The sequence below is a fragment of the Oncorhynchus masou genome, chromosome 31 (genome assembly GCF_036934945.1).
Source record: "Oncorhynchus masou masou isolate Uvic2021 chromosome 31, UVic_Omas_1.1, whole genome shotgun sequence".
Classification (NCBI taxonomy): domain Eukaryota; kingdom Metazoa; phylum Chordata; class Actinopteri; order Salmoniformes; family Salmonidae; genus Oncorhynchus; species Oncorhynchus masou.
In genome coordinates, this window is record NC_088242.1 from 57986367 (window position 1) to 58057584 (window position 71218).

The 71218-nt window shown below is 42.0% G+C and overlaps 3 protein-coding genes and 1 pseudogene across 27 annotated transcripts in view; 2 read left to right on the forward strand and 2 right to left on the reverse strand.

The window, feature by feature from the left end:
- Positions 1–292: 292 nt before the first annotated feature.
- Positions 293–22889, reverse strand: e2f4 (E2F transcription factor 4). The gene is made up of 10 exons (XM_064951456.1): positions 22450–22889; positions 19385–19494; positions 19007–19168; positions 12145–12188; positions 11969–12033; positions 2395–2683; positions 2117–2287; positions 1880–1927; positions 1659–1703; positions 293–1531 (listed from the first exon to the last, which is right to left on the reverse strand). The coding sequence occupies exons 1-10, from the start codon at positions 22603–22605 to the stop codon at positions 1416–1418; spliced, it is 1206 nt and encodes a 401-aa protein (XP_064807528.1). The 5' UTR covers positions 22606–22889; the 3' UTR covers positions 293–1415.
- Positions 22890–23717: 828 nt separating this feature from the next.
- Positions 23718–30004, forward strand: LOC135524180 (cytochrome P450 2F2-like). The gene is made up of 9 exons (XM_064951457.1): positions 23718–24083; positions 25215–25377; positions 25568–25720; positions 25866–26026; positions 27268–27441; positions 27581–27719; positions 27882–28069; positions 28193–28334; positions 28422–30004. The coding sequence occupies exons 1-9, from the start codon at positions 23784–23786 to the stop codon at positions 28604–28606; spliced, it is 1605 nt and encodes a 534-aa protein (XP_064807529.1). The 5' UTR covers positions 23718–23783; the 3' UTR covers positions 28607–30004.
- Positions 30005–48740: 18736 nt separating this feature from the next.
- Positions 48741–52266, forward strand: LOC135524972 (N-lysine methyltransferase setd6-like; annotated as a pseudogene).
- Positions 52267–59886: 7620 nt separating this feature from the next.
- LOC135524181 (CCR4-NOT transcription complex subunit 1) overlaps positions 59887–71218 on the reverse strand; it is an 18002-nt gene continuing 6670 nt past the window's right edge. For 6 of the 25 annotated variants that reach the window (XM_064951474.1, XM_064951467.1, XM_064951459.1 and 3 more), the window contains 31 exons: positions 71070–71198; positions 70472–70596; positions 70077–70363; positions 69907–69985; positions 69510–69749; positions 68883–69023; positions 68573–68752; positions 68354–68470; positions 68098–68208; positions 67408–67485; positions 67090–67303; positions 66659–66810; positions 66274–66570; positions 66038–66178; positions 65819–65923; positions 65548–65667; positions 65217–65411; positions 64956–65098; positions 64731–64839; positions 64390–64559; positions 63906–64137; positions 63320–63568; positions 62942–63105; positions 62615–62732; positions 62411–62512; positions 62142–62315; positions 61835–62047; positions 61443–61623; positions 61232–61364; positions 60981–61115; positions 59887–60771 (listed from right to left, as the gene is read on the reverse strand). In XM_064951474.1, the coding sequence (XP_064807546.1) occupies positions 60693–60771; positions 60981–61115; positions 61232–61364; positions 61443–61623; positions 61835–62047; positions 62142–62315; positions 62411–62512; positions 62615–62732; positions 62942–63105; positions 63320–63568; positions 63906–64137; positions 64390–64559; positions 64731–64839; positions 64956–65098; positions 65217–65411; positions 65548–65667; positions 65819–65923; positions 66038–66178; positions 66274–66570; positions 66659–66810; positions 67090–67303; positions 67408–67485; positions 68098–68208; positions 68354–68470; positions 68573–68752; positions 68883–69023; positions 69510–69749; positions 69907–69985; positions 70077–70363; positions 70472–70596; positions 71070–71198 (4913 nt within the window). In that variant the 3' untranslated portion in view covers positions 59887–60692. The remainder of the gene's footprint in view (positions 60772–60980; positions 61116–61231; positions 61365–61442; positions 61624–61834; positions 62048–62141; positions 62316–62410; positions 62513–62614; positions 62733–62941; positions 63106–63319; positions 63569–63905; positions 64138–64389; positions 64560–64730; positions 64840–64955; positions 65099–65216; positions 65412–65547; positions 65668–65818; positions 65924–66037; positions 66179–66273; positions 66571–66658; positions 66811–67089; positions 67304–67407; positions 67486–68097; positions 68209–68353; positions 68471–68572; positions 68753–68882; positions 69024–69509; positions 69750–69906; positions 69986–70076; positions 70364–70471; positions 70597–71069; positions 71199–71218) is intronic. The other 19 variants (XM_064951483.1, XM_064951484.1, XM_064951479.1 and 16 more) reach the window with 12 other exon arrangements.

Consider the following 71218-nt stretch of genomic DNA (forward strand, 5'->3'; position numbering starts at 1 on the left):
TGCATTACCCTCAATTTGGCCTTCTCTGCCAACAAGACAATTGACAGATTTTTTTTTACATAATGCGACTAACGTTTTAGTCATCATTAACCTATTATTGCAAATGCAATGATACTATAGATCCTCTGAGCCTCTTAACACATCTAATGTTACATGTAAGCAGACTCCTCTTGAATTCCCTGGGCATTGAAGGCTTCAACAAACTGACAACACCACCCAAACGACAGATGGTGCAATGCTAACTGGTTGGAGTGTTGTAAAGTGCAATGATGTGAGAGCAGTTTGATACAGATTATCATATTTTGAGAATATATTTTATACACCCAAATTGGTAATATATCTGACAGGTATACAAAATAAATGCTTTAGAGAAGGAAATAAAACAAAAATGAACAGAATGAAATTAAGAACAACTATTCTCTCACACTACATTTCCATGGTCACGGTGAAAGTATGTGGGGACCTTTTCTATTTAACACGGATCAGAGCAACATACAAAGACGATAGACAACACTCAAAACTCTACCATACTTTATAAGAATTAATGATTGTTTTTCATGTATTTTTTGAACAGCTACAAACATTATTTTACATAGACTAAATAAAATATTTATATACATAATAATTGTAAGACAAACCAAGAGTGCCGCAGATAATGTTGTAAAGTGAGTGAAACTGGTAAGAAAAACAACAACGACAAAGGCAAGGGGACCAAGATGAATGATAGATGTGTTGCAGTTAATTCAATGTGCATTACACCTCAAACCCCTCTTATCCTGTCTTCGTCTGGAACCCTGGTTCACTATTGCGGTCTCACACATGTAGTTCATTACACATTTAACTCCACAAATGCTGGTAATACAAAATATATATATTCTCTATATACACACAGAACAGTGCATATTTGATCAGCTGTGTGTGTACACATTCAAACGTACTGTACGAGTGTGTGCAGCTGCCTGGGTGTCTCTGAATCTGTTGACACTGTGTTGATGAGGATCAGAACGCGATGATGACTGCTTTTGCCAGTTTGTAACTTACTTCAAAACATAGATGGAAGGAGGGAATATAGTTCATCACAGACCAGCATGAGAAAGGAATTTCACCAGAGAGATCATCAGTTCAGTTTGGAGAGGACAATATTTCTTTATCCCCCCTTTTCATCTCCTCTAGAGCCACTACGCCCTGAAACATTTGCTGCCAATGTTAAGTGGAACGATTTGGGTAAGAGAAAGAAGAGCATCAGACTAACAACACTTGTTTTGTTTTTTTTTGTTTTACACAGAAAAATCTTCTAATACATAGGGATCCAAAAATAAAATCACTCATTTGTTTTTTTCCCATATAAAAATGGTCAACATGTTTTGTTCGTAGATTTCCTTACATAATACACTATTGGGAACTCAGCTCAGAGGTCAAAGATTAAGGATAGGAACATCAAAGAGGTCACAAAGGCCTTCGGTTTCGTCAAGGTTATAGATATAGTCGTGGTCACCCGGCGGGGGAGACAGACGGAGGAGTGGAGAGAACACTGGGAAAGAGAGAGACCGGTACAAAGAGATCAGGGAGGAGGAATGTATTTCTCAACTTGATATGTCAAGTATATCTCTGCTGATCCACAAATCCAAATAAGCAGACCTGTAGGCATGGCAACTTACCTTCAGAAGACATCAACTCCTCCAACAGGTCTGCACTCATGATCTCTACTCCGAGAGACAGTGTGAGAGGGAGAGATATGGGGATGAAGGGTTAGAATTTAAAAAAAGTGCAAAACATTTATTCTGGAAGCTATAATCTCAAGTAATTGCCAGCATTGATAACATTTGCCATAGAAAAATAACTCCCAATAGATGTCATAATTTGTGGAGGTGATCTTTACCTTTACTTGGGTCAAACATATCAGAAAGTTCTTTGGGGAAATCCAGCACTACAAACAGAAGACAAAAAACAGTCACTCACTCAATAACGGCAAAAAAGGATTGATAAAGAGTGCACGCACTCCCTGATGTATATTTTGTATATGTATATTTTCTAGTTCTGTGGTGTCCCCCTTGTATGATTTTGAACCAGGATAGAGAAGCATTATGCTCTTAATGAAACAGCAGGTGACAGTTACGTTCTGAGGGGTCAGTCTTGATTGGTCCAAAGATTGCTGAAGATGAGGAAGAGAAGCCATCCAATGAGGCAGAGGACTGGAGAGGCTGGGTGTCCAACAGAGTTGTCAGTTGGGCAGTTGTGTTTGTAGTGGGTGTGGAAACAGTCAGTGTGCTGACGTTTTTGCTAGACACTGTAAAAGTAGGGCAATGATATGAGAATTACATTTTGCTGTCCTTCCAATGCTCAGATAAAGACAAGCCTTGTAAGAAGTCTGCCCTTTTTCAGACCAAATCGTACCTGCGGTGGTGACTGCCTGGTTGGTAGTAGCTGTGGAAGCAGGTGAGAGAGTGACAGAACTGGGGTTGGAGGAGGGGGTCAGAGGCTGGTTGGGCTGGGAGGGGGCAGCAGGTGCTGGTTTTGGGTTTGCAGCAGCAGGCACTGGCAGGCTCTGGAGCATGTCCTCTGGTGGGGGAACGGGCAGTACCACTGGAGACGGGCTGGACGGGTCCTTGTTTACTAGAAGAACCTCAATGGGTCCTGCTGAGCTCTTGAGACGGATCTGATACTTCTTCTGTCCATTCAGTACCTGCCAACAGTCACTCAGAGTCAGACACATGGTAAAGGCACAGGGAACTCAAACTCAGATTCTGTAGAGCTGCTGCGTGTAGGCCTTTGTTTCATCCCAGTACTGACACTTGATTCATATAATCGTTGTCCAGACAGTGTTTAGTTGATTGCTTTTAAAAAGTATATTAGTGCTGGACTGGAACAGAAGCCTGCACAACCAGTAGCTCGCCAAAATCCAAGTTGGAGATACATGGTCAGAGGACAGTGAGACAAAGGGGAGAGTCATTTTTATATCCCTTTCATAAACAGACCAAAATCCCACAAATTGATCATGCCTGCTTCTTTTCACCTGCTTTTGGTTTATCTGAAAGTAGTAGGGGGCAAAAGAAAGAATATGGAAAAAGAAAAGCCACCTAAAAAATGCCTAAAATGAAACCAGCAAAATTCTGGTAGATTTTGGCATTGGCGGTTAAGATTACAATTTCACCCGCCACGTTGGTGGGTGTTCAGGGTGGGAAATTAACACCTGCCAAATACAGGTGGATTGTGATTGGTGGGTAAGAATGTCTATTTCACCAGCCATGTTGGTTGGTGGTCAGAGATCATTTTTCCCCCAATCCAAAGCACAAATGTAGAAGTTATCGAATTGACAAGAAAGGCTACTGAAGTGTGACTTTATCCTTATGTTCTTGGCCAGTTACATCGTTTTGTTCACACGCTAGGTTGTTTTTCCAATGTTTGAGTTTGCTGCAAAGGACTTCTCCTATGGAAGAGACCGCGCAGTCTGCGATTTTCTCCCCATCACAGACAAGTGCCCAGTTACGGCAATAACAGCCCGTCCCTTAAAGGGGATGCAGAACATTTGTGTCTCACCTAATGACTCAAATATTAGGGGAACATTCTGCTTGATTAAGCATGAATCACTCCAAAAACCTTATAAACATTTAGTAATTCCCTATTAACCCTATCAGTCCCGAGACTAGGCTTGGGCGGGTATTTGGAAAAAGCCACAGTATGGTTTTTCAATACCAATACTTTCAAAACAATTTATTTTAAAGTAAAAAATTTTTTTTTTTTTAAATGTAGTTATATGCAGTGTTCCTTCAGAAAAGCAGCATCACAACTTTGTTCATTTGCAGAATTTTTCTCGTTCACCTTCGCTTGTAAATGTGCACACTCACTGAAAATGACATTCGGTACCTATTAGCTATGCTTAACTTTGAGCTGAATTTGCCTCTCTTTGCAATTCGTTTATGTTCGTTTTCGCTCGTTAGCAAACAGCTTCTATGTGGTTTTGCTATTAGTTTGTATTCATTTAAATAACATTCTGGTAATAGAGGCCCAATGGGCGTTCTAATATTTTTTAGCACCCCCTTGTGTGCTAGGGCAGTAATATGAAAATATGGCATCCTCCCAAACCCACCCAGACTTTCCTTTATCTGCATTTATCTCCCTTTTATTTAGCCTCACAATTAACTGCTTAACCATTTTATTAGTATAGCACACAACAATTGGACATAAACTATTGCATTCATGAGTTATATTGAGAAATGTCAACAACAACAAACAAAAAAATCAAGGGAACCCCTTACCTTCTAACGACTCATGTGATTTGTGAGCTTTATAGATCAAAACATATGCATTATGAGATTCTCAGCTTTTCATAGATGGTTTGAGCTACAAACTATTTGGATGCTACAGATGCTTTCGTATTTAAAAAAAACCCGGCCCAGGCCCCTTCGGGATCCGCCCGTGTCTCACAAACGCCGCTCTAGCTCAGCCCCCATTAAATGAAACAGACTAATGGTTGATATCTAGAGAAGAAATAGACCAATCCAAATGGTACAACCAAAATCAAAAACACAAAACTTCTAAGGGGTTAGATGTCCAAAACGCTCCGGCATTACAGTGGGACCTATTGGGTTATAACACACCCAGCATTTGGAAAGTATTCAGACCCCCGGACTTTTTCACACTCTGATACGTTACAGCCTTATTCTAAATGTATTTTGTCCCTGATCAATCTATACACAATACCCCATTAAGACAATGCAAAACAGGTATAGAAATGTTCGCTAATTTAATACAAATAAAAAACGTAAGTATCACATTTACATAAGTATTCAGACCCTTTACTAGGTACTTTAATGACGCACCTTTAGCAGTGATTACAGCCTAGTCTTCTTGGGTATGACGCTACAAGCTTGGCACACCTGTATTTGGGGAGTTTCTCCCATTCATCTCTGCAGATCCTCTCATGCTCTGTCAGGCTGGATGGGGAGCGTCGCTGCACAGCTATTTTCAGGTCTCTCCAGAGATGTTCGATGGGGTTCAAGTCCGGATCTCGCTGGGCCACTCAAGGACATTCAGAGATTTGTCCCGAAGCCACTCCTACGTTGTCGTGGCTGTGTGCTTAGGGTTGTTGTCCTGTTGGAAGGTGAAACGTCGCCCCAGTCAGAGCTCCTGAGTGCTCTTCAGCAGGTTTTCATCAAGGATCTTTCTGTACTTTGCTCCATTCATCTTTCCCACAATCCTGACTAGTCTCCAGGCCCTGAACAACATTCCCACAACATGCTGCTGCCACCAACATGCTTCACCGTAGGGCTGATGCCAGGTTTCCTCCAGATGTGACGCTTGGCATTCAGGCCAAAGAGTTCAATCTTGTTTCTCATGGTCTGAGAGACCTTTAGGTGCATTTGGCAAACTCCAAGCGGGCTGTCATGTGCCTTTTACTGAGGAGTGGATTCCACTAGCCACTCCACCATAAAGGCCTGATTGGTGGAGTGCTGCAGAGATGATTGTCCTTCTGGAAGGTATGTAAACTCAGCAAAAAAAGAAACGTCCTCTCACTGTCAATTGCGTTTATGTTCAGCAAACTTAACATGTGTAAATATTTGTATGAACATAAGATTCAACAACTGAGACAAACTGAACAAGTTGCACAGACACTATTTCATTTATGTAATAGTGTGGGGGGGTCAAAATCAAAAGCAACAGTCAGCATCTGGTGTGGCCACCAGCTGCATTAAGTACTGCAGTGCAACTCCTCCCCATGGACTGCACCAGGTTTGCCAGTTCTTGCTGTGAGGTGTTACCCCACTCTTCCACCAAGGCACCTGCAAGTTCCCAGACATTTCTGGGGGGGAATCCAACTCGGGGAGTTGTGTCAAGTTGGCTGAATGTCCTTTGGGTGGTGGACCATTCAGGTAAAAAAATATTTTTTTTTTAACACTTTCTCTCTCCTCTCCTTCACTCCTGACTGCATGTGCTACCTTAGAAATACAATGAATAGAATGGGCGTCCTCATTCAAATCAAAGATGGCATAATGGTTGGTCTGGCGGCCATTACAATTGTACCAATAGCAAAAAGAAAATTGTAGGATAGCGGGAGGTAAAGTCATTAATAGTCATGAGTTACATTGGGTGATTGGTTGAGCCGTCTTGGGTGTGTGCGTCACACAGATCTGCTGCAAAGCCATCTGTAGCTTGCTCGCTGGCATGAACAGTACGTGCCAAATGACTTGTGAAACCTAGCTTCAGCTTACAGTGCCTTGCGAAAGTATTCGGCCCCCTTGAACTTTGCGACCTTTTGCCACATTTCAGGCTTCAAACATAAAGATATAAAACTGTATTTTTTTGTGAAGAATCAACAACAAGTGGGACACAATCATGAAGTGGAACGACATTTATTGGATATTTCAAACTTTTTTAACAAATCAAAAACTGAAGAATTGGGCGTGCAAAATTATTCATAGTCTGTTCTGGACTTGGGGACTGTGAAGAGACCTCTGGTTGCATGAGCCATGAGAGATTGACATGCATATTATTAATGTTAGCTCTACGTGTACATTTAAGGGCAAGCCATGCTGCCCTGTTATGAGCCAGTTTTAATTTTCCCCAAGTCCCTCTTTGCGGGACATGAGCACTTGACTAGGCAGTAGTCCAGGTGCAAAACTAGGGCCTGTGGGATCTGCCTTGTTGATATTGTTGTTACAAAGGCAGAGTAGTGCTTTATTATGGACAGACCTCATCCCATCTTAACTACTGTTGCATCAATAGGTTTTGATCATAACAGTTTACAATCCAGGGTTACCCCAAGCAATTAAGTCACCTCAACTTGCTCAATTTCCACATCATTCATTACAAGATTTAGTTGAAGTTTAAGGCTTAGTGAATCAATTGTCCCAAATACAATGCTTTTAGTTTTTGAAATAATTAGGACTAACTTATTTCTTGCCACCCATTCTGAAACTGACTGCAGCACTTTAAGTGCTTTAATTTGCTGTGGTAGTGGATGTGTATCGTGTCGAGTCATCTGCACACATAGACACACAAGTTTTACTCAGAGCCAGTGTCAGGTCATTAGTAAAGATTGAAAAAAGTAAGGGGCCAAGACAGATGCACAGGGGAATGCCTGATTCTTCCTGGATTATGTTGGAGGAGCTACCAATAAAGAAAACCCTCTGTGTTCTGTTAGACAGGTAAGGTTTGATCCACAACATAGCAGGAGGTGTAAAGCCATAATGTATAATTTTTCCAGCAGAATACTATGATCGACAAAGTCAAAACCCGCACTGAAGTCTAACAAAACAGCTCACAATCAATCTCTCAGCCAATTCCGTGCATGTTGAAAGCCCTTCCCTAATTATTTACTGCAAAATAGCATTGAATCTCATCAAACACAAAAAGTTTACTAAAGGGGCTGATTGGTCAGCTATTTGAGCCAGAAAAAGGGTGCTTTACCATTCTTGGGTAGCGGAATTACTTTCGATTCCCTCCAGGCCCGAGGGCACACACTTTGTAAATGTAGATTGAAGAAATGGCAAATAGGAGTGGCAATATCATCCACTATCATCCTCAGGAATTTTCCATCTAAATTGTCAGACCCAAGTGGCTAGTAATTGTTCATCTGACTGATTATGTCACCTCTTCCACACTAACTTTACAGAATTCAAAATGACAATGCTTGTCTATCATCATTTGGCGAGATATACTTGGATGTGTTTGCTAATCTTGCCAACAATTTTTTTTAAGTAGTTGGCAATATCAGTGGGTTTTGTGATGAATAAGCCATCTAACTCAATGAATAATGGAACAGTTTTCCCTTCTGTCCCAATTTTAATTTAACTTTTTATGGCTGCAGGGGCAGTATTGAGTAGCTTGGATGAAAGGTGCCCATATCAAAACAGCCTGCCCCTCAGTCATAGTTGCTAATATTTGCATATTATTATTAGTATTGGATAGAAAACACTCTTGACATTTCTAAAACTGTTTGAATGATGTCTGTGAGTATAACAGAACCCATATTGGCAGGCAAAATCCTGAGTTCAGAAGTCAGAAATCGGAGCTTGTATGTATTCAGAGTCCCCATTGAAATCCCCTTGAGATATGAATGATGTTGCACTGCCTAGGGGTTCCACTAGATGTCAACCATCAATATAAATTATAATGGAGGCTTATATGTTGTTGTGAGAGTGAATGAGAGCAGAATATATCAGATGTCCATCAAGCAGCCATTTTGTGATAGCACTTTTTCCTCATGGTAATTACTTAGTTCCATTGCTCACGAAGACAAGAAGTGATTTGGTTGGTTTATTGAAGCTATATTTAAAAACACCTAATGATTGATTCTGTACTTAGTTTGAAATGGCTAAGCTTTTTGAGAGTTTTTGTGCATTATTTTCAAAAATAGCATTTGGATATGTGCGTAACAAAAGAAGGTATTTGGCTAAATAACGGACATTTTCAAACAAAAATATTTATTGTGGACCTGGGATTCCTGGATCTGATGTCGATCATCAAAGGGAATATCATATGACACAGCGGTTGCATTAAGGAGAGGTATATCTATAATTCCATGTGTATATATTATATTATATTATCATCTACATTTATGATGAGTATTTCTGTTGAAACGATGTGGCTATGCAAAATCACTTGATGTTTTTGGAACTAGTGAATCTAAATAGCCAATGTAAACTCAGATTTTTTTATAGAAATATGTGTAACATGAAGTCCTATGAGTGTCATCTGATGAAGATAAAATTAATCACTAACACCTTGACTTATCTTTATTTCTGTTTTTTGTGAATGCTATATTTTGCTGGAAAATGTCTGTGCTTATTGTGGTTTGGTGGAGACCTAACATAATCGTTTGTAGTGCTTTCGCTGAAAAGCCTATTTGAAATCGGACACTTTGGTGGGATTAACAACAAGAATAGCTTTAAAATGATATAAGACACATATGTTTTAGGAATTGTAATTATGAGATATCTGTGGTTTGATTTTGGCACCCTCTATTTTCACCAATAGTTGTCATATCGATCCCGGTATCGAGATTGCAGCCATAACAGGTTTTAAGGTGCTCCAAAGCTTTTTAAATCAATCTTTATATACAGTTGAAGTTGGACGTTTACATACACTTTAGTTGGATTCATTACCACTGCACAAATTTCTTGTTAAGAAACTATAGTTCTTGTCTCCGGGGCGGCAGGGTAGCCTAGTGGTTAGAGTGTTGGACTAGTAACCGAAAGATTGCAAGTTCATATCCAGGAGCTGACAAGGTACAAATCTGTGGTTCTGCCCCTGAACAGGCAGTTAACCCGCTGTTCCTAGGCCGTCATTGAAAATAAGAATTTGTTCTTAACTGACTTGCCTTGTTAAAATAAAGGTTCAAAAAAAGAAAAGTTGGTTAGGACATGTACTTTGTGCATGACACAAGTAATTTTTCCAACAATTGTTTACAGACAAATTATTTCACTTAATTCACTGTATCACAATTCCAGTGGGTCAGAAGTTTACATAGACTAAGTTGACTGTGCCTTTAAACAGCTTGAAAATTATGTTATGGCATTAGAAGCTTCTGATAAATGATGTCAATTGAAGGTGTACCTGTGGATGTATTTCAAGGCCTACCTTCAAACTCAGTGCCTCTGTGCTTGACATCATGGGAAAATCAAAAGAAATCAGCAAGACCTCACAAATAATTGTAGAACTCCACAAGTCTGGTTCATCCTTGGGAGCAATTTCCAAACATCTGAAGGTACCACGTTCATCTGTACAAACAATAGTACGCAAGTATAACCCCATGGGACCACCCAGCCATCATACCGTTCAGGAAGGAGTTATACTTAGATGTGTTTGCTAATCGTTGTTCTGTGAACGTACTTTGAACGTAAGAGATGAACGTACTTTGGTGCGAAAAGTGATATCTATGAGGGTGCCCGTGTTTACGGCTTTGGGGTGGTACCTGGTAGGTTCCCAAGCCTTCCCAATTTCTCCTTCTCCCAAATTCAGTCAGCTGATGTTCTGAAAGAGCTGCAAAATCTGGACCCCTACAAATCAGCCGGGCTAGAAAATCTGGACCCTTTCTTCCTAAAATTATCTGCCGAAATTGTTGCAACCCCTATTACTAGCCTGTTCAACCTCTCTTTCGTGTCGTCTGAGATTCCCAAAGATTGAAAAGCAGCTGCGGTCATCCCCCTCTTAAAAGGGGGGGAACACTCTTGACCCAAACTGCTACAGACCTATATCTATCCTACCCTGCCTTTCTAAGGTCTTCGAAAGCCAAGTCAACAAACAGATTACCGACCATTTTGAATCCCACCATACCTTCTCCGCTATGCAATCTTGTTTCAGAACTGGTCATGGGTGCACCTCAGCCTGATCCACCTCTACGCAGACTACACCATTCTGTAGACTTCTGGCCCTTCTTTGGACATTGTGTTAACAACCCTCCAGATGAGCTTCAATGCCATACAACTCTCCATCCGTGGCCTCCAATTGCTCTTAAATACAAGTAAAACCAAATGCATGCTCTTCAACCGATCGCTGCCTGCACCTGCCCTTGTCCAACATCACTACTCTGGACGGTTCTGTCTTAGAATATGTGGACAACTACAAATACCTAGGTGTCTGGTTAGACTGTAAACTCTCCTTCCAGACTCACATCAAATATCTCCAATCCCAAGTTAAATCTAGACTTGGCTTCCTATTTTGCAACAAAGCCTCCTTCACTCATGCTGCCAAACATACCCTTGTAAAACTGACTATCCTACCGATCCTCGTCTTCGGCGACGCCATTTACAAAATAGCCATCAATACCCTACTCAATAAATTGGATACAGTCTATCACAGTGCCATCCGTTTTGTCACCAAAGCCCCATATACTACCCACCACTGCGACCTGTACGCTCTCGTTGGCTGGCCCTTGCTTCATACTCGTCGCCAAATCCACTGGCTCCAGGTCATCTACAAGACCCTGCTAGGTAAAGTCCCCCATTATCTCAGCTCGCTGGTCACCATAGCAGCCCCCACCTGTAGCACACGCTCCAGCAGGTATATCTCTCTGGTCACCCCCAAAACCATTTCTTCCTTTGGCCGCCTCTCCTTCCAGTTCTCTGCTGCCAATGACTGGAGCGAACTACAAAAATCTCTGAAACTGGAAACATATCTCCCTCACTAGCTTTAAGCACCAGCTGTCAGAACAGCTCACAGATTACTGCACCTGTACATAGCCCATCTATAATTTAGCCCAAACAACTCTTCCCCTACTGTATTTATTTATTTATTTATTTTGCTCCCCATTATTTTTATTTCTACTTCGCACATTCTTCCACTGCAAATCTACCCGTATTTTACTTGCTATATTGCATTTACCTCACCACCATGGCATTTTATTTGCCTTTACCTCCTTTTCTGTCATTTGTTACGAGCAAGCATTGAGCTTTTTACTTTCAGTTTTGTTCCAACAGCTTCAAAAACAATATTTGTTACTGAAAATATATTTCACAGTGTAAAATGAAATTGAGCGAACAGTGTAGAATTTCTACAACCAGGAAATGACAGAGCAAATTGGCAGGTAGGTAATACCAAACCCAATCATACCAGCACCAGGTATCTTATGGACATTTTCTGAAATTACAATGCAAAAAAATCCTATGTGTAGCACCTTTAAGAGTCCATGTTACTGCAGAAACGGACTCAACCGCACGAATACCCGGCCGGCCCATCTTCAGTCAGCTGTTCATTCCGCCGCCAACCCCAATTTTTGGGGGGGGACAATTAGTTTATTTTGACATCTACAGTCGGTTACACCTCCCTAATTTGAAATGCAAACAGCCCCTATGGTCTTACAACACCCCCCATTTGCCAGTTACCCAGTGATATGCATAAAAAGGGAAAATTAGCACACACAAGTGGTTAAAAAGGGTCTGTTTGAAAGGTGATCATAAACATGGTATTTTGTTTTGTATAGGTAATATACCACATCTTCTGAAATAGGTATTATAGTGCAAACACTTACAGACTCCGGTATGGGCACCTCCAACTGTGTGCCTGTGGGAGCGCGGATTGCTAGGAGGGTGTCACCTGTGGAGACCAAACAGAGATGGGGTAAGTGGGAAGAAAACAAAACAAAGGAGGAAGCAGAATTTTAAAAAAGGGGGGGAAAGGACAAACACAAGTATGAGAGAAATGTACCTTTGAATGCACTGCATAAGTCTTCGTGTTTTACATAAGCCATAGTGTGTTTGTGTTAAGGGAAAGAGTTTGTGTATATAACGTAAGAAACCTAGCAAACTCCTCGCTGATTTACCACATTTTTACAAATAGCCCCCACAAGTACTTATGTAGTGGTGTCTTTGCTAATGACATCAGTTATCACGGTTCTATTGCATGTATTAGAGATACCAAACAGAGAAACTTTGATCCTTTATAGTTATGAAGCTAAATAAACTAAAATAATAATATCCCCAGCCTAAGCTTTCCTTTAAAAGATGCATGCCGGACCTAGAATTATCTCTAGAACTTAATCTATTTTATATATCTCTGGAAGACAAACACACCCCATTTTAATGCCTTGGAGTTAAATACAGAGAAAATCATTGGTTCTCTATAGTACTTTCAGATCTCATTATAATGAGAAAATCGGCCAAGGCTAGAAAAAAAACTCGCTCAGTAGCTGATTGGCAGCATTTCCGGCAATTGAGAAATAGATGCACTTCCTCAATTAAGAAAAGCTAAATTATGCTACTTCCTAAGTTCTATCAGAATCTGCTGGTGGTCCATCAATTTTGTAAAACAGTTCATGCACTCAAGCGTGGAAATTCTTCTCCTTCCCTGCCTAAGCAAGTTGTCTAAGACTGACATCATTACTGAGAAAAATGACAAGAAAATTGATGCTTTTAAATCAGCATTTTATCTTGACAGAAAGAAATGGTGGTTAAATTGACCCGTGTCAGTCAGTAAACTGTGTTTCCCTCTCCCAGCCTCCAGTTGGCTCTTTGGAAGATCAATCAACTTCTAGTGAATCTTTTTTTTTACCTTCAACTTGGGATGTGCTAGATGCCTTGCTTAAGATTAATGCAAAAAAATCCACTGATTTGTCGATTTGCTTGAGCCATTCTTGCTGCAGATTTCTGCTCCCGATTGCGGAATCAGTAGCTAGGTTTCCATCCACTTGTAAAAAAAGGTTGGATGGAAACGTGGTTAGTGACATTTTTAATCTGACCATTATCTCGGCGCTATCCCCAGGGTTTGGAAGGTGGCCCATGTGCTCCCTCTCAACAAAGATGGTTACCTCTCCAACCTACAGTGCATTTGTAAAAGTACTCAGACCCCTTGACTTTTCCACAGTTAAGTTACAGCCATATTCTAAAATGTAATAACTAAAAAATCCTCAATCTAAGCACAATGTCTTTTTGAAATTTGTATAAAGTTTTTTACATAAGTATTCAGACCCTTCACTTACTACTTTGTTGAAGCACCTTTGGCAGCAATTACAGCCTAGTCTTCTTGGGTATGACGCTATAAGCTTGGCACATCTGTATTTGGGGAGTTTCTCCCATTCTTCTCGGCAGATCCTCTCAAGCTCGGTCAGGTTGGATGGGGAGCGTTGCTGCACAGCTATTTTTCAGGTCTCTCCAGAGATGTTTGATGGGGTTCAAGTCCGGGCCCTAGCTGGGCCACTCAACTCCTGCGTTGTCTTGTCTGTGTGCTTAGTGACGTTGTCCTGTCGTAAAGTGAACCTTTGCCCCAGTCTGAGGTCCTGAGCGCTCTGGAGCAGGTTTTCATCAAGGATCTCGGTACTTTGCTCCATTCATCTTTGACTTGATCCTGACTCGTCTCCCAGTCCGTGGTGCTGAAAAACATCCCCACAACATGATGCTGCCACCACCATGCTTCACCGTAGGGATGGTGCCAGGTTTCCTCCAGACGTGACGCTTGGCATTCAGGCCAAAGAGTTCAATCTTGGTTTCATCAGAACAGAGAATTTTGTTTCTCATGGTCTGAGAGTCCTTTAGGCAAACTCCAAGCAGGCTTTCACATGCCTTTTTACTAAGGAGTGGCTTTCGTCTGGCCACTCTACCATAAAGGCATGACTGGTGGAGTGCTGCAGAGACATTGTCCTTCTGGAAGGTTCTCCCATCTCCACAGAGGAACTCTGGAGCTCTGTCAGAGTGACCATCAAGTTCTTGGTCACCTCCCTGACCATCAAGTTCTTGGTCACCTCCCTGACCAAGGCCCTTCTCCCCTGATTGCTCAGTTTGGCCAGGCAGAAAGCTCTAGGAAGAGTCTTGGTGGTTCCAAACCTCTTCCATTTAAGAATTGATGGAGGCAGCAGTGTTCTTGGAGACCTTCAATGCTACAGAAAATATTTGTTACCCTTCCCCAGATCTGTGCCTCGACATAATCCTGTCTCTGACCTCTACGGACAATTCCTTCGACCTCATAGCTTGGTTTTTGCTATGACATGCACTGTCAACTGTGGGTCTTTATATAGACAGGTGTGTGCCTTTCCAAATCATGTCCAATCAATTGAATTTACCACAGGTGGACTCCGATCAAGTTGTAGAAATATTTCAAGGATGATCAATGGAAACAGGATGCACCCGAGCTCAATTTCAAGTCTTATAGCAAAGGTTCTGAATAGGTATGTTTTTAATTTGTAATAGTCACAGAAATGTCTAAGAACCTGTTTTCACTTCGTCATTATGGGGTTGTGTGTAGATTGATGAGGGAAAAAAATAAGTTGATAAATTATAGAATAAGGCTGTAACGTAACAAAATGTGAAAGTGGTCTGAATACTTACCGAATGCAGTGTAATTGTTTGAAACATGAACGTTTAAATACATATGAGGCATGTCTTACCTTGCTTCAAAGTAGCCTATTAGATCACTCTTTCCACATTTCTAACGGACAGTACCATTCAAAAGTTTGGACTCCTACTCATTCAAGGGTTTTTCCTTTACATTTGTACTATTTTCTACATTGTAGAATGACTGTACCTAACCATAACCATCCATGCCTTTCTTAAAATAAATACAGAGAAGTATATATTTTTAAACCTGCATATTTTGCTAAAAGAAATCCAGGTTAGCAGGCAATATTAACCAGGTGAAATAGTGTCCCTTCTCTTGTGTTCATTTTACGCAGAGTCAGGGTATATGCAACAGTTTGGGCCACCTAATTTGCCAGAATTTTACGTAATTATGACATAACATTGAAGGTTGTGCAATGTAACAGCAATATTTAGACTTAGGGATGCCATCCGTTAGATAAAATACGGAACGGTTCCGTATTTCACTGAAAGAATAAACGTCTTGTTTGAGATGATAGTTTCCAGATCCGATCATATTAATGACCTAAGGCTCGTATTTCTGTGTGTTATTATGTTATAATTAAGTCTATGATTTGATAGAGCAGTCTGACTGAGCAATGGTAGGCACCAGCAGGCTCGTAAGCATTCATTCGAAAAGCACTTTCGTGCGTTTTGCCAGCAGCTCTTCGCTGTGCTTCAACCATTGAGCTGTTTATGACTTCAAGCCTATCAACTCTCGAGATTAGGCTGGTATAACCGATGTGAAATGGCTAGCTAGTTAGCAGGGTGCGCGCTAATAGAATTTAGCACTCGCTCTGAGACTTGGAGTGGTTGTTCCCCTTGCTGAGGGGCTTTTGTGGAGCGATGGGTAACGCTGCTTCGAGGGTGGCTGTTGTCGATATGTTCCTGGTTCGAGCCCGGGTAGGGGCGAGGAGAGGGACGGAAGCTATTCTGTTACACTGGCAATACTAAAGTGCCTATAAGAACATCCAATAGTCAAAGGTATATGAAATACAAATCGTATAGAGAGAAATTGTCCTATAATTCCTATAATAACTACATCCTAAAACTTCTTACCTGGGAATATTGAAGTCTCATGTTAAAAGGAACCAGCTTTCATATGTTCTCATGTTCTGAGCAAGGAACTCAAACGTTAGCTTTTTTACATGGCGCATATTGCACTTTTACTTTCTTCTCCAACACTTTGTTTTTTCATTATTTAAACCATGTTTCATTTTATTTGAGGCTAAATTGATTTTATTGATGTATTATATTAAGTTAAAATAAATGTTAATTCAGTATTGTTGTAATTGTCATTATTACAAATACATTTGTCAATTTCTTTTTTTATTTATTTATTTTTTAAATCGTCCGATTAAATCGGTATCGGCTTTTTTTTGGTCCTCCAATAATCTGTATCGGTATGGAAAAATCATAAATCGGTCGACCTCTAGAACAAACATTTGAGCGTAGCCTACTGCTTGTACGCATCGTTGCGCTTATAATGTGAAGAAATAATAGTTGATCAACATTTTAAGCTAAATGTTCTGATCTGTTGCATCAGACTCATTGCTTTTTTACATTGTTATTTTTATGTAGCCTAGGGCCTACCGGTTGTATGAATTTGGGATCCAACTTCCCACAATTTATCCTGAATCTGTTTGGAATAGGCCATTTCGTTCTGAACAAGCTGACCAATACAATAGGTAAACTTTTCTACTATGGGGTGATAATAGATTAACAGAGGCTAGTGATTTTGCAGTTTGTTACTGGTTCGTTCTTGTTGGCTGAGAAAAAGTAAAATGTGGACAGTCATTCTGACATCTTCAAAGTGAACATCAGAATTTGGTAACAAGGACCGCGCATCTTTGCATCCTGGACTTGCATGTTCTGTTAATATGAACTACCATAATTGAAATGTGATTTCTGTCATCCTGAGCACAGTGGGTGGACACTCTAATCAGGTTATGCAGCCAATGTCTGGTAAATTCAAATGTTGCCGGTCAAATGTCCAGCGCCACATTTTCCTAATGGAAACCCTGCTTCCGCCGTGCCTTACTTCATTGTTAACTTATAGACGTTCGTGATACCAGACCCGATTTCAGGGATGGCCAACTCTGGAGATCCCTTTGAGCTCCACTTAGTAAATCTGCTTTTAGTTTATTTGCACCTTACTTGTGGAATAGGCTCTCTAAAATTGGATGAATTGGTGCCTCTAGGACAATTCAAAGGGCTGATTGAGGACCTTTTTACTGAAGAATGTGTTTGTTTTCCATAATTGCGTTTTGCTTTTAGTGTATTGATTCGAATATTGATGCCTTTTTGTATGTGTATTGATGTGTATGTATGGCTCATCTGAGAAAGAGAATCTCAGCATGACTCCCTGTTGAAATAAAGGTTAGATTTAAAAAACAACAACTATGAATTAAGAGCTAAGCATTGAGCAAGCAATCTGATCACTACCACATAAAGCAGTGGTCACCAACCTTTTGAGTAAAGATCACTTTGAGTCAAAATGCAAGCCGATATCTATCGCTCAGACTGAAAAAGGATGGCTTAAAGAAACCTAAGCCTATGCAACATTAACCAATTAAAAACAGTCATTAACCAATTAAAAACAGTACTGTAGCAATGAGGTTTGTGCAATAGTTACTGGATATTGGCTGATTGAATTACCCTGCCAATGTAAATATATATTTTTTAATTTAGGTATATGATCACACTGATAATCAATAATTGACTTGAGACACAGCTAAGTGAGCATAAAAATGTGCTTTTTTTGTTGTTACTGGCCTGATGGCCTGCATCTGATAGTCAGTCGAGAGAAGGGAGCAGCGGTGAGACGACCTCTCACCCGACTCACCATCCCTCTGACGAGAAAAGAGGACAGTCTTCCAGCTCATGCTTAAACTCAAGTCACACTGCATTATTTCTGCCTCAAGCACCAATTCATATTGTTACTCCAATGACCAGACAAAGTGAAATATTCCTTGATATTTAAAAAAAGATATGTGGCCCCCTCGAGTGGCACAGAGGTCTAAGGCACTGCATCGCAGTGCTAGCTGTGTCACTACAGATCCTGGTTCGATTCCAGGCTTTGTCGCAGCTGGCCACGACCGGGAGACCCATGAGGCGGCACACAATTGGCCCAGCGTCGTCTGGGTTAGGGGAGGGTTTGGCCGGGGGGGGCTTGTCTCATCGCGCTATAGCGACTCCTTCTGGCGCGCCTGCAGGCTGAATTCAGGTCATCAGTTGATGTGTTTCCTCCAACACATTGGTGCGGCTGGTTTCCGGGTTAAGCAAGCACGGTTTGGCGGGTTGTTTCGGGGGACTCATGACTCGACATTCGCCTCTCCCGAGCCCATTGGGGAGTTGTAGCAATGAGACAAGATCGGAATATCACGTAATTGGGGAAAATATCAAAATAAATGTCTGGTTGTTTTTAATAAATATATATTTATTTATGATATCTTCAAGGGGAGAGGGTGCCACCCAAGATTTACTAACAGAACTCGCTATATATATATATATATAAAAAAAAATTTAAAGAATAGACAACCCGCTAATAACAACAACAACAACTCACTACTGACACCAAGCTTATCGGAACACTTTGCTATACTCCTTCATTGCCGCTGCAGTGCTGGATGTAGCGCGTGGAAGTATGAAGAATGTGCATTTCATGGCTTATAAAAAGCTGTTGAGAAAGTGTTGACATTTCTAAATAACAATTTAAACATGACTTTACACAAAAACAGCAGCTCTTTGCTGTAGTCGTTGAGTCGAGTCTCTCTAGTCATGGTTCTAAGAGTTTTGAAATCTCACAGTATCAACATTGCTGTCCTTTTGAGGCTTCTTTTTACAGTCTACGGCTCGAAGAAACTGTGCAGACATGGTGATCTGAGCTAACTGATTGGCCAGTGGTAGGCCTATAGGTACACTTCACCTGCTCTCTGGCCGGAGTTCTACCTTCAGATACATGAAACGGTTTAAAATGGGAACACTTTGCCTTGCCAGTACTAGGGCTGCTGAATCAAGTGCTACCACCAACAACGCGAAAATAACAATAGGAACACCAGGCTTTATTGGTTTTTACAGAAATGCTTTGGGGATCGACTAGGAATGCCTTGGAGATAGACTGGTTGGTGACCACTGATCTAAAGCATTTTAAGGTGCAGTGCACCTTAACCCATTTAATAAGCTTTGTGACAACTCGATAGAGGGATTGTAGTAAAGGATATGGGCTATTCTGTGAGTCGTCTGTAACGTTCTTGATGCTCTGCTGGACCCAGACCCTCTGCTGATCCAACTCGTGTTCCCTCTTATCCAGATCATCCAGCTCTGCCTTCAGATCAATGAGCTTATCGGCTATCTCCCGTGTGTTACAGCCAGGACCAACACCCCTGGGGACAGGAAACACAGGTATCACAAAGAGATGACACACACACACACACACACACACAACAGTCAAGGACTATGCATAGGCAGACAACTCCTTATGAGGTTACTTACGTAACAGACCGCTTAAACACACTGATATCTTCAAGGGGAAAGGGTACCACCCAAGATTTACTAACAGAGCTTGTAATGCCATGTTCTTCTGCATGTCCTTGACTTACTTCCACTGAATACTGTTCTTGGACTTCTTCTCGATCAATCCGATGCCTTCGAGCACATTGGTAATGTCGTAGATGCGGCGCTTCTGTCTTACAGCTAAGGTGTCTGCTGCCTGTGGGAGAGAAAGAGCAGTCAATGTTATTCATACATCAGTGTATAGAGCAATTTGGGGGTCCACTGACCAATTCCAGTGAGAAACAAATGGCATTATACATAGTAGATTCTATAACTAGCAAGGGAGCTTCACTATTTTTGAGCTGCAAAGTCACAAATAGTGGAGTGTCCTTTCATGCTTGTGTTCAACAAGCACTTACAGAAATAAACATATGGCTAGTGCTGATAACTATGATGGTTCATTACCCATTGCTGCTAGTGATGACATCTATTCCGTTGTGGTCTGTCACACCCAGCCTAAACTAAACAAAACAACACATCCAGTGACCTACCCTAGATAAAGAGCACAGTGTTGTCAGCATAATTGAACCTAAATTAATGGTGACTTGCGGTTTGATTTCTCTTCAACATAAAAGTCTCTGTGTGTGTGTGTGTGTGTGTGTGTGGCTGAGTTTGAAACCGGGTTGTGGTTTCAAAACCCAAGTAACAGGTTGCTGGCTGACCAAATCCAGTTCATAACAATGTGCAACCTTGCTTACTTAATTGAGTCTGCAGGGGGCAGAATAGAACAAGTAAGCTGGCTAGCCAACTTTTACATGTGTGTTGTGAACAACATTAGCATGAGCAACAATAGTGGCATGGTAGTTCGCATTCAAAATAAAAGTCCCCAATTGAACCGGATAAAAATTGTGGATTCATGCCACAATTGGACTCGATAATGCAACAAAAAAAATGGTTGGAACGCTATATAAAAATGGAACAATAGACAATTTGTAAAATGTATGTTGAAATCAGTTTGTATTAGATTCCAGAATTGCATTGAGGGGGGTGGCAGGTAGCCTAGTGGTTGGAGCGTTGGGCCAGTAACAAAGGTTGCTGGATCGAATCCCCGAGCTGATAAGGTAAAAATCTGGTGTTCTGCCCCTGAAAAGGGCAGTTGGCCTACTGGGGAACAGTGGGTTGTCATTGTAAATAAGAATGTATTCTTAACTGACTTGCCTAGTTAAATTAAGATTCAATTTAAAAAGATGACAAATATATTGCATTGTACAGCCATACCCATGGATCTTGGGTCCTTGTCACCCACAGATTCCAATTCTAAAAAGAGTGTCACACAAATATTAGTGTCGTAGCTCTTATTGTGGGACTTTAACTGTGGGAATCACCTTACTATTTAGACTATTGTGCGTATTGGAAATTCATATTGCAATGTATAGCCTATGGATCTTGGGTTCTTGAAATGGGGTATCAGCCTACCTTATGGTTCATGGACCCAAGATCCATAGGTAAGGCTATACATTGCAATATGAATGTTCAAAACACATAGGTTGACTGGTGAGCTTAATGTTACTCATTTTGCAGTGGTTTCAGAGTCCCATACCATTTAATGGACCCAAGATCAATATGTAAGGCTGTACGTTGCAATATGAATGTCCAATACACACAATAGACTGAATTGTGAGGTGATTTCTCACAGTTAAAGTCCCACAATAAGAGCTACAACGTGGATGTCACTAAGTCGACTGACACCAAATTTCATGAACCTAGAGCCATAGGTAAGGCTGTACATTGGTCCACCCACACAGACAGCGTTGTAAAGAAGGCGCAGTAGCCTCAGGAGGCTGATGAAATTCGGCTTGTTCCCAAAAGCACTCACAAACTTCTACAGATGCACAATCGAGAGCATCCTGTCGGGCTATCAACGCCTGGTACGGCAACTGCTCCGCCCACAAGGACAAGGCTCTCCAGAGGGTAGTGAGGTCTGCACAACGCATCACCGGGGGCAAACTACCTGCCCTCCAGGACACCTACACCACCCGATGTCACAGGAAGGCCATAAAGATCATCAAGGACAACAACCACCCGAGCCACTGCCTGTTCACCCCGCTATCATCCAGAAGGCGAGGTCAGGACAGGTGCATTAAAGCAGGGACCGAGAGACTGAAAAACAGCTTCTATCTCAAGGCCATCAGACTGTTAAACAGCCACCACTAACAATGAGTGGCTGCTGCCAACACACTGGCTCAACTCCAGCCACTTTAATACTGGAAAAATAGATGTAATAAATGTATCACTAGCCATCTTAAACAATGCCACTTAATATAATGTTTACATACCCTACATTACTCTTCTCATATGTATATACTGTACTCTATACCATCTACTGCATTTTGATGTAATACATGTATCACTAGCCACTTTAAACAATGCCACTTTTATATTTACATACCCTACATTACTCATCTCAGATGTATACACTGTTCTCGATACCATCTACTGCATCTTGCCTATGCTGTTCTGTACCATCACTCATTCATATATCTGTATGTACATATTCTTTATCCCTTTACACTTGTGTGTATAAGCTAGTAGTTGTGGAATTGTTAGATTACTCGTTGGTTATTACTGCATTGTCGGAACTAGAAGCACAAGCATTTCGCTACACTCGCATTAACATCTGCTAACCATGTGTATGTGACATAAAAATGTGATTAGATTTGACTTGACATTGCAATATAAGTATGTCCCAATGCAATTCTGAAGTCTAATGCATCCAGTGTGAAATAAACTTTTTTTTAACTTATTGTCTTTAGTTGAATTTATATCACAGTACAGCATTCCAACTTTGTTTATCATTATCTAGTTCAATTGTGGCATTACGACACTATTTGTATTCGTTTGCATCAGTTTCGATTGGGACTTTTATTTTGAAGGCAAACTACATTGTTGCTCACAATAATGTTGTCCACAACACACACGTCCAACTTTTCGTAAGTTCAGAGGAAGGGCTAGGTAGCTAAAACAAGCTTTGAACTATTCAATGACCTCGTTAGACATAAATAGAATAAGCACTTGACACAACGTATCACTGATGAGCTGGCAACTAGCAATGCTAGCCACACAAGGTAAATTGGCATCCGCGTGTCAACAACAAAGAGTGAAGCATGCTTACTGCTTTCAGATCTAGAACTCCATCCTTGGCCTCTTGTAGCAAAGTTACAAATTTTGTTGTAAGCAATCCTAGACTCTTCTCGTGTCGACTTGGGGTTTGAGGTTGAAGCGAATCTCCCATAGCTCCAAGATCGGTTCTTCCCGACTCCAGTTCCATCTGATTACGAAGTCTTGTTCAGATCCGTAGCTAGCTGCCTCCCCGTTGAGTCCCGAACTCACTTGCTAGCCAATGCCAACGTTAGCTAGCTTCAGCAGGTAGCCTCTATCACACGCCGTGCTTTGTTTGACTATATAAAGTGCTTTGCACGGTAATGGTAGGAGAATCCAATGTGGTCCAGACTCTTGACCTGTTAATCCAGAACAGGCCTACAAAATATTTAAATGAGCATAAAGTCAGAAGCCGTTGCACACGCGAGGTATGCTGGGATGGTTTGGTTTAATTGGTTAGTGAAACTGAAGCTCAGGGGCCGTCTGCAAAATATGAGCTACTTAGAAAAACTACACTGTAAAATGTAATCGATGTACTTGACACGAAAGTAAACTGTTTCTATTAAAACAGTTAGCAATATTTAATATTGCCTGATCACAGCTGATAAATGAGACCATAATTCTACGCCTTTATGCGCAAATATTGATGCATTGTACAACGGGCGGGTCCGCATTCCAGCCGGTGTCTATTCCACTCTGTTCCATCAACCTGCACAATCCACTGTCTAATCACATCAGCCCAGACAGACAATTTATAAACTTGATCTCCACAGTAAAATGCATCTAGACATTATCTCCATTTTCTTTTAGACGTGGAGTCGCCATAATATGGCGTGTGGGATGCGGTTAATTAGGCTAATAAATTAGGATTAACTTCACAGGGTGGTGAAAGTGCACGGTGATCTTGATGCTCCTTTCCAATGAATATAGCCGTTTGACAAAGAAAAATATTATCGCTTTTATCCATAATAATCTCATAATGTAGACTAGCCTACCAGCACAGTTTACTTGTACTGTATCTGCAAACTGTTGGCTGGAGCGCACGTGCCAGAGACCAGAGTAGACACATTTGCTATTCAACACAACCGTTTTTGTGATACATATCGGTGGAGTTGAAAATGCCATGGAAACAGGTTGAATTTTAGATTTGTATTCGGTACACGAAAATTGAAGCGAAAAAGTAAATGTTGTGTGTATTACGTCATCACGCACTGCTTTTTACTGGTGGGAAAACGTGTATATTTTAGAATATTCGCATGAAAATTGGATGGAAACCTAGCTAGTGACAAGGACAAGTGTGATAATTCTAGTCGTCTATACAACACAACTAGTTTTTAGTGAAAATGTATGTTTAAACTGTGGATGACTACGCTCGTCCGTGTACGCGCATCCGTGTTCGCGCATCCGTGTACGCGCATGTCTATAGCTTTGGAGAAAAGTAGAGCAGAGTGCAGTCACTGCTGTGGTTGGAACAGAACAACAAGTATGTTGGGCTCGTTCGTTCTGCTGTGGATATGCATCTGCCTCCTCTTCTTCTTCTTGAAGGTTAAAAGACCCCCAAACTTTCCTCCTGGTCCACAACCCATTCCAATATTTGGGAATCTGCTGCATCTGAGCTTGGGGAATCCTATGAAGGACCTGGAGAAGGTATGCTTTGTATAAAACTCTATTATGCTATTTTAACTCTCCTGAAGAATCAATAAGCATTACTTGGATGTGTCAGGTTAAATTAATATTTCCTTTTTGCAATATGAACATAACATCTATCAAATAATTGTATCTCAGCAACCTTTGCACGTATGTCTATAATTGCGTAATAAGTGGTGCTCTGTATGCTGTTTGTTTCCTGTAATCTTAAATCCATACTTTGATGGCCTTGGTATGACAAAGAACTGATTTTCTAATCACAGTTTTACTCAATTCAACAATTTCATTAACAAAATAGCATTTAATGCAACTTTAATATTCTTAAAGGATTAGTTCACTTTTTTTAACCAAATCTATATTTTTCATGTAAATGGCATGTTATATAGAATTTTTTTCCATTTATTTATTTATTTTATTTGACCTTTATTTTACTAGACACGTCAGTTAAGAACAAATAATTATTTACAATGACAGCCTACCGGGGAACAGTGGGTTAACTGCCTTGTTCAGGGACAGAACGACAGATTTGTACCTTGTCAGCTCGGGGATTTGATCCAGAAACCTTTCGGTTACTGTCCCAACACTCTAACCACTAGGCTACCTGCTGCCCCAAAGGGTCTCTAGAAGAGTCCAGAGACTTTAGTTTTTGCGATTTCACTTCCACATCGCTCGTTCTGCAGTATGGGAGTTATGTAAAACATCAACAAAGGCTCCAAAACCATCCAAATACACCCTTTTAGAAATGACAAACCTCTCAGTATAGTGATGCAGATCTTTAGATGTGGTACACATGAAATTGTGTAATTCCGAACTTTATCAATTTTCAGGACTTGAGCGGTTTCCCCCGACCAGCTGTGCTGCCCTGGTTACACGGAGAAGCAGCTAAGTTGCACAAATGGAATATAACTTTACAGATGTTTGGAATTACACAGTTCATGTTTTCCTGTAGCTCCCATACTGCAGAATGAGCAATGATGAAAGTTTATTGTGGTTGGGGATAGTTTCTCAAAACCAAATTAAATTACTAAAAAGGTGTCTGGACCATTCCATAACATGCCATTTACATGTTTTTTAAAATCAGATTTGGTTTAAAAATAGTGAACAAATCCTTTAATATGTCCCATTCTGTAGTTGGCGAAGCGCTATGGGAATGTTTTCAGTCTTTATATTGGTGGAAGGCCAGCTGTGATTCTCAATGGGCTTGAATCTATGAAGGAGGCCCTGGTTACCAGGGCTGCAGATTTTGCAGGAAGACCACAAGACCTTATGATCAACCATGTCACAGAAGGAAAAGGTAATATTATCAAAAAATATAGTACAGGACATTATTGATATCAACAAGAAAACATTTAAATCTATTACGGTGAAGAGCTCTATTCTGAAGCAACCTTTTCTTTCTATTCCATTTTTTTGCCCTTTAGAACATAACTATAATTTGATTGATATGTCAAAAAATACTTACCTATTGTAATAAACTATCTCAGGTGTCATTCTTGTGGACTATGGCTCCAGCTGGAAAGAGCATCGTCGCTTCGCCCTAATGACCCTGAAAAACTTTGGTCTGGGGAAGCAGTCCATGGAGGAGAGGATTCTGGGGGAGATATCACACCTCATTGCACCCTTGGCGAAAAACGTTGGTATGAAAGTGGAGCATATAAAATTGTGTTTTGTTTTGTAGGAACATGGCCATTTAACAGATGTCCTTATACAGATTACCCTCTTGCTCAACGTTAAAGAGAACAAAGTATCTCTTATCAAAGTAATACTGTTATTTTTCCACAGGAAAATCCATGAACCCACAGGTTCTCTTCCACAATGCTGCATCCAATATCATCTGCCTTGTCCTCTTTGGGTCGCGTTATGACTATAACGATGAGTTTCTTAAGACCTTCGTGAGGCTCTACACTGAGAACGCAAAGATCGCCAATGGACCCTGGGCTATGGTATTATACATAATTAATTTTTGGTGACTGTATACTTACATACAGTGCCTTGCGAAAGTATTCGGCCCCCTTGAACTTTGCGACGTTTTGCATTGTTGCCAAAAAGTTCAATTTTGGTTTCATCTGACCAGAGCACCTTCTTCCACATGTTTGGTGTGTCTCCCAGGTGGCTTGTGGCAAACTTTAAACGACACTTTTTATGGATATCTTTAAGAAATGGCTTTCTTCTTGCCACTCTTCCATAAAGGCCAGATTTGTGCAATATACGACTGATTGTTGTCCTATGGACAGAGTCTCCCACCTCAGCTGTAGATCTCTGCAGTTCATCCAGAGTGATCATGGGCCTCTTGGCTGCATCTCTGATCAGTCTTCTCCTTGTATGAGCTGAAAGTTTAGAGGGACGGCCAGGTCTTGGTAGATTTGCTGTGGTCTGATACTCCTTCCATTTCAATATTATCACTTGCACAGTGCTCCTTGGGATGTTTAAATCTTGGGAAATCTTTTTGTATCCAAATCCGGCATTAAACTTCTTCACAACAGTATCTCGGACCTGCCTGGTGTGTTCCTTGTTCTTCGTTCTTCATGATGCTCTTTGCGCTTTTAACGCACCTCTGAGACTATCACAGTGCAGGTGCATTTATACGGAGACTTGATTACACACAGGTGGATTGTATTTATCATCATTAGTCATTTAGGTCAACATTGGATCATTCAGAGATCCTCACTGAACTTCTGGAGAGAGTTTGCTGCACTGAAAGTAAAGGGGCTGAATAATTTTACACGCCCAATTTTTCAGTTTTTGATTTGTTAAAAAAGTTTGAAATATCCAATAAATGTCGTTCCACTTCATGATTGTGTCCCACTTGTTGTTGATTCTTCACAAAAAAATACAGTTTTATATCTTTATGTTTGAAGCCTGAAATGTGGCAAAAGGTCGCAAAGTTCAAGGGGGCCGAATACTTTCGCAAGGCACTGTATGTATGTGTGTGTGTGTGTGTATATTTGTGATATATAAGTGTTTGTCTGTATGTATTTTAATCGTGACTTCATTGCGTCCAGCTGTTTTCATCGACACAAGATAGTTAAATGGAAACACACCCTAGCAGGCAATTGTCACATCTATTTTTTTTATGCACACTTACTAAATGTCGACAAAAGCAATCACAGGAAAAGTTCATGGAAGCATAGTTAATGGATAGTGCAATAGTAGTTCTGACTCATTACTTGGTCTTTCTCCACAGCTTTACGACACATTGCCCATGCTCCGACACCTTCCCTTGCCATTCCAGAAGGCCTTTCAAAATGCAATTTGTTGCAGACAGATGTCTCTTGGACTCGTCACTCAGCATAAGGAAACCAGGATTCCTGGGGCGCCAAGGGACTTCATTGACTCCTACCTGGATGAACTTGACAAAGTGTGTTCATTTTGTTTATGGGAGTTTAAGTGCTTAGATTAGCGGGTTTGACCACATCATCTATCATTATGACTAGGTTGTACAGTGCCTTCAGAATCATCACAGTTTACATCTGACACTGCTGTACTCTCCCCACCAGAGAGGAGATGATGGATCTTCTTTTTCAGAAGCCCAACTCATAATGTACGTCCTGGACTTGCACTTTGCTGGAACAGACACCACCTCCAACACACTGCTCACTGCTTTCCTCTACCTCATGACCCATCCAGAGATTCAGGGTCTGTTTGCTTTATCTTCTAATGCTGACATTCAGAAAGTGTCTTTCTACTAATAGAGTTGTTGTATCTCATTCCTAAAACAAAAAGGTGTCAAGCAATTTTGATAAGCACTTTTGACTTAAGTCCTTTTGTTGACAAAATCCCTTCCTTTGGTCTTCTCAGAGAGGTGTCAGCAGGAAATTGACACGGTACTGGAGGGGAAAGAACACGCATCTTTTGAGGACAGGCACAGGATGCCTTACACTCAGGCAGTGACCCACGAGAGTCAGCGCATCGCCAGTACTGTCCCCCTCAGTGTGTTTCATAGCACCACCAGAGACACTGAGGTGATGGGCTACAGTATCCCAAAGGTGAGAAGCAGCAATACATCTAAAAATGTCTTGTCTTCTCATTTCAAAATCTCTAACATAATGTTCCTTATTTCTTCTCCACTTGGATATGTCTCATCCTCTCTCTCCATTTCTTACTTGCAGGGTACTTTGATCATTCCAAACCTTACCTCTGTGCTGTCTGAAGAGGGTCAGTGGAAATTCCCCCATGAGTTCAACCCCTTAAACTTCCTGAACGAGCAGGGCGAGTTTGAGAAGCCCGAGGCCTTTATGCCGTTCTCTGCAGGTGAGGGATAGAGCAAAACAAAGTGCTTCTCTGATGTTGTTGACATCATAATACATAAAGGGCTCATACAGTTTGTTGTTGTTGCAGGGCCCCGAATGTGTCTTGGAGAAGGACTCGCTCGCATGGAGCTCTTCCTGATCATGGTCACTCTGCTGCGACGCTTCAAGTTTGTCTGGCCTGAGGATGCGGGGGAACCTGACTACACCCCTGTGTTTGGTGTAACCCTGTCCCCCAAACCCTACAGACTGGGTGTTAGACTGAGAGGGAACTAGTTAGGAGGAAGCTATTCTAGACGGAGATCAAATAGAATTGGTGTAATATAATGTGTAATAGTTGAATTAAGTAGAATAATTACAATATCTATATGTATTTGTGCTTAACACATTTTTGTTTTTCATTTGTCACAATTTGCTTATGTGAATATGTAATATAGGACTCATTACACACACCATTGATGGGGAATCTCTGATGTTCACTCTCTACATAAACAATATCTGTGATGAGATAAGAAAGTGTCAAATTCATTTATATGCTGATGACACTGTCATGTACTCTATCGCTTCAATGGCTGACCAAGCATTATCACTATTGGAGACAGATTTTAAGATATTACAAGGGTCTTTTGTACAGCTGAAAAGAAAACACAGTTTATGATTTTTAATAGGTTCAAAAGGTTGTTCAAAAATACACTTGCACTTGCGAGCTTAGATGGTTCTCGAATGAATAAGGTCTCTGCATATAAATATACTTACTTTATCATCCAACCATATCCCTGTCTTTTAAAATGCATATTGACGAACTTTGTAAACGGCTAAAAATCAAGCTAGGCTTCCTCTAGAAACAACATGTTTGTCCTCTACAAATAGAATACAAATTGTGCAAGCTACTTTTATGTCTGTTATAGATTATGGGGATATTATCAACGTGTATGCTACGGCATCAACACTTAAATCGCTGGATGCTATTTATCATTGCGCATTTAGGTTTATTACGGGCGCTAGCTACAGAACTCACCTCTGTGTTTTATATCAAAATGTGGGTTGGACTTCGCTGTCCATGAGATGAGAACAACATGCTTTCGTGTTTGTCTATAAAGCACTTCTGAATAAACTATCTTCTTATCATCACTCATCAATATTAGAATTAGAATTCCTAAAAACCAAGTCTCAAGTATGGATTACACTTGAGGCCCATGTGGTTTCCAGAGTTGGGTATTGCTGCCTTTTCCTGTTACGCTCCTTGCCCATGGAATAGCCTGCAGACTAAACTTAAACTTGAGACTCTTGTCCCACTTGCCCATTTTAAACATTTATTAGAGGATTTTTATTTTTGTATTGCCTGTAACTGTTTTGGGTAATGCAAGTTCTTGTGCTGTTAGGGGAATAACCTGTTAGGGGAATAACCGATGTGTAAATGTAATAATCTGCTGCTGTATGTTTTTTGTGTTATTTGTGATGGTTTTGTTTGTCTTGAGCAATTTCTTAATCATTGTACCTGAACTGTATGTGTACACAGGGCTGTAAAAGAGACCTTGGTCTCAGTCTGTGTTCCTTGTTGAAATAAAGGTATACTAATAGGCTTTCAGTACCAGTTTTATGGGATAGTACTTTCAAAACTTATTGTGGGAATCTGTGGCTTGATGAATTCTTAATAAAAAATGTAATGTGGGATATTTTACTGCAGTGTACTTTATCAACACAGCACCTTTCACATAGTTCATGGACAGTTTATAATAGTACAACTTGCCTAGTTAAATAAAGGTAAAACAAAACTTAAAGTTAAAGTTGGAAGTTTACATACACCTTAGCCAAGGACATTTAAACTCAGTTTTTCACAATTCCTGATATTTAATCCCAGTAAAAATTCACTGTTTTAGGTCAGTTAGGATCACCACTTTATTTTAAGAATGTGAAATGTCAGAATAATAGCAGAGAGAATTATTTATTTCAGTTTTTATTTCTTTCATCACATTCAGAAGATTACATACACTCAATTAGTATTTGGTAAAATTGCCTTTAAATTGTTTAACTTGGGTCAAAAGTTTCAGGTAGCCTTCCACAGGCTTCACACAATAAGTTGGGTGAATTGTGACTCATTCCTCCGGACAGAGCTGGTATAACTGAGTCAGGTTTGTAGGCCTCCTTACTCGCACATGCTTTTTCAGTTCTGCACACACATTTTCTATAGGATTGAGGTCATGTGCAGTTGCAAACCGTAGTCTGGCTTTTTTATGGCGGTTTTGGAGGAGTGGCTTCTTCGTTGCTGAACGGCCTTTCAGGTTGTGTCGATATACACATGTATGACTCGTTTTACTGTGGATATAGATACTTTTGTACCTGTTTCCTCCAGCATCTTCACAAGGTCCTTTGCTGTTGTTCTGGGATTGATTTGCACTTTTCACACAAAAGTGCGATCATCTCTAGGAGACCGAACATGTCTCCTTCCTGAGCGGTATGATGGCTGCGTGGTCCTATGGTGTTTATGCTTGTATACTATTGTTTGTACAGATGAACGTGGTACCTTCAGGCGTTTGGAGATTGCTCCCAAGGATGAACCAGACTTGTGGAGGTCTACAATTTTTTTCTGAGGTATTGGCTGATTTCTTTTGAGTTTCCCATGATGTCAAGCAAAGAGGCACTGAGTTTGGAGGTAGGCTTTGAAATAAAGTGCCTTGCAAAAGTATTCGGCCCCCTTGAACTTTGCGACCTTTTGCCACATTTCAGGCTTCAAACATAAAGATATAAAACTGTATTTTTTGTGAAGAATCAACAACAAGTGGGATACAATCATGAAGTGGAACGACATTTATTGGATATTTCAAACTTTTTTAACAAATCAAAAACTGAAAAATTGGGCGTGCAAAATTATTCAGCCCCTTTACTTTCAGTGCAGCAAACTCTCTCCAGAAGTTCAGTGAGGATCTCTGAATGATCCAATGTTGACCTAAATGACTAATGATGATAAATACAATCCACCTGTGTGTAATCAAGTCTCCGTATAAATGCACCTGCACTGTGATAGTCTCAGAGATCCGTTAAAAGCGCAGAGAGCATCATGAAGAACAAGGAACACACCAGGCAGGTCCGAGATACTGTTGTGAAGAAGTTTAATGCCGGATTTGGATACAAAAAGATTTCCCAAGCTTTAAACATCCCAAGGAGCACTGTGCAAGCGATAATATTGAGATGGAAGGAGTATCAGACCACTGCAAATCTACCAAGAGTCCCTCTAAACTTTCAGCTCATACAAGGAGAAGACTGATCAGAGATGCAGCCAAGAGGCCCATGATCACTCTGGATGAACTGCAGAGATCTACAGCTGAGGTGGGAGACTCTGTCCATAGGACAACAATCAGTCGTATATTGCACAAATCTGGCCTTTATGGAAGAGTGGCAAGAAGAAAGCCATTTCTTAAAGATATCCATAAAAAGTGTTGTTTAAAGTTTGCCACAAGCCACCTGGGAGACACACCAAACATGTGGAAGAAGGTGCTCTGGTCAGATGAAACCAAAATTGAACTTTTTGGCAACAATGCAAAATGTTATGTTTGACGTAAAAGCAACACAGCTCATCACCCTGAACACACCATACCCACTGTCAAACATGGTGGTAGCAGCATCATGGTTTGGGCCTGCTTTTCTTCAGCAGGGACAGGGAAGATGGTTAAAATTGATGGGAAGATGGATGGAGCCAAATACAGGACCATTCTGGAAGAAAACCTGATGGAGTCTGCAAAAGACCTGAGACTGGGACGGAGATTTGTCTTCCAACAAGACAATGATCCAAAACATAAAGCAAAATCTACAATGGAATGGTTCAAAAATAAACATATCCAGGTGTTAGAATGGCCAAGTCAAATTCCAGACCTGAATCCAATCGAGAATGTGGAAAGAACTGAAAACTGCTGTTCACAAATGCTCTCCATCCAACCTCACTGAGCTCGAGCTGTTTTACAAGGAGGAATGGGAAAGAATTTCAGTCTCTCGATGTGCAAAACTGATAGAGACATACCCCGAGCGACTTACAGCTGTAATCGCAGCAAAAGGTGGCGCTACAAAGTATTAACTTAAGGGGGCTGAATAATTTTGCACGCCCAATTTTTCAGTTTTTGATTTGTTAAAAAGTTTGAAATATCCAATAAATGTCGTTCCACTTCATGATTGTGTCCCACTTGTTGATTCTTCACAAAAAAATACAGTTTTATATCTTTATGTTTGAAGCCTGAAATGTGGCAAAAGGTCGCAAAGTTCAAGGGGGCCGAATACTTTCTCAAGGCACTGTACATCTACAGTTACACCTCCAATTGACTCAACTGATGTCAATTAGGCACATTCAACTTGGTGTATGTAAACTTCTGACCACTGGAATTGTGATACAGTGAATTAAAAGTGAAATAATGTGTCTGTAAACAATTTTTGGAAGAATTACTTGTGTCATACACAAAGTAGATGTCCTAACCGACTTGCCAAAACTATAGTTTGTTAACAAGAAATTTGTGGAGTGGTTGAAAAATAAGTTTTAATGACTTCCGACTAACTGTAGCTGCCAAACAGCCTGATAGATTTTTTTATCAGACCTGTAAATATTAACATAATGACAATGTTGAAAGTAAGTTAAAACATGACATGATTTCAATATCCAGACGTTGTTCTTCTGTGCGTGACAATATGTGTTGAAACCTTAATACAGTTAAAAATGTGTAAATGGGGTTGTGTGACAAGGACCAAGTTATGCCTTTAACTCAAAACTGGATCAAAATGGCTGCTATTTAATTAGAATCAATTTGTTAAGATACAAATTTAATAAAACTATTTATAGAGCACATTTTTTACAAGAGATGCATTTCAAAGTGCTTAACAAATAAAATAAAAAAAAGGTGTGAAAATGCAATAGTCCTAAGTTTTCTAATTGAGACAAATTAAAATACAATAACAGTAAACATAAATCTAATGAATTCAAATAAATAAATACATAGAATGAGAAAAAATAGATCACCTTTACTCCACACACAGAGACGCATACAAAGCTCTCCCTCGTCAATTCATTTGGCAAATCGGACCATAATTCTATCCTCCTGAATCCTGCTTACAAGCAAAAATTAAAGCAGGAAGCACCAGTGACTCGGTCAATAAAAAAGTGATCAGATGAAGGAGATGCTAAGCTACAGGACTATTTTGCTAGCCCAGACTGGAACATGATCCGGGATTCTTCCGATGGCATTGAGGAGTACACCACATCAGTCATTGGCTTCATCAATAAGTGCATTGATGACGTTGTCCCCACAGTGACCGTATGTACATATCCGAACCAGAAGCCATGGATTACAGGCAACATCAGCACTGAGCTAAAGGCGAGAGCTGCCGCTTTCAAGGAGCCTCACTCTGCAACTGGATCCTGGACTTCCTGACGGGTTGCCCCAGGCGGTAAAGGTCGGGGGCAACACATCCTCTGATTCTCAACACAGGGGCCCCTCAGGGGTGCATGCTCAGTCCCCTCTTGTATTCCTTGTTCACTCATGACTGCACGGCCAGGTACAACTCCAACACCATCTTTAAGTTTGCCGATGACACACCAGTGGTAAGCCTGATCACCAACAGCGATGACACAGGCTATAAGGAGGAGGTTAGAGACCTGGCCGTTTGGTGCCAGGACAACAACCTCTCCCTCAATGTGATTAGACAAAGGAGATGATTGTGGACTACAGGAAAAGGAGGACCGAGCACGCCCCTATTCTCAGCTGTAGTGGAGCAGGTTGAGAACATCAAGTTCTTTGTGTCCACATCACCAACAAGCTAACATGGTCCAAGCACACCAAGACAGTCGTGAAGATGACACAACAAAACCCACTCCCCCTCAGGAGACTGAAAAGATTTGGCATCGGTCCTCAGATCCTCAAAAGGTTCTACAGTCACTGCCTGGTATGGCAACTGCTCAGCCTCCGACCTCAATGCACTACAGAGGGAATGCGTACGGCCCAGTACATCACTGGGGCCAAGCTTCCTGCCATCCAGGACCTCTATAGCAGGTGGTGTCAGAGGAAGGCCCTAAAAATTGTCAAACTCCAGCCACCCTAGTCATAGACTGTTCTCTCTGCTATCGCATGGCAAGCAGTACCGGAGCGCCAAGTCCAGGTCCAAGAGGCTTCTAAACAGCTTCTACCCACAAGCCATAAGACTCCTGAACATTTAATCAAATGGCTACCCAGACTATTTGCATTTCCCCCCCCCTCTCTCTTTTACACCGCTGCTACTCTGTTATTATCTATGCATAGTCACTTTAATAACTCTACCTACATGTACATATTACCTCAATTACCTCGACTAACCGGTGCCCCCGCACATTGACTCTGTACCGGTACCCCCTGTATTTAGTCTCGCTATTGTTATTTTGCTTCTGCTCTTTAATTACTTGTTCCTTTTATTTCTTATTCTTATTCATATTTCTTATTCATATTTTTATTGTAATTTCTTCATCAAATGGTGATGTTATCTTGCATCGCTTGTAATCACAGTGTTACTGTGTTATATGCAATGTGTCATCATGTGCCCTTTCCCAAGTAGTTGGCAGATCACTCTGGGAAGGTTTTCAGACTTTATATTGGTGAAAGGCCAGCTGTGATTCTCAATGGGCTTAAATCTATGAAGGAGGCCCTGGTTACCAAGGCTGTGAACTTTAAAGGAAGATCCCAAAACCTTATGCTCAACCACTCCACAAGGGGAAGGTAATAGCAACAAAAACTCTTCTATTTTTAGAATCGACCAGAAATACATTTAATAATTTACTGCAGAGCTCCTGAAACTACCCTCTGATTATAGTTTTTATTTTCTTCAAAATCATATAATGTAAGCTGCTCGTCAGATTTTTAAAAGTCCCCTCCCCAGGTTTCATTCTTTTGAAATAGGGCTCACGCTGGTGAGAGCAACATCTCTTCACCCTGATGACCCTGAGAAACTTTGGTCTGGTAAAGAAGTCAATGGAGGAGAGGATTCTGGAGGAGACATCATACATTATTGCACCCTTGGAGAAAAGTGTTGGTATGAAAGTAGAACATTTAAAATGGACATGAATCTGTCTTTGTGGTAAAGAAACGTATCATATTAGTAATTTAACTGATTTCATCATGAATAAATACTACTATATATTTGTATTTTGTACAGGGAAAACCATGGACGTTCACACTATCTTCCATAAATCTTCATTCAATATCCTTTATCTTGTACTATTTGGGTCCCGCTATGATTATGATGACAACTTTCTTAAGTTCTTTATTCTTATCTTCACTGAGAATGCGAAGATCACTAATGGACACTGGGCTATGGTATTATTCCAATTTAATAGGTTTATCACTTCATGTTAGTCAGACCTGGACTTAAAGGGATACTTCACCCAATTTGCATAATGGTTTCCTTGCCCTGTAATTAGTCTATGGACAAGGTAAGATAGCAATCCATGCTTTGGTTTTGTTTATCTGGCCACTGTCTCCAAAAGTAAACATGTTTGCACATGTGGTACAAATCCAATCCAAACTGAGCATTTGGAGACAGTGGCCAGGTACACAAAACCAAAGTATGGATTCCTGTCTTAACTTGTAGAATCCAGTAAACAGATTGCCATTGACATGGTCACTGAGCGTAAGAAGATCTGAGTTCCTAGTAAAACCAATGGACTTCGCTGACAGCTACCTGGATGAACTAGACAACTTGTGTGTGTTTTTTTTCATGGGAGTTTAGGTAGCTTAAAGTAGCTGTTCACTGTTTCCAGATTTGTATGAAATATTACATATAATTAATTACAATATGAGTAAACTTGTCTTCCTTCCTAAATTTAAAAAATGTATTAAGTTAAAAAGCAACTTTTCTGTGTTTGAATGGTGTGGCCGTATGCAAACAACAAAATGGTGTTGGCAAATACCGGTAAACAGCTGATTGGCCAACTTAGCCAATGAGACATTTGGCCAAAGTATGTGAGGTCAACTCATACGATGAAATCGCAAGCAAGTTTTAAAGTGTTTTTTTCCCCTGTAATTTATGCTTTGGCCACAAACACAAGAAAAGGATGAGTCACGGCCACATTCACTAACTAGCCATGCTAACCTAGCCAAGCTAGCATTGTCCAGCGTGGCTTGTCATGTGGTTACTAGCAACAAAATAGCATGCTAGGTAGTCAGGGCCAGCTCCAGGCATAAGCCATATAAGCGGTTACTTAGGGCCCCTCTCAACGTTCTATTGAGAGTAAGAATACACCAGGTGCAATTTCGAAATTTGGTTGTGTATCAACAGTTTCTCTCGTTATGTCAGCCACTCAATTAGCTGACAATAGGCCATGTCAATTTTTTAGACCGGTAGTTAGTCTAGCCAGCTATCATTTGTTTTATATTTGTGTTTGACACACAGATGTGTTTTAATTTGTCATTTGTCGGGAAACATTTTCTTAAGTAAGTATATTTGAGTTATGTAATATATACACACAACATGAACAAAAGTATGTAGACACCTGCTCGTCGAACATCTCATTCTGAAATCATGGGCATTAATATGGAGTTGGTCCCCACTTTGCTGCTATAACAGCCTCCACTCTTCTGGGAAGGCTTTCCACTAGATGTTGGAACATCACTGCGTAGCTTTGTATCCATTCAGCCACAAGAGCCTTAGTGAGGACAGGCACTGATGTTTGGCAATTAGGCCTGGCTCGCAGTCGGCATTCCAATTCATCCCAAAGGTGTTCGATGGGGTTGAGGTCAGGGCTCTGTGCAGGCCAGTCAAGTTCTTCCACACCGATCTCAAGAAACTATTTCTGTATGAACCTTGCTTTGTGCACGGGGGCATTGTCATGCTGAAACAGGAAAGGGCCTTCCCAAAACTGTTGCCACAAAGTTGGAAGCACAGAATCGTCTAGAATGTCATTATATGCTGTAACGTTAAAATTTCCCTTCGCTGGAACTAAGGCGCCTAGCCCGAACCATGACAACCGCCCCAGACCATTATTGCTCCTCCACCAGACTTTACAGTTGGCACTATGCATTGGGGCAGGTAGCGTTCTCCTGGCATCCGCCAAACCCAGATTCGTCCGTCGGACTGCCAGATGGAGAAGCGTGATTCATCACTCCAGAGAACGCGTTTCCACTGCACCAGAGTCCAATGGTGGCGAGCTTTACACCCCTCCAGCCGTTGCTTGGCATTGTGCATGGTGATCTTAAGCTTGTGTGCGGCTGCTCGGCCATGGAAACCCATTTTATGAAGCTCCCGACGAACAGTTCTTGTGCTGATGTTACTTCCATAGGCAGTTTGGAACTCGACATTGAGTGTTGCAACCAAGGACAGATGATTTTTACGCGCTACAGCACTCAGCGGTCCCAATCTGTGAGCTTTATGTAGACTACCACTTCCCAGCTGAGCCGTTGTTGGTCCTAGATGTTTCCACTTCACAATAACAGCACTTGCAGTTGACCGGGGCAGCTCTAGCAGGGCAAAAAGTTGACGAACTGGGTTGTTGGAAAGATGGCATACGCTTTTATGTAAAGAAAGTTAAGGACGCAATCCAGTGCTCTCACAGATATGAACCTATTTTCAAAAATTCTGTCGTCCCGTCTCGGGTTTGTTAAAATACAATTATTCTCAGATAACCGCCGTCGTCTATTATATCTTATATGCTTCATCAGAAACCAAAGATCCTTTGGCAGTTATACATCTTGAAAAAGCTTTTGATAGACTAGAATTGTCATATCTTTGATCAGTTTCTGAACATATGGGACTCGGCTCCAATTTAATTAATATGATTAAAATACTATATACCAATCCCTCAGCCATACTAATGTTGTGGAAATTACCACCAGGGACACCAGAAGTCAATCTTAAATGAATCATTCTTTATTAACAGCAAGCTGGAGAGGCCACAGTCAAACTTAGATGCATAAAGTACGAGTCTGAAGTTAAAAAAATACACATACACAGCATGTTAATAACACAATTAGGCAAACTAAGCATAAAACACATGCTGCAGCCCATTTGGCAATTTGGGATCGCCAACTTCCAGGGATTCCAACCAAGTTGCAGTGGCAATGTATTCGGCGAGATCAGTCATATTAGAGGAGTGATCTGGGACAAAAGTACAACATTCATCGCCAATGATTGCACAAGTGCCCCCCATTGACCTGCCAAAAGATAGCCAAGAGCCTCTCTGTTTTGCAGAGCCAATTTACGCAATTATTTTATTTCCCCATTCAATTGTTCCCGGGCATTTCGAGTAGCATTGCCAATTTTCTCTACGTCACAAATTAGGTCATGCAACTCCATACCCAGGGAAAAACAAACCAAAGTACCTGGAGGTATGTGCCTAAGTGTGAGTGATGTCACTTCTCATTCCAGGAGGTTTGTCGTCTCTTAAACAGATCCTTCAGATCTTCTCATTGTTTGGAACAGTTCTCATAGCTGTCACCGCAAACCCAACAGAGCAAGCATTTGGTCCATTAAGATTCATAATACATTGTTGATCATAGTCTTAAAAGGCATTTTTCCTGCCAATGCTCTAGTGAAGTTAACCACCTTAACTTCTGGGCCACTCCAGGCTTGCGTTTGTTCCTTTGGTTCAGGACTCCTTCTACTATTACCATCTTCTAGGCCACTACTCTGGGCCTGCGTAGGTTCCTTTGCCTCGGGACTTACCTCACCCTTATAGAAACATTCTGTCTCAGCAACAGGCCCCCTTTGTACTTTGACTCCGGCCACACATACACTTGCTCATACATCATTCCATCTAACCAATTAATTGGTCCACTTATATAGTTATAAACACAGTAAAAACTTGCTCAAGTCAATTAGTTAGTTACAAAAAAATGTCAGTTTCCAACAATCCCTCATCTGGAACAATGGTCACTCACATGTTCCACACCACCTAGAAACCATATTGACTTTCACAGGGAAGAGAGAGAACACATGTTATAACAGTTTCACACCAACCTTGATAACACTGAGATTTGGGCAAGGCTAGCACAAGCTACAATCTAGTGGTGTTCCTCACTGCACCCTGCAATTCCTCTTTTTCAATTGGCAGCGGAGGAAGAACGACAGGGGTAGAACATCAACAGGTGAAAAAGCATAAAGCCTCTCCGATTGCCCGTGTTGTTATGCCCTCTGTCACCACATTCTTCAAGAAGGTAGAGCTTTCCCAAGAAGAATATGATTTAGCTGTGCAGGAGGGTGTCTTTGCATACCACACTATGCGACACAATCATCGTTACGCCATTTTGAGTAACGTGTTAGCAACATGGGCAACTACTTTGGTAACACCCGGACCTAGACCAGGTTGAATTTCTATCCCTGTCCATTGATGCGTCAATCATGGACATGTAAAGCTGCTGCCAATAGTAGTCAGATATTGTAAGATCATTTTTACATAATCTAAAAGATTTACATGGTCTCCTTTTAAAAAGGCAACATCAATGTGAAGAGATCTAGAAGGCAGCAGCCACACTGCAGGAAAAATGCCCCAATGTGACCATCAATGAGGATGCATTGTTTGACGCGGTTACCGGCCTGCAAGAGTTCCTGAACGGGGAATCGCTTGAAGAATGGAAAACATCTGAGACACGGTGGTTACCCACTTCGAAGAGAATGACATCCCACACACTAACCTGGCTAGATTAGTGTCTGTTGTCATTTGCTTACCTAGAAGTAAGGCACCAGTCAAGAGTGTTCTCCCACATGAATGATATATGGACAGCAGCAAGAAATAGGTTCACTGTTCCTACCATCAAGGCCATGCTTATTGTGAAGACAAACATCACCCTCCCCTGCCAGGAGTTCATGGAGAAGCTGGCCAAAGACAGAGCAATCCTTAAGAAGATACATTCTTCTGAGAAATATACAGATTATGTTGGTAGTATATTATGTAGTTACCAATCTCATCATCATCTTATTTATTTATTATGTTGTTAAGTATTACACATATATTATTGTCTCTTATTTCAATTTTGCTCATGTTTTCTTCTGCTCTTATTCTACCCAGACTACCAGGACCACTGAATGGCTGTTCAGATCGGACAGTTCTGTCTTGTCTGTAATGTTTCTGTGTCACGCCCTGATCATAGAGAGCTGTTTATTCTCTGTGTTGGTTGGGGCGTGATAGTGACTAGGGTGGGTCATCTAGGTGATTAATGATTTATGTTGGCCTGGTATGGTTCCCAATCAGAGACAGCTGTTTATCGTTGTCTCTGATTGGGGATCATATTTAGGGAGCCATTTTCCCCATTGTGTTTTGTGGGATCTTGTCTACAGTTAGTTGCCTGTGTGCACACCAGTAGCTTCATGTTTCGTTTAGTAGTTTGTTGTTTTTGTTCCGTGTGCATTTATTAAAGGATAATGTACACCTACCACGCTGCACCTTGGTCCAATCATTACGACGATCGTGACATTCTGTAATATGCATTGCCTTGCAAAAGTATTCATCCCCCTTGGTGTTTTTCCTATTTTGTTGCATTACAACCTGACATTCAAATGGATTTTATTTAGATTTCATGTAATAGACATACACAAAATAGTCCAAATTGGTGAAGTGAAAAATGACTTGTTTCAAACAAACAAAACAAAAATACAAACGGAAAAGTGGTGCGTGCATATGTATTCACCACCTTTGCTATGAAGCCCATAAATAATATCTGCTACAACCAATTATCTTCACAAATCACATAATTAGTTAACTAAATTCCACCTGTGTGCAATCTAAGTGTCACATGATCTCAGTATATAAATATACACACACACACACACACACACACACACACCTGTTCTGAAAGGCCCCAGAGTCTTCAACACCACTAAGCAAGGGGCATCACCAAGCAAGCGGCACCATGAAGACCAAGGAGCTCTCCAAACAGGTCAGGGACAAAGTTATGGAGAAGCACAGATCAGGGTTGGGTTATAAAAAAAATCTGAAACTTTGAACATCCCATGGAGCACCATTAAATACATTATAAAAAATGTAAAGAATATGGCACCACACCAAACCTGCCAAGAGAGGGCTGCCCACCAAAACTCATGGACCAGGCAAGGAGGGCATTAATCAGAGAGGCAACAAAGAGACCAAAGATAACCCTGAAGGAGCTGCAAAGCTCCACAGCAGAGATTGGAGTATCTGTCTATTGAACAGAGCTGGCCTTTACGGAAGAGTGGCCATAAAAAATCCATTGCTTAAAGAAAAAAGGCATGTGGGAGACTCTCCAAACGTAAGGAAAAGGTACTCTGGTCAGATGAGACTAAAATGTAGCTTTTTGGCCATCAAGGAAAACACTGTCTGGTGCAAACCTAACACCTCATCACCCCGAGAACACCATCCCCACAGTGAAGCACGGTGGTGGCAGCATCATGTTGTGGGGATGTTTTTCATTGGCAGGGACTGGGCAACCAGAATTGGGACTGACCAGAATTGAAGGATGGCGCTAAATACAGGGAAATTCTTGAGGGAAACCTGTTTCAGTCTTCCAGAGATTTTAGACTGGGACGGAGGTACACCTTCCAGCAGGACAATGACCCTAAGCATACTGCTAAAGCAACACTCGAGTGGTTTAAGGGGAAACATTTAAAATGTCTTGGAATGGCCTAATCAAAGCCCAGACCTCAATCTAATTGAGAATCTGTGGTATGACTTAAAGATTGCTGTACACCAGCGAAACCCATCCAACTTGAAGGAGCTGGAGCACTTTTGCCTTGAAGAATGGACAAAAATCCCAGTGGCTAGATGTGCCAAGCTTATAGAGGCATGCCCCAAGAGACTTGCAGCTGTAATTGCTGCAAAAGGTGACTCAAAAAGTATTGACTTTTGGGGGGTGAATAGTTATGCATGCTCAAGTAAAATGCATGTTGTGTAAATCAAATGATACAACCCCACCCAAAAATCTATTTTAAATTACAGGTTGTAATTAAATAAATAAATCTAAATAAATCACCAACAGTGTCAACCGCAAAGCACCCCCATACCATCACACATCCTCCATGTGTCACTGTGGGAACCACACATGCAGAGATCATCCGTTCATCTACTCTGCGTCTCACAAAGACACGGCGGTTGTAACCAATAATCTCAAATTTGGACTCATCAGACCAAAAGGACAAATTTCCACCGGTCTAATGTCCATTGCTCCTGTTTCTTTGCCCAAGCAAGTGCCGTCTTCTTATTGGTGTCCTTTAGTAGTGGGTTCTTTGCAGCAATTCAACCACGAAGGCCTGATTCACGACTCCTCTGAACAGTTGATGCTGAGATGTGTCTGTTACTTGAACTCTGCATTTGTAACGATGTTCGTCTGAGGAAGGTGTGGACCAAAGCGCAGCGTGGTAAGTGTTCATGTTACTTTTATTTAAACTGAACACAAAACAACAACCATTCTAAAATCGAGACATAAAAAAAGGAACTAAGGTCAGGACATGACAGTAACCCCCCCCCCAAAGGTACGGACTCTGGCCGCAAAACCCATAGGGGAGGGTCTGGGTGGGCATCTGGCTGCGGTGGTGGCTCTGGCGCGGGACGTGGACCCCACTCCACAATAGTCTTGGCCCACTTAAGTGGCGCCTTTGGCCCGGACCCTCCAGAGTGCAGGCACAGGTTGAACCGGGCTGTGGGTGAGCACTGGAGATCAGGTGCATACCACTCGCACCTCTCCCTTAGGCTCAATGCCCACATTCTCCCTGCACGGAGACACAGCACGCAGAGCCGGCGCAGGATACCCTGGGCCGAAACGGCGTACCGGAAACCAAACACGCTGAGCCGGCACAATACGCCCTGGCTGGATGCCCACTCTCGCATGGCACTTGCGGGGGGCTGGCCTATAGCGCACCGGGCTATGAGCGCGTACTGGCGACACCGTGCGCTTGACCGCATAACACGGTGCCTGACCAGTACTGCGCTTCTTCCGGTAAGCACGCTTCTTCCGGTAAGGTCTATCGCCTGACTCCGCCAATCTCCCCGTGTGACCCCCCCCCCCCCAATAAATGTTTGGGGCTGCCTCTCGTGCCTGTTGCGCTGCCTTACCTCATATAGCCGCCACTCAGCTCTCGCTGCCTCCAGATCTTCCTTGGGGCGGCGATATTTCCCAGCCTGTGTCCAGGGTCCCTTGACTTCCAGTATCTCCTCCCAAGTCCAGCTTGGTCCTTTTTTGGTGGTGGGTAGTTCTGTAACGATGTTCGTCTGAGGAAGGTGTGGACCAAAGCGCAGCTTTTATTTAAAACTGAACACAAAACAAAATAACAAAGAGAATGAACGAAAACTAAACAGTCCTGTCAGGTGCAGAAACACAAAACACCTACCCACAAATCATAGTGGGAAAACAGGCTGCCTAAGTATGGTTCTCAATCAGAGACAACGATAAACAGCTGCCACTGATTGGGAACCATACCAGGCCTAACACAGAAATACAAAAACATAGAACACATAAATGCCCACCCCAACTCACACCCTGACCAAACTAAAATAGAGACAAAAAAGGAAATAACGTCAGGACGTGACAGCATTTATTTGGGCAGCAATTTCTGAGCCTGGTAACTCTAATGAACTTATCCTCTGCAGCAGAGGTAACTCTGGGTCTTCCTTTCCTGTAGCAGTCCTCATGAGAGACAGTTTCATCATAGTGCTTGATGGTTTTTGTAACTGCATTTGAAGAACTTTTCTTGAAATGTTCGTGATTGACTGACCTTCACATCTTAAAGTAATGATGGACTGTCGTTTCTCTTTGCTTATTTTAACTGTTCTTGCCTAAAATATTGACTTGGCCTTTTACCAAATAGGGCTATATTCGGAATACCACCCCTACCTTGTCACACAACTAACACGAGGAAATACATTTATTAGAATAAGAATTTGAAATGAATTACATCCATGCTTTGATACACGGATCAAAGCATCTTTAATACATTTTAGCAAAGTACATTTCTAAAATGTCACAGAGATTTCAATCAAGCTAGTGACAAGAAAGGGATGAGAAACTTCAGATTTCTTCTAATAATCAACAACACTTTTACATGTGTTTTTCATCAAAACAGCTGTCAACGCGCTATGGGAAGGTGTTCAGCCTCTACTTCGAGGCAGACCTTCTGCGATCATCAATGGAACAAAGGCTATGAGGGAAGAATTGGTGATCGGGGCTGTAGATGTTGCTGGGTGACCCAATGGACTCTTCCTACTCAGCCAAATCACACGAGGCAAAGGTGTTAGTACAAGAAATGTCCTCATCTAATGTTACTGTAACTAAAACAATGCAACAGTCAGGTAGCACCCCTGAATGAGATTGTCTCAACTAGGCGACTCAAATGGAAGAAGCTGTTACTTTGTAATAGACAAGCGATATGACAGAGCATAAACATTGCACAATATTTGCAGGTTCAGGAGTCATCATGATGAACTATGGACCTAGCTGGAGAGATCACTGTTGCTTTGCCCTGAAGATCCTGAGAAATGTTGGTCTAGGAAAGCAGTTCAGGGAGGACAGGATTCTAGAGTAGATACATTACATGGCCAAATATATGGACACCCCTTCAAATGAGTCAATTCGGCTATTTCAGCCACACCCATTGCCGACAGGTGTATAAAATCGAGCACACAGCCATGCAATCTCCATAGACAAACATTGGCAGTAGAATGGCCTTACTGAAGAGCTCAGTGACTTTCAACATGGCACCGTCAAAGAATGCCACATTTCCAATGTGGTAGGCCACAAGCTCACAGAACAGGACCACCGATTGCTGAAGCGCGTAGCGTGTCCTTGGTTGCAACACTCACTACCGAGTTACAAACTGCCTCTGGAAGCATCGTTAGCACAAGAACTGTTCATTGGGAGCTTCATGAAATTAGTTTCCATGGCCAAGCAGCTGCACACAAGCCTAAGATCACCATGCGCATTGTCAAGCGTTGGTTGGAGTGGTGTAAAGCTTGCCACCATTTGACTCTGGTGCAGTGGAAACGCGTTCTCTGGAGTGATGAATCACACTTCACCATCGAAGTCGGATGAATCTGGGTTTGGCGGATGCCAGGAGAACGCTACCTTTCACCATGCATAGTGCCAACTGTAAAGTTTGGTGGAGGAGCAATAATGGTCTGGGGCTGTTTTCATGGTTCGGGTTAGGCTCCTTAGTTCCAGTTAAGGGAAATTTTAACCCTACAGCATACAATGACATTCTAGACGACTCTGTTCTTCCAACTTTGTGGCAACAGTTTGGGGAAGGCCGTTTCCTGTTTCAGCATGACAATGCCCCCGTGCACAAAGCAAGGTCCATACAGAAATGGTTTGTCAAGATCAGTGTGGAAGAAATTGACTGGCCTGCACAGAGCCCTGATCTCAACCCCATCAAACACCTTTGGGATGAATTGGATGCCGACTGCGAGCCAGGCCTAATCGCCAAACATTAGTGCCTGACCTCTTGTTGCTGAATGGAAGCAAGTCCCCGCAGCAATGTTCCAACATCTAGTGGAAAGCCTTCCCAGAAGAGTGGAGGCTGTTATAGCAGCAAAGGGGGGGACCAACTCCGTATTAATGCCCATGATTTTGGAATGAGATGTTCGACGAGCAGGTGTCCACATACCTTTGTTCATGTAGCGTACATGTCTCTTCACCCTAACAATGGAAGTCAGTGTCCACAAAGAGACTGCTGTCTTGCTCCCGCCTATCCTTTCTTTGGATTGGTGTATACATCTCATTATTGTAATCCTTTTTTAAATATTCGATGAGGGTTGTTGATGTCAACCGCCTTTATTCAATGGAGAGATGCTATGCTACTATAGCATCATGTCATGAATATGCATAGCCATCTCGAGACCACTACGATATATATATTTTTTAAGTAAAATCGCATTTTATTGGTCACATACACATGGTTAGCAGATGTTAATATGAGTGTAGCGAAATGCTTGTGCTTCTAGTTCCGACAGTGCAGTAATATCTAAGTAATCTAACAATTCCACAACAACTACCCAATACACACAAATCTAAGTAAAGGAATAAGAATATGTATATATAAATATATGGAGGAGCGATGACCGAGCGGCATAGGCAAGATGCAATAGATGGTATAGAATACAGTATATACATACAGTGCCTTGCGAAAGTATTCGGCCCCCTTGAACTTTGCGACCTTTTGCCACATTTCAGGCTTCAAACATAAAGATATAAAACTGTATTTTTTTGTGAAGAATCAACAACAAGTGGGACACAATCATGAAGTGGAACGACATTTATTGGATATTTCAAACTTTTTTAACAAATCAAAAACTGAAAAATTGGGTGTGCAAAATTATTCAGCCCCTTTACTTTCAGTGCAGCAAACTCTCTCCAGAAGTTCAGTGAGGATCTCTGAATGATCCAATGTTGACCTAAATGACTAATGATGATAAATACAATCCACCTGTGTGTAATCAAGTCTCCGTATAAATGCACCTGCACTGTGATAGTCTCAGAGGTCCGTTAAAAGCGCAGAGAGCATCATGAAGAACAAGGAACACACCAGGCAGGTCCGAGATACTGTTGTGAAGAAGTTTAATGCCGGATTTGGATACAAAAAGATTTCCCAAGCTTTAAACATCCCAAGGAGCACTGTGCAAGCGATAATATTGAAATGGAAGGAGTATCAGACCACTGCAAATCTACCAAGACCTGGCCGTCCCTCTAAACTTTCAGCTCATACAAGGAGAAGACTGATCAGAGATGCAGCCAAGAGGCCCATGATCACTCTGGATGAACTGCAGAGATCTACAGCTGAGGTGGGAGACTCTGTCCATAGGACAACAATCAGTCGTATATTGCACAAATCTGGCCTTTATGGAAGAGTGGCAAGAAGAAAGCCATTTCTTAAAGATATCCATAAAAAGTGTTGTTTAAAGTTTGCCACAAGCCACCTGGGAGACACACCAAACATGTGGAAGAAGATGCTCTGGTCAGATGAAACCAAAATTGAACTTTTTGGCAACAATGCAAAACGTTATGTTTGGCGTAAAAGCAACACAGCTCATCATTCTGAACACCCTATCCCCACTGTCAAACATGGTGGTGGCAGCATCATGGTTTGGGCCTGCTTTTCTTCAGCAGGGACAGGGAAGATGGTTAAAATTGATGGGAAGATGGATGGAGCCAAATACAGGACCATTCTGGAAGAAAACCTGATGGAGTTTGCAAAAGACCTGAGACTGGGATGGAGATTTGTCTTCCAACAAGACAATGATCCAAAACATAAAGCAAAATCTACAATGGAATGGTTCAAAAATAAACATATCCAGGTGTTAGAATGGCCAAGTCAAAGTCCAGACCTGAATCCAATTGAGAATCTGTGGAAAGAACTGAAAACTGCTGTTCACAAATGCTCTCCATCCAACCTCACTGAGCTCGAGCTGTTTTGCAAGGAGTGCAAAACTGATAGAGACATACCCCAAGCGACTTACAGCTGTAATCTCAGCAAAAGGTGGCGCTACAAAGTATTAATTTAAGGGGGCTGAATAATTTTGCACGCCCAATTTTTCAGTTTTTGATTTGTTAAAAAAGTTTGAAATATCCAATAAATGTTTTTCCACTTCATGATTGTGTCCCACTTGTTGTTGATTCTTCACAAAAAAAATACAGTTTATATCTTTATGTTTGAAGCCTGAAATGTGGCAAAAGGTCGCAAAGTTCAAGGGGGGCGAATACTTTCGCAAGGCACTGTATGTAAAACAACTGGAAATTCAGAAATCTCCGACTTCAGTGCGTTCAAGACAACTTGGAACTCGGGGAAAACCAAGAGCTCCAACTGGGAAAAAGTTTTTGAACGGTCATCCAACTTGGAATTCCAAGTCGGAAACTCTGGCATCTTTCTAGAGCTCCGACTTTCCGACCTGAAGATCACTGACATCATGATTTGATAGAATTCAATGCAATTCAACGTCGGCTTTCCAGGCAATGATCTGACTAGCTACCGTTAGTGCTTTGGTAAACGATTTCAAGTTATGGATGCTATGTAGCTAGCAAGTTAATAACCCGTAACTAGCTAGATTAATAAGAATCTTTGGTTGTGCGTTTTTTTTACGTGTCAAGATATTTAATCCAACCTAACCAGCCTGCATTGTTGGTTGTTGTGGGGGTCTGATGATCCTTGTTTCCTGAAGACAGAGGGCAGCGACCCTCACCAAAGCTTCCTGCAGTGGTGTGAAGGGCAGAAACGAAACAGCAAGGAATCACATTCATAATATCTAGAAAAAGTATAAAGACATTGTCCACAATAAGTAAAAAGCCCTCCACTTCACAGACCTAGGTGTATTGGGGGTGAATCTCAGCTGACTTCTGTGCATTCGGTGTTCATGCTTATTCAGTTGTATTCACATCAGCAAGGAGGACACAGTGTCAGAGTATGGCATGCTGTTAGGACATAGATGAGGGGGGAGTTGCTCTTCACTATACCCAGAATGGCTCTTCTGCACCACCAAAGTCCTGGCAAATGCTGGAAGGTGAGACTGCATCACACACACACACACACCACACACACACACACACACACACACACACACACACACACACACACACACACACACACACACACACACACACACACACACACACACACACACACACACACCTCTGGTCGGAGGCCCCCAAAGAAAACATCTGGTCCTCTGCCTCCCTAGGTAAATATCTCTGGAGAGGACTTCGGGCTGGGTGCCCCTCCTGGCTTTGATGTTTGAGTACACATCTCCCCAGTCCCACTGAAGGCCTTACCTATCCCTCTGGCCTCACTTCACAGCTCTGGATCACCCCATGTTCTGGTAAGGTCAAACACATACAGTACATACGTACATCTTATATTCTTAGTTGAGTAGACTTAAATACTCTGATCGCTCTGTGATTCCAGTTGCTGGTATTTTGGCTGTGTTGTATTTTGTGGATGTGGTTTGTAGGTCAAAGGATGAGAGGGATAGACTCTCGAAGTGGACTGGGATCCCAGAGGCGGTGGACACTGATCTCACCAACATCCAGAAAGAGTACAAAGACATTGTCCTACCTTTCATCACGTTACAACATAACCTGTGGGAACCAGAGAGACACACACTTTACCTCTACAGAAGCATGGTGGCTTTTGTCATGGCTTACAGGTGAGAAGTTGCATGACTATCATCAAGGAAGGGCTATAGAATAGTGGGATGATTGGCTTTCTGCAATGCTGCTTGTTCATCATTACAAAACAGTCCACACCAAATTATAGACGTTTGATATTTTCCTCCTGTCAAGTATACAATTTACGTATATTGTTAATGCAGCATAATTGACAAAGGTGATCATACATCCAAAATATAAGATACAATATATGATTCTTACGCATAGGGTTGCAAAAGAAGGGTATTGTCACGCATACTCCCTCTCTGGCTTCTAGGTCGTCAGGCTGCTGATTATCCCGCACACCTGTCACCATCGTCTTACGCACCTGCGCCATTCATCTGGACTCCATCACCTCCTTGATTATCTTCCCTATATCTGTCACTCCCCTTGGTTCTTGATTCTGTTTTCATGTTGGTGCGTTGTTTGTGTTGCGTGTTCATAGTTTATTTTATTTATTAAAACACTCACTCCCTGAACTTGCTTCCAGACTTGCTTCCTTTATATATATATTTGCACACTTTTATTTATTTTACCCTCTGTCTTTGTTGTAAATGTTTTGGCACCAAACTGGTAGCAGTTGAAAAAAAGTTAATGGTTTGAAGAGTTGCAGAGTTATAAATAATGCCATTGTTTTTTAATTAATTATGCAATTTTCTCTTGAACCATATGGTCTATCCACTAGAAACTCAAACACATGGACAATATGGACACCGATATAAAGAATGAATACTATATATGAATTTTTTTAAATGAAGTTATTCAAGTATAAATTACCAAAGTTACCATAGATTGCCATCTGTTAATAACACAAATTACAGAAGGTTCCAGTAACTTTGGTAAATTGCCAGTAACTTTGCAACCGTACTTAAGCACAATTAAGACCCACATTGGGATACATTTTAAGACACACCAACATATTGCCAGTAAAAAATAAAACTGAAGTCTAACTGGATAGAATAGCTATTGCAATTAATATTTGCAACGTGAGCTGTTTTTGGGGAAACAGGTTTGTTTCTGGCACCATACATGCAACCCAGATTCTCCATAATATTCCTTTTAAAAGCCACTCCTGTGATTGGGTGATGATTTCCACACATCAAACCCCTCTTGTGTGATTGAGCGATTTGTTTCCACACACCACACCCCAGGTGAGATCAATGTCTTACTATACAGTATAAGGAAAAAGAGGTAAAGCAAATTGTTTGTGACTGCTGGCTATATCACTAGGTCCAGAGAAACTACAAGTTATAGTTCAGTGGTAACCCGTGTTTATTTTTACTGCCGAACCCACAAGTCCTCCAGTGGAGGTCGTGTAAAATATCTACAACCAGAAATAAGGTTTACAGCTGTTTAAATTTGACATATCCACCTTTTCTCTCTTTTCCATCTTTTTAGAGGTTAAACAAGTCAACATTGCTTGTGTCCCAAAATATGGCCTATCACTCTATGGAGTGGAGGTGATTTACTTGTAAAGATTTTGAAAAGGAGTGTCCTATGTATGTTGCCCATTTCGGTGGTTACTGACAGAAGTAACAACTGTTTTGACACTTGTACTGTAGTGCTGCGGATATGCTTCAAGTGCTTTCCGTTTGGGTCTGAATACAATCCTATAATCCACTGTTTCTCATTTCCTTCCTTTCTTTTACTCTGCAGTTTCCAGGAGCCCCTGAATGAGTGCCCCAATCCCCCCATTATGGTTGCCATTCGATACATGTTAAACCTTGTTAAACCAATCACAACGGCAATCTGGAGTACACACCTGTATGTAAAAAAACTACAGTTGATATTCTGTAAACTGATCTTATGTAGTGGGTTTAAAGCAAGAATACGATATGTTATGCTGTGATGATATGTCCCTTTCTCTCCTTTCTCTCTGCATCAACAGGAGTATTTGAAGATTGTGTCCATGTAAAGTACCCGGAAAGGAGAGGAAGTCTTCAACACGTATGGTCAGATGGCCAACTGGCAGCTCCTACACATTTGCCGAGCCAGATCAAAGCAACAGCAACGACACTGCAGACATACCCTTGTCCAACATATACAAAGCAGATGTGCAAGGTGACTGTAACAGACTGAACACACAGACAGATGAGTAGGGGTGGATAGAGACACCCTGACACATTTTTTTCCTAATACACTACACGTAAATATCTTCACACTGAATCAACACAAATAAGAGACCACATTTCTAAATGATCCTGAGTTCTTCACATCTCCTAATGGTTTTCCATTGACACCTTTAAATCAGTCTGTCCTATCCTGTGCTTCCCCATCCCAGCGACTGAGTCTGAAGCTGAACAGCACCTCTTGGTGGAGAAGTGGAGTTTTTGCTTGAGATGGAAATTGTGGGAGACAAGGGAGTCTTCATCTTTGGAAAGGGTCCCTCAACTAAACAGCACTAAACAGCACTCAAGGTAACCATGACCAAAACATAACCATAGTAACTCACTAGAGTGCAGGCAGACGTATATTTAAGACTATCCGGTTTGCATTGGTGTTTGCCTCTTTCCCTAGATCCTGTGCAGGTCAGTGGAGGAGTTTGAGGACTTTAGTGATAACGAAGGCTGGGAGGAGGCAGAAGACGACGATAAAGAGAAAATGTTGCAGGCACTGTCCAACGAGGGCCTGCCAAGTCTGGACCCTCTGTGGAGGTGTCTAGTGCACGCTTCAGTCCCTTTAATACTGGACCCATTTGGGGAGGACATGCAGAAGGAGAAGGTACTGCTGAAGGATAAAGATGGCCATGCTTAACTGAGTAGCCGAGAGAGGAGGGCACTGCAAGTCCGCTACGGCCAAAAGACTATCCTGCACCAGCTTCTGGAGCTCACCAAACCCTGAATTACCACTCAATCCATCCCAAAGCACTCACTGATTTGTAGAGACATCTTCTCAAAACAAGCCTGAAGGAATTAATAAGACTATTTGAATAAAGCTGGCCAGTGGCTCTATTTTAACTGAACATATTTGGAAAAGATTGATTTTACTGTATACTGTATCCTTGTGAATTTGTATGAGACTGATGAACATTTTCTTCTTTAAGAGCCCCCTATAGACAGTTGGGTAAGTACTGCTCCATTTCCTTCATGGGTCATTAAGTTACCCAAACCTGCAATGGATCCTCTTACAGCCCTGCTACACTATTGCCAAATATTTTGTATAACTACCCAAGATAGACCACAGCCTGTCGTTTCCAAAAGAGCCTATTGGCGCATTCTAGCAATGTATCTGCATTTCCGATAGGGAACGCCTACTCTGAAATGCATGTGCAAGAACTCAATTAGGCCTTCTAAACAAAACAACTTATTTTTTAAACTTTGGCAAAGGGTAAAGTCTACAAAACTTAGTTTACTCTGTTTGTAACAGATTCTAATGCGAAACTGTATTGAAATCAAATGTATCATCGATGACAAAATTTGGGGAATGTCGGCCAAAATCCATCTCGCTCCTCTTCTTCCAAGATGGCGCAGCAGTAAGATGTGTTTTCGTCCCATGTAAATATTCAGTCTTTTTCTGTTTTTTTTGTATACATTTCATTATATTTCAATCTCTTTTTTCAAATTTCGAATTAAATATACCTTCCTGCAACCCGCCTCACCCAATGTGGTACGGATCTGCTGTTTGTTTAGACCTTATAACTGGAACCTCCATCAGCCGCTAGCCAGCTAATTAGCTACTAGCTATTTAGTCATTTCTAGCCAATGCTAGTGGTCTTTACCTTTAGCTCAGACTACAGCCGCTTTAAAATCAAATCAAATCAAATTTAATTTGTCACATACACATGCGAAATGCTTGTGCTTCTAGTTCCGACAATGCAGTAATAACCAACGAGCAATCTAACCTAACAATTCCACAACTACCTTATACACACAAGTGTAAAGGGATGAAGAATATGTACATAAAGATATGTGAATGAGTGATGGTACAGAACGGCATAGGCAAGATGCAGTAGATGGTATCGAGTACAGTATATACATATGAGAAGAGTAATGTAGGGTATGTAAACATATAAAAGTGGCATTGTTTAAAGTGGCTAGTGATACATGTATTACATAAAGATGGCAAGATGCAGTATATGGTATAGAGTACAGTATATACATAAGAGAAGAGTAATGTAGGGTATTAAACATTATATTAAGTGGCATTGTTTAAAGTGGCTAGTGATACATTTATTACATCAATTTTCCCAATATTAAAGTGGCTGGAGTTGAGTCAGTATGTTGGCAGCAGCCACTCAATGTTAGTGGTGGCTGTTTAACAGTCTGATGGTCTTGAGATAGAAGCTGTTTTTCAGTCTCTCTGTCCCTGCTTTGCACCTGTACTGACCTCGCCTTCTGGATGATAGCTGCTGCGCCTTCTTCACCACGCTGTCTGTGTGGGTGGACTAATTCAGTTTGTCTGTGATGTGTACACCGAGGAACTTAAAACTTACTACCCTCTCCACTACTGTCCCGTCGATGTGGATAGGGGGGTGCTCCCTCTGCTGTTTCCTGAAGTCCACAATCATATCCTTTGTTTTGTTGACGTTGAGTGTGAGGTTATTTTCCTGACACCACACTCCGAGGGCCCTCACCTCCTCCCTGTAGGCCGTCTCGTCGTTGTTGGTAATCAAGCCTACCACTGTAGTGTCATCTGCAAACTTGATGATTGAGTTGGAGGCGTGCATGGCCACGCAGTCATGGGTGAACAGGGAGTACAGGGGAGGGCTCAGAACGCACCCTTGTGGGGCCTCAGTGCTGAGGATCAGCGGGGTGGAGATGTTACCTACTCTGCCTTATCTCAGCTCACTGGTCACCATAGCGGCACCCACCCGTAGCACGCTCTCCAGCAGGTATATTTCACTGGTCATCCCCAAAGCCAACACCTACTTTGGCCGCCTTTCCTTCCAGTTCTCTGCTGCCAATGACTGGAACGAATTGCAAAAATCACTGAAGTTGGAGACATATCTCCCTCACTAACTTTAAGCATTAGCTGTCAGAGCAGTTTACCAATCGCTGCAGCTGTACACAGCCCATCTGTAAATAGCCCATCCAACCAACTACCTACCTCATCCCATATTTGTTTTTGTTTTTCTGCTCTTTTGCACACCAGTATTTCTACTTGCACATCCTCATCTGCACACATATCACTCCAGTGTAAATTGCTAAATTGTAATTACTTCGACACTATTGGTCTATTTATTGCCTTACCTCCTTACTTCATTTGCACACACTGTATACAGATTTTGTATTGTGTTACAAACTGTACGCTGGTTAATCCCATGTGTAACTCTGTTGTTGTTTTTGTCGCACTGCTTTGCTTTATCTTGGCCAGGTCGCAGTTGTAAATGAGAACTTTTTCTCAACTGGCCTACCTGGTTCAATAAAGGTTAAAAAAAATGAAATATTTTTAATTCTCCCACTGCCAGCCACTGGGCTTCCTCTCACCACCATATTTGGTAGTGAGTGGAAACGCCAACTGGATGCTTCACATTTATACATCCGGTGAAATATCTGTCTCATGGTTTTATCTGTGCTATAGCCATCGGGTGTCCGGTATTGCCATCACCCATCTCTGAAATCAATGAAAGCTGCTATTCTGCTTGTGTTGCGTCACGTCCAATGGCATTGTCCAAGCTCAAGAACTGCCGAGGCTCAAATTCGATGGCTGACGCATGCGTTCATTCTATCTTGTGAATTGAAATAATTACAAATAAAGTTGATTTTGGTTGCATATGGCCTGGACTACACACTGCTGCTTATTGTATTACGATTTTTAAGTCAAGAACAAACTTGCTAGCAGAAACTTGTTAGCTACATTGCATTGACTATGTTCACAATGTGAACAAAAGCAACTTGCAGGGGTGTTTAGTACTTTTAGGTAGTACTTTAAAGTTTTTTACATCAGTAGTTTTTTGTACTTTTCTGTACTTTTTACAACATTTACTCCAGGCTGTATCACAACCGGCCGTGATTGGGAGTCCCATAGGGCCCAGCGTCATCTGGGTTTGGCCGGTGTAGGTCGTCATTGTAAATAAGAATTTGTTCTTAACTGACTTGCCTAGTTAAAAACAATTTTTATTCAACCATTATTTAACTAGGCAAGTCAATTAAGAAGAATTCTTATATATACAGTTGAAGTAAGAACTTTACATACACTTAGGTTGGAGTCATGAAAACTTGTTTTTCAACCACTCTACAAATTTCTTGTTAACAAACAAGTCGGTTAGGACATCTACTTTGTGCATGACAAGTAATTTTTCCAACAATAGTTTACAGACAGATTATTTCACTTATAACTCACTTTATCACAATTCCAGTGGGTCAGAGGTTAACATGCAGTTAAGTTGACTGTGCCTTTAATCAGCTTGGAAAAGTCCAGAAAATTATGTCATGGCTGTAGAAGCTTCTGATAGGCTAATTGACATCCTTTGAGTCAATTGGAGGTGTACCTGTGGATGTATTTCAAGGCCGACCTTCAAACTCAGTGCCTCTTTGCTTGACATCATGGGGAAATCAAAAGAAATCAGCCAAGGCCTCAGAAGCAATTTCCAAACGCCTGAAGGTGCCACGTTCACCTGTACAAACAACAGTACGCAAGTATAAACGCCATGGGACCACACAGCCATCATACCGCTCAGGAAAGAGACAGGTTCTATCTCCTAGAGATTAATGTACTTTGGTGTGAAAAGTGCATATCAATCCCAGAACAACAGCAAAGGACCTTGTGAAGATGCTGGAGGAGACGGTTACAAAATTATCTATATCCACAGTAAAACTACTTCTTTATCGACATAACCTGAGAGGCCACTCAGCAAGGAAGAAGCCACTGCTCCAAAACCACCATAAAAAAGCCAGACTACAGTTTGCACATGGGGACAAAGATTATACTTTTTGGAGAAATGTCCTCTGGTCTGATGAAACAAATAGAACTGTTAGGTCATAATTACCATCATTATGTTTGGAGGAAAAAAGTGGAGGCTTGCAAGCCGAAGAACACCATCCCAACCGTGAAGCACAGGGGTGGCAGCATCATGTTGTGGGGGTGCTTTGCTGCAGGAGGGACTGGTGCACTTCACAAAATAGATGGCTTCCTTGAGGAATTAAAATTATGTGGATATATTGAAGCAACATCTCAAGACATCAGTCGGGAAGTTAAAGTTTGGTCGCAAATGGGTCTTCCAAATGGACAATGACCCCATACTTCCAAAGTTGTGGCAAAATGGCTTAAGGACAAGAAAGTCAAGGTATTGGAGTGGCCATCACAAAGCCCTGACCTCAAACCTATAGAACATTTGTGGGCAGAACTACAAACTTGACTCTGTTACACCAGCTTCTGTCAGGAGGAATGGGCCAAAATTCACCCAACTTAATGTGGGAAGCTTGTGGAAGGCTACCTGAAACGTTTGACCCAAGTTAAACAATTTAAAGGCAATGCTACCAAATACTAATTGAGTGTATGTAAACTTCTGACCCACTGGGAATGTGATGAAAGAAATAAAAGCTGAAATCAATAATTCTCTGTGATATTATACATTTCACATTCTTAAAATAAAGTGATGATCCTAACTGACCTAAAACAGGGAATTTTTACTTGGATTAAATGTCAGGAATTGTGAAAAACTGAGTTTAAATGTGCTAAACTGTATGTAAACTAATCCTTCACACATGAATGGCCGCTCATTCGAGAATAATTGCAAGTACATACTTACGGTGTATGTCCTTATTGTCTTCTCTGTTGGAATCTGTTTAATCTATGTAGTCACTTTACCCCTACCTATATATACAAATTACCTTGACTAACCTGTACCCCCGCACATTGACTTGGTATCGGTATTGTTATGTTACTGTGTTACTTTTGTGTTTTACATTTGTTCATTTGGTAACTATTTTCTTAGCTCTTTCTTGAACTGCATTCTTGGTTAAGGGTTTGTTAGTAACCATTTCACAGTAAAGTTTGATTTGATTTCTCCATTGCTATTTTGATCATCCATGGAACCCCTGGCCCAGGCAATGGGCTAATCGAAGGAAATAACACAAACTTCCCTAAAATCTACTGATAATTTTACTATATCGAGGCAATGTATCTCAATCGCTTCCAAATGCATTGAAGATCATAGATACATTCATCTTGATATCATATTATTAAATGAATCTGCCTCTTAAGACCCCTGATGGAGGACTCCATCTCTTCCTATAGTATCCCAATTGTTTCCCATTGTAAATATTCGGGAGTATATATATTTCCTTGTTTATATAAAATCATTGCCAGAAACATTGTCAGAAAGCTCTAATCAATTCAATCTGACCTCAGATGGACTAACATCCCAGTTCCTTTAACTGGCTAAATTAATATTTTGCCAGGGCTGAATTTCTGTAGTTCAATGCTTACCATGTCTCTCCCTTCAGGCTATTGGGATAAAATCCAGTGTGGTTTCAAAATGTATATGGCAATGTAAGCGATCCCGGAAAAATGTACAAAGTTACAAAATGTATTTCTAAGTGCATGATTGTCCGATGTTAACTCCTCGAATTAAGAGAGAATTTCTGCTGGCAGAAACAAACTTAAACAAACGCGTTGGCTGTTAATGGCAATTATTCCACTCTCCCAATTCGTCAATGGATATACAGTTCCAGTCAAAAGTTTGGACACATCTACTCATTCCAGGGATTTTCCTTATTTTTTAAAACTATTTTCCACATTGTAGGATAATAGTGAAGACAAAACTATCAATTAAAACCTATGAAATCACTGAAGTAACCAAAAAAGTATATATTTAGATTCTTCAAAGTTGCCACCTTGACAGCTTTGCACACTCTTGGCATTCTCTCAACCAACTTCATGAGGTAGTCGCCTGGAATGCATTTCAATGAACAGGTGTGCCTTGTTCGAAAGTCAATTTGTGGAATTTATTTCCTTCTTAATGCGTTTGAGCCAATCAGTTGCGTTGTGACAAGGTAGGTGTGGTATACATTAGATATAGCCCTATTTGGTAAAAGACCAAGTCCATGTTATGAGAAATGTAGGTCCATCATTACTTTTAGACATGAAGGTCAGTCAGTCTGGGAAATGTCAGGAATTTTGAAAGTGCAGTTGCAAAACTGGCTCTCAGGAGGATCGCCACAAGAAAGGAAGACCGAGACTCTTGCCATTCTCTCAACCATGGAATCCTTTTGGAATGCTTTTCAAAAAAATTCCTGGAAGGAGTTCCCACATATGCTGAGTACTTGTTGGCTGCTTTCCTTCACTCTGCAGTCTAACTCAACCTAAACCATCTCAATTGGTTTGAGGTCAGGTGATTGTGGAGGTCATCTGATGCAGCACTCCATCACTCTCGTTCTTGGTAAAATAGTCCTTACACAGCCTGGTGTTTTTGGTCATTGTCCTGTTGACAAACAAATGATAGTCCCCCTAAGCGCAAACCAGATGGCATGGTGTATCACTGTAGAAGCCAATTTGGTTCAGTGTGTCATGAATTGTTAATAAATCAGTGTCACCAGCAAAGCACACCCAGTGGTAGCGGTTTCATTGCAGCAATTCAACCATGAAGGACAGATTCAGTTTCCTCTGAAAAGTTTGAGATGTGTCTGTTACTTGAACTCTGAAAAAATAAATTGGGCTGCAATATATTGCTGATTTCTGAGGCTGGTAACTAATTAACTTGTCCTCTACAGCAGAGGTAGCTCTGGGGCTTCCTTTCTTGTGGCATCCTCATGAAAGTCAGTTTAATCATAGCTCTTGGTTTTTTTGGCAACTGCACTTGAACATTTGACATTTTCCATATTGACTTACCTTCATGTCTCAAATGGACTGTCATTTCTCTTTGCTTATTTGAGCCGTTCTTGCCATAATATGGACTTGGTCTTTTACTAAATAGTGCTATCTTCTGTATACCTCCATACCTTATCACAACACAACTTAAGGAAAGGAATTCCACTAATTAACAAAGCACACCTGTTAATTGAAATAAATTCCAGGTGACTACCTCATGAAGCTGGTTGAGAGAATGCAGGGTGTGCAAAGCTGTCAAGGCAGAAGGTGGCTACTTTGAAGAATCTAAAATATATTTAGATTTGTTTAACACTTTTTAGGTTACATTATTTCATAATTTGTCTCATCACTATTATTCTACAATGTAGAAAGTAGTAAAAATAAAAAACCTTCAATGAGTAGGTGTCTCAACTTTTGCCTGGTACTGTATATTCATTTGTACCCCCCCAATTGAAAAACAAACTTGGTCAAAGACATCCATGCTCCTCCGCTCTCAAAACAATGTGCTGTGGAGTAGGTAGAACTTCACATTGACAACGCAACACTGATAGAAACAGCACTGCAACATAGTGGAGCTGAAGTGTGATGAGGCTGCAGCTGTGGAGTGAAATGCTTATCCTTTTACATATTGTAATTACTAAGTTGCTATGTTTTACATAATAAAATGAACAGTCTAAAGTAATTTCTCATCAGCATGAAAACAAACGAAAATGCAGTTCAATTGTTTAATGCGTTAACTACAGTATGCATACATACAGGAAATAAGTAGCAAGAACTAAAGGCAACTATAAAGGACTACAAAATACACACGGACCAATACATTTACAAAACATTCAAAATCCTTACAAAATGGGCTGTATTGGTCCTTTTGTTGTTCTGCAATTTGGATCTTTGTACAAATTTTAAGATTTAATTCGCCATCTTAAATTTTCCACAATTTTACAAGTGCCGGGGAGAACCTCTAACCCACTATTTAAAATGGAAAGACCATTGCCCCCACCACACCCCAAGTAGATCAAAGGAGTGAACCCATGAGAGAATCTAGTGCACTGCCTTTCTTTTCCCACTCAACAAATAAAAAATAAAAAAACAGCCCTCTTTAGCCACTACCTTTTAAGCCTCTGAATGCAAATAAATCAATCATCAAATATGCAAAAATTAAATCTGTAGGAGGGAGACAGCCAGGGACCTTTGGTAGTGACTGAATGTGCGTGTACACGTCGTCTTTACACGTTAGATCATTTGTTGGACACTACATTCACATATCTGCTCGTACTATCAAGCTCTCCATCTCCCTTTTAATATTTACATCGAAGCATAAAAATATTAAACAGCATGTCCAAATAACTTCTCCATAGCCAGGGCAAAACAAACTCTTAGATCCATGAGCAGCAGTCAAACTTCAAAATCAGCATTGCCAGTTCATCCAGTGCTAACAGTAATGTAGGGGGGCATCTGTGGGGTGGGTTCCAGGGATGGAGGGTTTGGCCCTATTATCTCTCCTGTAGGCTGGCTGACTAACTGGCACCAGTGCCCTCCATCACCTGCTGAGCCTGCTTTTGCCCCATGCAGCACTGAGCCACTGACTGGAACAACCTGAGAGAGAGAGACAGCGGAGGGTGTTTAATCCAAGTCCTTCCATTGCAGCAATTTATCTTAGAACGTGTATGATATTGATTTTATTAAAGCAGGGCATGAACACACAACGTGCTGCTAACTGGTTATCCTCCAGCTACTACTCTGCAGGTGAAGTCATCTCAGCTGAGTGAAAAGCCAACTCTGGTAGAGAGTGAATGAGCACATACTTCTCGATCTCCGGGGCACAGTGTACAAAGTCGTGGCTCCAGAACTTGAAGGCGGGATTCTTGATGAGCTCGATGAAGGTGATGAGCAGTCCCCAGGGATGAGGCCGGTTCACAATCAGCCTCTCCAGAAGAACCCTGCAAAGAGGTGCAAAATCCTGTTAACAAAGACACTTGGAAAGGAAACTGATCCATAAAAATGTAGGTAGTTCCAATGTCTTTAAATGCAATTGTTCTTTGTAGAGAAGATTTACCTGGTAATCTGCTCCTGGATTGCCTCAGTGTTGGCCTCAGCAAACAGGTACAGCATGGTGCAGCTGAAGTAATGGGTGTGGCTGTTTGGGTAGCGCAGCTGATTGGCAATGGCATTCAGGAAGAGATAACGCCCTGGGAACAGAGAATGATGAGAATACCACACAACAACGAAGAGAGAAAACTGTATGCATGTGTGTGCGCTCATCTTACCCTCAGTGTCCAGGTCCACAGCCAGGTTCTGGAAGATGTCCATGTGGGCTGAGTGAGTGATGGTGCTCATGGAGGGGGTGCTGCCCTTGTTGTGGATGTGTGCGATGGCCTGGGTTCCCACATACAGCACCAGAGCGTTGATCAGCTGGATGTTGTAACGGTTGCCTGGCTCATTTGACACCTGGAATAGGTTTGGAGGGTAAAAAGGAGAACAACATGTAAAACCCCCAACACTTGCAATTGAAGGAGACACTCGTTTTATTTCCAGATTGAGTTGCCTGGAACTAAATCTACAGACAGACGCACTGAAAACACCCAAGTACAATGACACTTCCGATACAACGCAAGACAAATCGACATTTGAACATTTGCGCAAAGACTCAAAACTTAACCTGTTCTAAAGATGTGTCGTTGTGCTGCAAATACTTCCAGGGACCCAGAGTGGCGCCCCCTACCTGCAGATTGCTGCGGAGCTCAGAGAGGAAGGTGACGGGGGAGCGTGTCTTCAGGTACGAGTCCAGATCCTTCTTGAACTGAGAGGGCATCACTCCGGTGAAGTTTGTGAGGATGCGCGGCGCGATGTTGATCTCGCTGAGCATGTCAACCTAGTAGACAAAAAGTGAAAAATAGTAATAAACATTTACAGAAAAAGACCAAACAAAATGCAGTGTAATGAATTTAGGGTCTCATCGGCTGTACCTTCAAATTGGGAGTGAAGGGGTCTGGAAGCCTCATGTTGCGTGGGAAGGCACTCAGAATCAGGTTGCGGAGCTGGATGCAGTTAGGTGGGATGACGTCGCAGAAGCCATAGTGGTAGTCACACAGGAACTCTGGGAAGTCATGCAGTAGGACCAGAAGGACACGCAGGGTACCCTGAGGTCAGAGGAGAAACATTTCAGTCAAATCCAAGTCGTTGTCATTTTACTAATGGTTTCAAGGGAAAGAGACATTATGAGCCGTTTCCAAACCTTGTAGAGGATTTGCATAGGTTTGTTAAGCTCAACATTCCTCAGGAAGGGCGCCAGGTACTTGAACAGATCAATGAGAAGTTGGGCATACATGGGCCAACCCTAAGAAAAGAGAAGACAGGTTATCAATGGTTGCTATTCAGTACCAAACACATCCACCCAAACATGGCACCGTCTTGTCACACATCAGTGACTTCTCCTTGCCTTCTGCTGTGGGGTGTGCGCTAGCATCCTGGCGATGAAGATACGGTGAGAGATCAACTCCAGCCAAGCGTAAACAAAGCCAGGGGCTTTGGTAGGCCTCAGGATGTGGAAAGTGTTGCTGTGGAAAAAAAAGAACAAAATAGAAACATGAAAAGGTAGACAACTCAGTATAGATGAGCACCACACATTTACAGTTTAGGAAAGTGAGCTTTAAGACATCCTGACAATCACTGATAAATACCCCCAGTGAAAACCAATCATAGAATTCTATGCTGTATTCCACAAAGAAACATTGGATCTCCTATGGCTTTTCGAACAGGCATTTACCAGAAGGCGGTGAGGGTCTGGAAGTTGATGGTCTCCAGCACGTGCTCGGGGGCATTGAGCTCGAGCAACAGCATGATGAAGATGCGGTGGTAAGGCAACTGCTGGAACTCAGTCTGCCTCACATCATGGTCCTGGATCAACACTCCAACCACAATACCAAGAACCTGAGAACAGTCAAGGGACACATTGATGAGTCCAGTAATGTAATTTCCCAAGAGCCTTTATCGGAAATCTGTGAAGGGTTTTAAAAGAAGACTCAGAACTATGAATTGCGTTGTCAGTTTGCTGATTTCAAATGTACGGTTGTCTTTCCGAGATATCTTTACAAAGCAGAGCTGATTCTACAGACCCCATGGTGAGGAGCCTCCTGATATTAACCTTGTTGAGCAGGTTGATCTTGGTGACAGTGTTGGTGGCCTCTCCGGAGTGCTTGACCAGCAGGGCAATGAGGCGCACAAAGGCATCCAGGTTATGGTAACACTTGGCTCTGATGATGGCGGCGCTGGCCGCGGGGTTGTGCTGCTGCTCGGCCTGGGCGCGGTAGCTGATCTCTACGCACATCTCCGTGCACAGCCGGAAGAAACGAGTGATCAGGTCATCGGTCTTCAGAATGCCCTGCTGGTGCATCTGGGGAGGACAGTAAGTACAGTAGTGAGAATGGCCATATACGTCTAGTCATCCATAATAGTTAAAATTGTGTACATTTTTACTAAGATAATCTTGGTATGAATATTGATGTACAGTCTCACAACACTGCTGCTGGGTGCAGTGGTTTGGAAGAAAATGGAGTTGCTGCTATGTGCACTGCTCTAGCAATAAGGCCCCACAGTGTCAAAGCCACAACTGGAGCTGTGCTCGTGTTGTGAAGGCAAACAGCGCTCTGACTGGCTTGGAGGAGACAGGCGGTCGTCATAAGGCAAAGACTGTGAAACTAAAATAAAGATAAGTGTGTGCTGTCCTGTACCTGGCCCACAAAGGCAGAGAAGGCCTTGGTGCTGTCCCGGCCGGCGGCTGCAGAGTGGTACAGGTTGACCCATTCCCTCAGCAGGTACTCAGCCTTCTCCCTCAGGCCCGGCGGGTCGTCGTACTCGGATGCCTGGGAGATGCCAGAGTGCATCATAAAGTTGGGTCCTCCGTGGGCCCGGTCGATCATGGCCTCGTAGTTGGAACGGACCACATCCATCAGCTGAGGAAGCCTTGAGGTAAAAGGACAGATATACATCAGTTAGAAAGAGCTACAAACGTATGTACACCAACCACACATCTCCAGGGTCGTATTCACAACGCACAAAATGGAAAACTGACAGACAGCATGGGACTAACTGAACTAGTCTATTAAGAAACACCCATTTTAGATTTCCATTTCAAAAAGGTTTTGCTAGAGTGTGCACAAAAGAACACGACCCAGACAAAAAAATAAAAAATTATTCGGACAGAAAAGGACTTACCCCTCAGGTGCGTTGGCTCTGGAGTGGGCGCTGGTTCGCATCAGAGTCTCGATAGTGTGGAACAAGTCTGCCTCGGTAATGTGGCTCACACTGCGCTCATCCACCAACAGCAGCTTCACCAGCTGCATGGCAAACGCCACCGCCATGTAGTGCAGCCCATTCTCCATAGACTAGACAGAAACATACAGACACACATGGTTGTAAGACACTGACACAGGTACAAAACACACTAAGCACATTACACAGTTTTATAGAATTGAGACAGACTATTCACAGATTGAGTTGTGCACCCGAAAACAAACATCGCAACCCTTAATAAAGGTGTGTGTAGTGGTGTTTACCTGTGCCAGGTGCAGGTCGTACTGCTGCATGTTGACCAGGTGGTTTCTGATCAGCAGCTCCACAGCCTCCACGTTGTACTTGTACTCATCACGGCACTCAATCAGGCACCTGAAACAGATCAAACATACCCCAAAAGTTAACAAAAATCGATGAGTTGATTTAGTTTTCCATCCCCATTAAAGCCAAAAAGATTCCCATGAGTTGGTTTTATGGGGGATACCAACCTGGTAATCTGCTTGTTGCACCACAGTGGCCCGTATGCCCGGCCGTCCTGGAGGGCTTTGAGCACCAGCAGGTGGCACTCTCTGTACCGCAGAAGCAAGTCAGCATCGGCACCACTGGTAGCATCCAGCAGACCCTCCACAGCCTGGAGCGAGAGAGAGACAGTTAGTAGAAAAGCTTTTCTACTGAGACCTAAGCTACTTGTCTATGCATGCATGCATGCATGCATTTCCAATGTGGCTGTGTGAGAACTAGTCCCTGACCTTCTGCAGCAGGCCCAGAGCGGCGATGCCGTCCCGGGAGTTCCTGGCTAGGGCCACAGCCTCCAGTAGGCTGCGCAAAGCCTGGGTCTGAGGGTTCATGGCCAGAGCTGGAGGGATGGCGTGGAGGTGCTGCTCCAGGTCTGCCATGCACTTGTCATAGATCTGAGCCACGTCGTCCGTGGCCCATGCCTGTTGCTGTAATAAAACACAGGAGAGACACATTCATATGGTACTTGAGTAACGTCCTTAACCTTAACCCAACCTTATTTTATGTCAAGATAGCAGCAAATGCAATATTGGTGAGTTCTCTTCCAGGGCCAAAGAGCCTTACCTTCATGGGCTGGGCAAGGAATCCTGTGGGCTGAGACAGGTCGTTGCTGGGTAGGAAGCCTGGAACGTTCCGGGCAAACTCCTCATACACCGCCAGCTGTTTGGGGTCTACGCCTCCAACCTGTGTCAGAAATATCACTCAGTAAATAGTCCAGATGCAAAAGCAAAGTTTGATATCCCATTCATGAAATATATATATTTTAAAATTTATGTCTGACTATACCACTACTAGGAAAGAACCCAATGGAGTGCTATAGACCAGGTGTGCTCACCTTGAGTCTGATCTGCTCTGGCATGCGCTCAGCCTGGTAGGTCAGCACAACGGGGTCACAGTAGCGACGGCCCTCCTGACGGGCATGCTTCCTCAGCTCAAACTCCTACAGGAGAGGAAGGGTACAGGTACAACAGTCAGCCATTAGATAAAGTACTGGACAGTATACAGACAAGAGTAGCATCCCAGTGAGAACAAACGTGCCTATAACTAAACTCACCGTCGCCAGCCTCTTGTCCATCTCTGGGCCAGCCTTCTCCACTGCAGTCTTCTGGATGAAGCAGCAGGCCAGCTCACAGTTGTCCTGTGCAACCCTGGCAGCAGCTTCCTCCATCATCTCTCTCTGCTGGGGGGTGGGGGCCTGGAGGGGGACAGGAGCAGTTATAAGCGAGAACACCACTAATATTTTATATAGCTCTTCATGCATGTGAAATGGGAGAGAATGAAGATGACTACCCTGAGGGCAGCGGCAAAGCTGTTCTTCAGGTTGGTGGCGATGCTCATGAGCAGGGGCTCCCGGCAGGTGATCATGGCCATGCCGGCGGTCAGGTTGCGCATCATATGATGAGCTGCCACACGCATGCGCGACTCCTCCGAGTCCAGAGCAAAGTCCTTCCTGACGATCTGCTCGCAGGTGGTCATGGCGATCTTGATGGAGCGGTCCACTACGGGGTGGACAAGCTCTTGCACAGCCCGCTCAATGGACTGTCTCACACACTGCTTGAGCTGAGGGTGGGCTTGAAGCAAGGGGATCTGCAGGGAGTGGAGTGTTAGTACCGCCACAACTCAAGACTTACTATGTGTATTTGTCACAAGGTGTTTGAGTGAAGGTGCTACTTACGTTGATGTTGATATTGATGTGAGGGGCTAGCCCTGCAAGGGCGTACACATTGATGTCATGATAGCTAAACTGCGGGGTAGGGGGCCCAGTAGCTGAGCAAGTGGTGGTTGGGGCGGGAGTGGATGGTGCAGCTGCAAATGGAAGAAAGTCTCCTGTTGGTTACAAAAACACTATTGTGATTAAAATACAGAAAAAAAAAAAAAAAGAGCTCAAGCGCAGCAGCTTGAACAAAACAAAAAAAGAAACGGGTTAAATGTTCTTGGCCAAACACTACAAATCCAGGTTGTCATTCTACATTCAAATGATGGAACCTAAGATGGGCTAAAATCTTATTCAACAATTGTGATTAAATATTAACATTTCAATATACATGATGACATTCAGATTAAACAAACATTTGAAATAAAATTGATAGAAAGATATCCACACACCGACAAGGGGCATCCCAGTTTGAAAGTGCTGGATACCTGTGCTAACAATAGGGATCATTTCTTCAGGGGGCTTGGCCTCTTTCTTTGGTGCAGAGAGCTGCTCCTCCAGACTCTTCAACTTGTCTTTGTCTTTCAGCAGGGTGCCAGGCTTCAGGTCGTTGATGTCCAGTGATAAGTTCTTACACAGCACCTCAATCTCAAACTTTAAGTTCAGCTGTAGTGGGGAAAGAGGCACAATGACAATCAGTATGTGTAAAGTAAGAAAACATGTTAAAAACATGTCAATGCTGGTGGATGAAAGAGAAGGGGTTCCCGGACCTTTAGATCATGTTCCGTATGCAACTCTGCCAGAACATTCATGATGGCCATGGTCCAGGGATTCTGAGGTCGGAAGATCTGAGAAAACATTTAACCTGCTCTTAAAAACAATGAAATAAGGCATAACAGAGAGAGAAAAAAGGTGTGCAAATACATAATTCCAGTGGGCATAAATAATGTACCCAGAGAGCCATTTGGTCCAAAACAATGTTTAACCAAATAGTATTTTTATGGAGCAAAAATAGCACACATACTTTGCGCCTCTTTGCTTCTTCTGGAGATGGGCTATAATACTGCCTATAATGGTCTACATCATCTAGTTCTGGCTGGCTCCCTGTCTGCTGCTGTAGGTATTCTGCCTGGAAGGACTGGCTCCCTGTCAGCTCCGGTAGGTACTCTGCCTGATGGGACTGTGTCAGTCTTAGGGCCCATAGTTTCTCTTGACCATGGGACATGACCAGGAAAAACTAGTACTTAGTTCAACTCCAGACCCAACCATATTGTCTGTTGGATTGGCAGTCTCGCTATTCCTGTAGGTCCTGCCTGCCGGGGCTGGCTTTGTCTGTGTTGGGCCTAAGCTCACTTTGTCATTATCACTTTGATAACATTGCTAAAGTTGTTACCTAAAAATTAAAATGTGAATTCAGATACCTATTGATACATTTGAAAATGCCTGAGATGTGGTCTTACCACACTACGCAAACTGGATTCCAGGACTTTGGCCACAAACGGGACCACATAGAGTAGCTCCTGCTGCCCCTTGACATAGGCTTCCAACAAGAGGGATTTCACCTCCAAATCCTAAAAAAAGTTTGACAAAAAAGGCAGGATAAACAACAAAATACCATCTAGGGGCACAGTTACAAGCGTTTGGTTATTTGTTGGGAGGAAAACAAATGGAAAGTTCTATACAGGCCAACATTTAAAAGTGAGGAAATGCACTCACCGTGTACAGGATGGGCTTGTTTTTAGCCAGAGTGATCATGCCAAGCCAGTGGCCCAAATTCTTCAGTAGGGATCGATCAGAGAAGTTTGCAGCTGCCTTATCGGAGGTAAGGAGAACCTGACACAAGGAGAGAGAAAAGGCTAGTGTTAAAGTAGCTCTCTTAAACGTGATATGAGTTTACACATTTTCCATAAATGTTGTTTAAGTGAATAATCACACCTTGATGTTTCTGTAAGTTTCATTCAGGACCATTTTGACAAACTCAGGGTTCTTCAGGGTGTCTAGAAAGTTGGAATATAGGCTGTGGAAGTTGGGCTCGATGCTGACCCTCTTCATGACCAGATACTGGGAAACCCAGGGCATAAACTCCTCTTTCACAGTTTCCTTTAACTCCTCGACCTTGGGAATTGGATGAAAAGACAAGCATTTGTAAAGTTAAAGAAATGTATTTAAATTGACCAAAACAAAGATGTTTAATACACAGTAGCAATATACAGTAAGAAAACAAAAATATATCTCTACGGCCCACCTTCTGTGTCATGTTGGATTGTGACAGGTTATTGAAGATGAAAGCAATTTTCTCTTGAACATTCTCTGGGGGTTCCACAATCCTCTCAGTTTGGTCTGTTGCTACTAGCAGAGTGTCAATGTTTGTGGTGTTGATGGAAGGCTGAAATTAATAGATTAGAATATACACTCAGAACAAAATGTTTTACAATCTACTAACCTCCACTTTGGAAATCACAATTTTACACTACCTCAAATTCCCATAAAATGATTACTTAGTGCATCCTTGCCAAACAATCACAGTATATTAATTATTTCTTCAATAACCGCATTAGAAACAAATTCTCATTCTCTTAGACATGTCCCATTTGCTTGAAAAAATTTGTTATTTCCTGGCTGTTTCCCCTTCTGTGCACGCAAGCGTGCACACAAAAATGAGCAGCATATCGTTGTACAAATTAGGGAACCCTCCTCACGGAACTGTTTAGTATTGCCATTGACAATGAAACTATAGCAACGCAGTAAACAAACACTGAAGCACTAGGTCGCTGGTGTCATTTCACATGGCCAGCTAAAAGCATAGGCATATATATATATATATATATATATATATATATATATATATGGTACAATTGTCTCAGGTACTCACCGGCACATCCTTCTTGAAGCTGCCAGGGGTAGGTCGGGTGATGGTAGTGGTTTTGGCGACAGTGGTGGTGGCGGTAGCTGTGGTGACCAGGGTGCTGGGCTGTCCAGCCTGGGAGGCTTTGGGAGGCTGAGCCTGGGCCTGAGCTTGAGCCAACGCCAGGCTTCCAGGGGTGGTGATGGATCCTTGCATCTTCACTGGAGGATCCCGTGACTGTTGGCCATACTCGATATACTGCACACACAGGATATTCGAAAGTGCCAGAGCGAGAGACTTATTTATCGTGAAGTAGGATCCACACCTCTGGCTAAGGTGGTGCGGAGATCAGTATAAAAGACAAGGTACTTGTACAGATGAAGAATGACAAATTGTCTCACAAATACACAGGAAATCCAATTACCTCTTGCAAATGAAGGGGGAATTGCAGAAAGTGGCCGATCGAGGCCAAGTGCTGACAATATTGGGGATAGTCCTTCAGCCTAGAGAGAGAGATCAAATTACCCCTACAGCAGATCACAGATAATTTGAATCATACACACACAACATTCTATAGCAACAGCAAGTCCATACCTATTTTTGAATCTATCTAGAGCAGCGATTCCAAAGTAATACATTTTGGATCCAAATGGCTTCCTTAAGGCTTCAAGGACATATCTGAGGGCCAGTCCAAGGGCCATGTAGGTGACAAGACCCTTCTCGATGATCCCCCCGAACAGGCAAGCGGTGATGTGCAGCTCCTTGTCGGGGTACTGGGGGAAGAAGCGGTACTCCTCAAACAAGTTCCTCAGCATACAGTTAAAGACCTCCCGCTCTCGCTTAATGGTGGAGTCCTTGAACCTCTGCAACATCTCCAGCACCTGCAAAGAGAGGGGCACCATGGCTTAAACAGCTGTCAGCTTGAGGATAAACACCATCACTGGGTCAGTGCCTGAAACAACTGCAGACTATTTTACTCAGGGACTCACCTCATCCACAGACATGGTGGGGTGCGGAGGGTGGTTGTAGATGCGCTGGAAGTAACTGTTAGCCTCATCGTCAATCTCCTTACTAAAGTGCTGGTTAGCCTCGGGCCACACCTGAGATAAGTCAGCTGGGAAAAAGGTCAGACTAAATCAAACACTGCCATAGAAAACCCTTTGGAACTATTTCAATTGCAGCGAATTTAACATTTTCCAAGTAATTCAAAACAAGCTTAGGACGTTTTCACTATCAAACCAATAAACACCACACAAAAAAACACATGTACAAGGATTGTACCAAAAATCCAAGTATGTACAAGGATTGTACCAAAAATCAAATTCCTGTCAATTAGGAGCATAGGAATTTGCCAATTTGTGTTTAATGGAAGACTGACCTGTATTTCCTCTGATTCAATGTGTGAAAGACACTGTTTTTCTTCCCAGATTGTACTCAATGTTTTTAGATGAGAAATGTTAAAGCATTTGTAATTAACTCCAGTAAAACCAGATTACTTCAAGGCCCATTAGGAGATATGAAGAGAACGTTTTGGGAGGAAATACAGTTGAGGCGCCTAGCACACTCAGTCACACCACCACCACTTACAGGCCTTCATCTTACTCTGCTGAAAGGTGGTCGGATTCAGGCCCGGTGTGCTCATCTTCCTCGTCCCAAACGGATCGCTGCTCACCGCTGGCATTCCAAGACCAGAACCAATGCCTGATCCCAGTGGACCTAGACAAAAGAAAAACACA

What these genes read in the sequence shown, in the direction of transcription:
- e2f4 (XM_064951456.1), bottom strand. Translation starts at nt 22,605, where the DNA reads ATGGAACTGGAGTCGGGAAGAACCGATCTTGGAGCTATGGGAGATTCG. An exon ending in AGGTGCCCATACCGGAGTCT is followed by an intron (nt 2,684 to 11,968) that starts GTAAGTGTTTGC and finishes GACTGTTGGCAG; the next exon opens with GTACTGAATGGACAGAAGAA. An exon ending in CCAGGCAGTCACCACCGCAG is followed by an intron (nt 2,288 to 2,394) that starts GTACGATTTGGT and finishes CTACTTTTACAG; the next exon opens with TGTCTAGCAAAAACGTCAGC.
- LOC135524180 (XM_064951457.1), top strand. Translation starts at nt 23,784, where the DNA reads ATGTTTAAACTGTGGATGACTACGCTCGTCCGTGTACGCGCATCCGTG. An exon ending in ACCCTTGGCGAAAAACGTTG is followed by an intron (nt 25,721 to 25,865) that starts GTATGAAAGTGG and finishes ATTTTTCCACAG; the next exon opens with GAAAATCCATGAACCCACAG. An exon ending in TGGGCTACAGTATCCCAAAG is followed by an intron (nt 28,070 to 28,192) that starts GTGAGAAGCAGC and finishes TCTTACTTGCAG; the next exon opens with GGTACTTTGATCATTCCAAA.